This window comes from Plecotus auritus (genome assembly GCF_963455305.1).
Source record: "Plecotus auritus genome assembly, chromosome: 2".
Classification (NCBI taxonomy): Eukaryota; Metazoa; Chordata; class Mammalia; order Chiroptera; family Vespertilionidae; genus Plecotus; species Plecotus auritus.
The window spans coordinates 67,918,221-67,990,309 of NC_137771.1; positions in this window are offsets into that span (position 1 = coordinate 67,918,221).

Below are 72,089 nucleotides of genomic sequence, written 5' to 3' on the forward strand. Positions count from 1 at the left end.
GGCCCCTCTAATCTGAGGAAGTTGATCCTCAGATATATGGATTGGGTTTAGGGTTAATTCCTAAAATGACACGGAGATGCAAAATCCCCAGCATTCAATGTGCCTGCCCCATAAAAACAACTTAGGGGTTGCATGACTACTTATTGATTATTATATCATTTTGTTGAGAATTGATAAGGCACAAATTTTAAGATCTTATTTTGAAATAGTGGCACTGAATAATTCTGGTTCACTGATATCTTTAAGTTGACATATCATGTTACTAGTTAGCACAGATAACTCTAGCCAAGGCTTTGCTTATGAAATTCAAATAAACATGCCTTCTTCCCCATGAAACCCGAAGAACAAAGAATATGAACAGAGAACAAAGAATATGAATGTTACATTTTATCTCTTAAATGATATTTATCAATATTTTGTAAACCTTTTCTATTGATAAAGTTTATTTGCACAGATTTTCTCCTGTATTGCTCAGGACATTGCTAAGGGTAGGTATTGAAGTTACTTTTGTTTTATGCATGAATAAATCAGAACTTAGGGAGGTGAGTACCCCTGGAGTGTGTTATAATTTCTATGTTGGTATTTGTACCATCTTTACAGTTAACAAATATCTCATCTCATTTGGCCTATGCAAATGGATCCGAACGATCTAACAGAGAATACTTTCTGCACACAAGCATTAGCACTTATGCTATGTGGTTTCAGCTCCTTTTATACGGAATTTTAGGAGAAATTTTGACTTTGTGAATCAGCATGGTCTACAAAATACAGTTATTGAACTTCATCTGAGGATTATATTAATTTCAAGTCCATGTGCATTTTAAAATATAATATTTTGTCTTTAGTGTCATAAAAGATATATATATATATATATATATATATATATATATACACACACACACACACACACACACACACACACACACACAGGATAGGGCAAAAGTAAGTTTACTGTTGTGAGTACATGAAACATGTACTTAGAAGAGTTTATTCTTGTATTATTATTTCTTAATTATTGTCATATTTTCTATACAAACAGCTACAAACCTACCTTTGCTCCACGTGTAAATATATATAAACCATATATATATATATATATATATAACTGAAATCATACAAAACCCTGCCAAAATTAAAAAAAAAAAACAGCATCTGATACCACTTGAAGAACTCTGAATTATATTTTGTTCAAAAGAGAACAAATAGGATACAATATAACTTTCATTTGCAGAGCTTCTTTCATGCTAATCATTGCCCCCAGAAGCTTTACAGATCAATATAATAGGAGGCAGCAGCAGAAAGCATATGGTCCAGTGTAAATTACTAGAAAAAGCGAGCTACAAAGACATTGTCTGATGAATAAATTAAAGTATTCAGTCATAAATCCAATAAGAAAGGGAGAAATTAAGAAGTAGTGAATAGGAGGAAAGAAAGGGCTTGGAATTAACTCTGAGATGAAACGAAGGATGCACGTGACAAATGTGTGTCTCCAAGGGCAGCAAGAAAGAAAAGGGAGTGTGAGAGCCTTGAACTCCTTAGAAAGGCCTCCAGGAGCCAGAGTGAAATATTGGCAAGAACAAGGCCCAGCCAGGAAAATAAATATTGGGTCTCTGCCTGGGATCTAAAAGAAATAAGGTTAAACCTAATGAAAATCAGACATCAGCTCTTGAAAAATGTATAATATTCTGTTCTTTCTTTTTTCCATTTTGATTGGTTTTGATAGGAACATGTGTTTATGGGAGGGCTCAAATCTATGCATGCAGATGTTTGTTTTCTTTTAAAACCCTGAAATGGAGATGAATAGAAATGAGAGAATACTGTGCTTGGAAATTGGCTTAAGCCAGTACAAATTTGGGGGGATGTTAAATGTTGGCATCCAAATGATATTCCCTTAAATTATTTGTGTACTCTTTATATGTTTTGGAGACCAAAGAGCTAGGATTTGGTCTCTGAGACCCAAGGAACAAGCAGGTGAGCCAAGAACATATTCAGAACATTTGTTAAGTCCTTTATTTAAAAAATATTGGGAGGATCCGGTACCAGTATCAAAGGGAAGTTTGTGCAGGTGATCAGATCCAAGTTCCAGTGGTGGCTGCCATGCCAAGGAAGCAGAGGAGATTAGAGCACCAAGATTTGCTGTACATTGCTCATAATTTTAGTATAATCTCGGCAAGTGTCTATGAGTCAAAAATTACTAAATTCCTAATCTGTGATATGGAATAAGGACACACACACACACACACACACACACACACATGCCTATGTTGAGGAACACAGGCAGGCAGAAGGGGCCATCAATAGAGAAATACAATTTTGCTAGGAGGGGCAAAGGAAAATACAACCAGGAATGAGAAAACAGCTCCCTGTAGGGTTATGAAAGTTTCCAAACTTATTTCTCTATTTACTCATTCATTTAATCACTAAATACTTACTGATCACATGCCATACTTCAGGCACTGGTGTGAGGTACGGACATACAGAGATGAATAAGACACTACTACCATCTTTGGAACTTGAGATCTAGTTATTTTCATGAGTAAATCACTGAAAAGAGGAATGGAAGATTTTTTCAAAAATATATTTTATTGATATTTCACAGAGAGGAAGGGAGAGGGATAGAAAGCTAGAAACATCGATGAGAGAGAAACATCGATCAGCTGCCTCCTGCACACCTCCCACTGAGGATGTGCCCGCAACCAAGGTACATGCCCCTGACCGGAATCGAACCTGGGACCTTTCAGTCCGCAGGCCGACGCTCTATCCACTGAGCCAAACCGGTTTCGGCTGGAAGATTTTTTTTAATAGTGAGGTTGAAATTGAAAAGGAGGTCAGCTCTAATTGAAAGAAGAAAAAATTAAAATCTTTGAAAGACTTAGAAGGTGGGAAGAGATATTAACTAAGAAAAGTGAGTTTAGGGGTACCAAGGATAGGCCTGCTATCGCTTTTATAATATGGAGAAAGTAGAATTTTCACAAAATTAAATCAGCCTCATAAAAAAAGAGTTGCTCATCCTCCTTGCTTTGTGGTTTGAATGGAGAGGGCAATGAAGGACAAACACTGTATACTTGGCTTGAGTTTCTAGCACTGGACACAGTCTATGGCAGGGCAGACACAACATGCTTGGACAACTGAAATATCCACCCAGATCTTCCTTTGTGGGCCAGAGTGGCAGGAAGCAGTGGGTGGTCAGGGGAAGATCAGCTGTGTTTTCCTGATGGCCTTTGAAATTCTCCAGAGAGCCATCTTCTGTCAAACATGCAGAGTGCATTGAAGCTTGGTCTAGTAGAGTGAAGTTTCATGGTCACAGGCTGGTGCGGTAAGGATGCAAAGGGGGCAAAAGAGGGTGAGGGAAGGAGGAGGGGAGAAAACAGACTGCTTTATAAAATATAATGTCTTTTTCTTGATTGCTTTGCTCTCTTCAAACCATTTTTTAGAGCAGCTCTTCATTAAATCGTCACTTGTTTGCATTACAGTTTATCAATGCCCCTTTATAGTTTCCATATTTGGTAGCTTACCTTTTCCAGCCAAGATAACTTTAGAAAGCACATTATAATTTAGGTTATTTAACAAAAAGCTCCAAGGAAGGACAGAGATAGAGCATATACAAGAAGAGCTCAAAAAGCTGCTGTTAAATTAAAGAGACACAGGGAAAAGAAAGTTGGAGAAAATGGCAAGATGAAGAATATTAAATTTGTAATTCAGTTAAGGCAATGTATATTTTCCATCTGGGCATAGCAATAAATGAACTCAACTACAACTCCAATAATTTTGAATATTTTCTTAGAAACTACACTTTTCTTTCCTCCAGAATCTGAGTGGATAAGTTCACTGCATAGTTTTTTAAAACAACAGCTCCAGAGACTGCTCAGCACTCATTGTCTGCTCCTTAGAAGCTTTCCAGTGGTGGTTTTTGGTATTCACTGTTTTGGACCTTAACAATTTAAAAGGAAAGCGAGGGGAGAGTGAATTTGTATTCACTTTCCCAGGTTTCAGGAAATGTGTGTGTGTGTGTGTTTTTCTCATTCCTCCTTCATCAAACACCTTTTCACCTGCAGAGGTCTCTCCCTGCCTCTCTGCTCATCCCAGAGCACCACCTCATTTCCTTAATGCCATCTTCCTTCATTCTAACAAGATCATCATTGGTGCCAAACTCCACTGATCTATGCGGAAGCATTTTGAAAAGAGGGTTTCTATGGGGGTCTAAGTGCAGATCACTACATTATAAAACAAAACTTTTGACTACAAAACCGATTTACAGCAAACAGACTACAGATTACAAACTCCAATGATCTTCAATCACATTACCACTTAGTCATGCCATGCTTGGCCAGACACCATTAACCCATTACTGTGAGCTACGGCAGTGCATATGCCCAAACTGTAACGGATGTTCTAGGAATAATTATCTTTATGCCTATTAGACTCATATTGGATGTCAGATTCTAAAAATATCTGAGGGTCATCCACACTGTATACTGAAGGCCATAGTCAAATTGGAATGGGCTGGAGGCAGTACAGTGAGGGAGGAGAAAAGTACAATCAACCAAGATGGTCTTCCCTAAAAAAATAGACAATATTTCCAATGTCTGGATGCCTATTTAGTTATTCCACTCAAGTTCATTCTTGGAGGGGTGCATCTTGTCAATAAAGTCAAACCAAGCTCTTGGTGTGTAATAGGGTTTTTGAGGGTCTTTTTTGAGAGCCTCATTAAAAACAGACAGTTTCTCTAACCTTTTAGCAGAACCTGTTATCTGATGACGTGAATTAAAGTCTCTCAAATGACTAATAATCATATCAAGGCTGCCATGTCAGCTTGTAGATTTGAATAAGAGGGTCTGAAAACATTTGCATGCCTCGATGTGCCAGTGCTAAGAAGCTAATGTGATAGTGCTGTCATAAAGCACTGGCAAGACATGACTTAATGTAATCTGTCATGTCATATGCTAATCTTCAACCATTACTTGAGTGCTGTAAGTAAGTAGAAAGCATTTGGGAGAAATCCTTTTCAATTTCTCTGAGTACCACTTCTGCTGCTGGTCAGCTCAAATGGGTTTTGTGCATTTAATGCAGAGCTCAAGTCAAGTTGGTTTAGGTCACACTTAATTAACTAGCACACTGATGGGCTGGGCTGCTATAGCTTTATGGAAAATGGTTATTTCAGAGACGGCCCAGCAAGTAAATATTTCATATGCTGAAGAAAAAGGGAAAAGGACACTTTTTCAGGCCTTGATAAAGAATATGTTCTTTTCAGAGAAAACATTTGGAATCTTAAGATATCATCTTGGTTTCTGCTTGCCTCCTTCTACATTTGAGTAGGGTTTATAGAAAGAAGATAATAAATAATTAAGGACATTCCTCTCACCCTGATAGCAAGAGCACCTCTGTTCACCAGATAGGGACTAATCACTCAAACAATAGAGGCTGCTCCAATTCTAAGTCCACAGAAACAGAGGGCAAGTGATCAAAGAGAGACATCCACTTGGCACACTCTTTAACAAGATGACAACATCTCTCAATATACAGTCAGTAGGAGAGTGATTCTTAGGGCTAAGCACAGTTTGTGAGACAGACAATGAGTGAGACTAGAGAGACTAACAAACTTTTGCCCAATTTTTTTAGGAAAGTGTGCATGGGATTGTGATTCAAAATATGTAGGTTATTTTTATCAGCCACACTGAGTCAAGTCAAAAAGATGCTTAAGAACTCGAAGAACTGCCTTCTGGTATAACATTTTTGAGGATACTGAGCAGATGGCACGAGATTGGCCCCAAAGATTCTGCCTGAATTTCCCAACATTCCTACGAGGCCTGCTATTGGTAACCCTAGGGAGCTTTCATGCACGTGGGAACTGGCTTTTTATAGGCTCTAATTAGAAAGCACAGGCAATTTTTACCTACAGCATTAAAAAGATGCTTCTATGAAATATTTTTCCTTGACAAATGTGTGTCACTTTTATACAGGAAAATGAATATGAATCAAAACTGATAGAGATGTGAGGTTGTATTTTTTTCTAACCAAAGACTCTGTTAAAATTTGGGGCTATCACTCAAAAAAGGAAACACCTTATCACAAAAGTCGTGTGTATTGGCATTACTTACACCTCTTTCAGAATATCTTGAGCATTGATCATAAATTGATAGTCACCTAGCACAGCTACATCCTCCTCTGTGTCTGCTTACAGTATTCTACCTGACATTTCAAAGAGGTAAAGGATGAAGGTGATTCTTGGTGTCAGTGAAATGTGGCTCCTTATCTAGAATTTTGCTCTTGACACAACTTAATCATCAGGGAGTCTGTCTAAACTTTTCAATGATTTTTCAGTTTGAACACTGATCAGATGACTTTGTTGGGCTGATTAGAAGCTGGTCTCATTGGCACAGATTTCCAAGGACAATCATCATTTGGACCAGCCATTTTTCAGAGCACTTTCAACTCAGTCCAGGCCTCTTGCATTTGTATATTGCTAGCTTTGTAAAAATTCATTATTATTAATAAGAGAACAAAGTAACACATTCCTAGGATTTGATGTCAATGGCTCCACTTTCCAAATGAAGGCAGTAAAATGCCTTCCAAGTTCTACAGGGACATATGAGCTTGAGTGTAACATCACAGAAGTCTGTCTGAGTAGGTCTCAGAAAATTATAATCCTTAATAACATTTAGCCAAAGCAAGACCTTTTTCCATATCTTTCTGTTCCTGATAGACTATCCAAATAATCTGGGTTAATTTTTTCTAATTGCAACAACTCCTGATGGCCTCTTAAATTTCTGACTCCACCAAGTTCCCTACCTCAAGATATTTTCATATTCACTTCTCTAATACTCACAACTCTCTGTGGCTTATGATCACCCTTCTCACACCATCCCTTAGCCCTCTCTCCTTAAAAAAAAAGTGTTTTACTATCTTCTCTTCCCTATTACTTCTTAGGCCATAACTTTTGCCTGAGTATGACATTCCTTTATGAAGCCTCAAATTATATTCCTTCCCATTATTAAATTAATATTTTCCCAAATCACCTAAGAAAGATTTCTGGTTAATTCAGCCAATTACTAATATTTTCATTGATTCTTTTCATTGAATCAGTCATTCAACACATGATTGAGTTCCTCTATTGTGTCAGATGTTTTGCTAGCCAGTAGTGATGTGATCAAGTAAGGAAATGGTTCTCATTCTTGTATTCATTTTATCTAAAGTCTTATGTAAAAAGTACAAATTATGTTGGGTGTATACTGTATACTCTTCCATTTGGCTTTTTATATTATATGCTCCTCAAGGGTCTCATGCAGAGAAGGCTTTTTAGCCAAGCCTACTATTTAATATATCAGTATATTTTTTTGTTCCTCTCTACCTACTACCTTCTGAAGCAGCATGGGCAGTTTCAATTATGTGGAAGTGCTCAGTTCAGTTTTGAAAGGACTCATTACCCTTTAATTTTATTGTGTATATAACACTGTATAAATAAGTATAGAAGATAAAAATGAATCATTACACATGTTCCTCCTGTCAAGTTGTTTGCAATCTTTAGTAGAAGGTAGTACTTTATATATTAGATAATCAAATAGTTCAAAGACAATATGAAATAATGTGCCAAAGTGAACAGGTATGATAGAGATGAAACATATCTTTGAGGACTACAAATAGTAGAGGAAAGAAATGAGGACTGGCTAAAGTTTTTCAGAAGATTCTCACAGAATATTGGTGGGAGACAATAAAGTGATCCATAAATTTCTACAAGTTTGTTATGAATTGAGTTTCATCAGAGGATATTTAGAAACCATGAAGGTCTGATATGGATCTTAGTGGGATAGAGAGACACAAGAGTAATCAGTAAGAAGATGGGATCTTTCATGTGACGGGATCAGAGGCAGGGGCAAAGTAAACCTAAAAAGGGACCTGGGAACTCTCTGAGATCATTGTACAGTACTAGATTTACTACTCTATCTTCAAAATTAAACTTCGTATCATCAAAAATAGAAACAGAACTGAAAGACAAATGTCTGAAGGCACTAAGTTACCTAATGTTGGCTCACCAATTATGATTTTAAAATCAAGACAGGACCACTTCCGTATCTTATGTAGTTCTTAAAAAATATTGTCTAGAATTTATTAACTTACTCATTATCTTCCTTATTAAGAATGCTGATTTATGGCTAAGCATAATATAAACTCTTAACCAATATCTGCTCTTCATTCTTAATTAGAGGATTTAGGTTTTGCTGAAGGTTCACTGGTAAAGGCAGCTCATTCATTTCTGAATCAAGTTTTTACTTTTTAGAGGCTATTGTGTCTCTGCAGCCCCTTGTCAGCTTCCTGTTGGGTCTCTGTCCAAAAACTTAATTGTTAATGACTCCCAGCTGTGCCACAACCATGCTTATTTAACTCCTTCCTTCCTGGCTTCCAAATGGTATTCTGAGTTTGAGAAGTCAAGTCCCCAATGTGGGGTTTTGATAGAGATGAGAAATTAATAGCCAAGTAGGAAGATTTGATTGGAGAGAGTGCACAGGAATTGTATCAGATCCAAAACTGTCATGTTTATACCTCTGTTATAGTCTCAGTTTGAAGTGAACATGTGTAGTTTTACCTTGAATCTTCAACAACATCAACTACCTCTTTTCTTGATCTCTTAAGTATTCTCAACTGACTTTTAAAAAATATTTATTTGCCCTAGCTGGTTTGGCTCAGTGGATAGAGCCTTGGCCTGCAGACTATAGGGTTCAAGGTTCAATTCCGGTCAAGGGCACATGCCCAGGTTGCAATCCCCAGTGTGGGGTGTGCAGAAGGCAGCCAATCAATGATTCTCTGTCATCATTGATGTTTCTCTCTGTCTCTTCCTCTCCCTTTCTCTCTGAAATCAATAAAAATATATTGTAAAATTTTTTATTTATTTAAGCATCTGCCTCCTTAAAGCTGTTATCTACATTCAGTTCCTACTGGCAATTCTTCAGCTCCACCTTCACTTCCCCATGTTGCCTTGATGAGCTATGATCTTTCATGATCTTCAGCTCAAACCCCCAGTGAATGCTGCTGTCAAACCCTATCCATGTCAGTTTACCAAACAAGCTCAGTGCATCTTCATACCAGGGAAAGGCTTTTTTTTTTTTTTTTTTTTTTTTTTTTAACTTCTGCACACACTTGCTACTAGTTCACGATGCAAAGTGATGTCTTTGGTTAACCCAGACTAACCTGGTTTCACCCTTCATTCTGTGCTTTTTGTCATGAGGAGCTTCTTTCTCTTTTATGGTTCCTGCTAGAGATTAGGAGTTTTCACTACCTCTACTTCTCGTTCTTCCTACTTCCTAGTTCCAGTCTTTCATGGTCTTCTGAGCCCCAGGTCTTCCTAATACTTCTGTTCCAAGTCCTCATTGGCAGCCTTCATCAAGCTCTAGTGGCTTGGGATGCCTATGCACACAGTGTGCCGCTTCCCCTTGCTATCCACACCATAATCTGGACCCAAACCCTCAACTCACCACATGCTTCATTCCCTTCCCAGTGATCAGAATTTACTCTCAGTGGTAAGAAGCCACAGGTTCATCACCCTCAGAAATGACCAGTGACCAGATTAGGAGTTGGCTATTTGGATAATCACAAACTTCCATGTCTTTCCCTTGTAACTTTGTCTACTCAACATTTCCTTCAATACTTTTGATGATAACTTCCCTTGAGGTATTCTCTCAATACTGGAGGAAGAATGGTACTAACACTTACCTATTCATTAATTCAATCAATATTTATCACCTACAATAACTAGTATCTATTATTCTGTGTGGAGCACTAGACTATAGCATTTTATGTGTTTTTATTTTATCTTCATGTAACTCTATGTGGGTAAACACAATTAGTATTCTTCACATTACAGAGAAAGGAGGCACAGAGAAGGGAAGTAACTTTTCAAAATTACCCAGCTACAGGGATTAAAGTAAAAAGATTGTAACTGCAGAAACCATATGCTGAAGTAACTGCCATGAACAAAAAAGTCATAGTTCTTGTCCTCCTGGAATTTAAACTCCAGTGAGAGAAGCCCATATTACACAAATAGTTACACAAATAATTATTTAGTTACATGTGTGGGCTCTAAAGACCATGATGGCATAGAACATGAAGACCTGATGTAGTTAAGGAGTTTATGAAGTCTTCCTCAATGTAGTGACATTTACATCGAGACCTAAAGGACTTGAAGGAGTGGAATTGGGGTCATGATGAGATGATTATTTCAGGCAGAAAAAATAGCAATGGACATAGGTTCTAAACAGAAAAATGTCTGGAGCTACAAAGAATTCAATGAAGACTAGTATAAGCTAAATGTTTGTGACAGAGGAAAAGAAGTGGTATGAAGTAAGGCTGGAATGATGGGCAAGAGCCATATCATGTGGGCATTGTAGGCCCAGGCAAAGATTTTGGTCTCTTTGAAGGACAATGGAAAATCATAGGTTTTTAAGTAGGACAGTGACTTAGTGACTTAGATCTACTTTTATTTAATCCTTACCTGAGGTTATTTATTCCATTGACTTTTAGAGAGAATAGAAAGGAGGGAGGAAGGGGCAGAGAGAGAAACATTGAGTGCTTGCCTCCCACATGCACCCTGACCAAGGCCAGGGATCAATCCTGCAACTTAGGTGTATGCCCTTGACCAGGAATTGAACCTACAACCCTTCTGTGCATGGGCTGATGCTCTCTAAGCATTGAACAACACAGTCTGGGGCTAGATTTACTTTTTAAAATTGGCACTTATCTATATAACAAAAGCCTAAGTGACCTTATGGCAGAACTACCAGAACAACTGGTCGCTATGATGCACACTGACCACAAGGGGGCAGACGCTCAATGCAGAAGCTGCCCCCTGGTGGTCAATGCACTCTCACATGGGGAGTGCTGCTCAGCCAGAAGCTGGGCTCATGGCTGGTGAGCGCAGCAGTGGTGGAGGGAGCCTCTACCACCTCCTCGACAGTGCCAAGGAGCAGCAAGCCGATTGGTAAGGAGCAGCCAGCAGGCGGGCAGTAAGGAGCAAGGGGTTCCGGACTGTGAGAGTATGCAGGCCAGGCTGAGGGACCCCCCTCCAGTGCACAAATGTCATGCACCAGGCCTTTAGTATAGAAAATAGAAGAGACAGTAGGAAACAGGAATGGTGTAACAATTATGTGGAAGATTTAATTGGCCAGTGATATTTCATTATAATACTTATCTTACTGATGAAGAAACTAAAGTTCTAAAAGTCTACACCACTTGCCCAAGTTGACACAGCTTGTGTTAAAGCCAAAATTTGAATCTAGCTCTATGACACTCAAGTTCACATTACTTTTCACCACATCAAGCTTTCACCTGTGGGTATGACTTAAGCTGCTCTACATACCTGATTCTTAGCACACCATGAATTTTAACTCTTGTCTTTGAGATCATATCTGGTGGGGTTTTTTTCTGCATTGCACTCTCTTGCTATGAGCCAACAATATCTTTCAAAATGATCCATATTTATGATGAAAATAGGAACCAGTAAGTCTTAAATGACATTAGTTATAAATGCAATGTATGAAGATACCTCACAGGTTTATTATGAGGTTGAGAAAATATGTATTAAAACACTTTATAAGTTGTCAAGTACTAAAAGTAAGGCATTACTGACATTAGTTATATAGGAAACCAGACCATGGCAAGTTGTCCAGTAAGTGAATATTAAATTATTTTTATATCAGTTGTCAAAAAAGCTCACAGATTTTGAAGTGTCAGTGAATTTCAAATTTTTGCAAATCTTGAGCAGGACTGAAGAGAAGTAGTTGATATCCCTGTCTCTACCACACTCAATTATATGCCTATTCAGAGTTCAACTGGCTAATCCTCAGTATAGCTGTTTGTCCTAGAAAAACCTGTGTGTCCCAGAATGCTGCCTGGGGTGCCATTACTTCTATTCTATGAGTCAAAGGCATTAAAACAAAACAAAACAAAAAACAAACAAACAAACAAAAAAACACAACAACACCTGAAGCTGAGATTTATCTTTCCAATTTAAATTCTCAAGGAGAATGAAACATAGGTACACAGACCCAAATCAATAGTCATCTTTCTTTCATTAAATAACTTTTAGAGTATTTTATAGAATTCTTTGCTTTATTATTAGCCTATTGCTAAAGATACTTTTGGTCTGATTTGCTGTTTGTCAAACTTCAGATCATGACCCATTGGTGGGTATTGAAATCAATTTAATAGTCATAAACAGTATTTTTAAAGTATGAAGTAGAAGAAAGAAAAAGTATCCAAGTGTGTTGTTAATAGCCAGTAGTATTGCTTTAGGAAGCTTTCATTTCAGCCATTAACATGCATGCCTGTGTACTGGGCCATGATAGAAAATGTTTTCCTTACTGTAGGTCACTATCAATAAAAGTTTGCAACACACTTGGCTTTAGGAAGAAAGCTGGTGTCTTTACAGTTTGTAGGATGGACTTATTCAAGCCTAAACCCAACTTCAGGATGGAGAGGTGGTTGTAGGCTACACTTGCTTCAATATAAGTATTTCCATAAAGGTTTTTAATAACTACACCCATGGAGAAGGTGGAAAATGAGGAGGTAGTGCTACCCAGCACCTGTTCATGAAAAGAACCTTGAACTTATCGGTCCTCTAAGGGGGACCAGAAGCAATAACTCAGAAGAGAGTTTATTCAGCAACACATATAGAGGAGAGACTTACCATGTGTGGGGATCTGCATTTACATGTTGATTTTATCCATTTACTAAACACCTGTACAGCACTCACAATGTGCAAGCCCTGTTCTCTGTTCTCAGCGTTTTACAGACATTAATTAGTGTGACCTGTGAGTAGGCATTGTTGTTAGTCCTCTTTTAAAGAAGAAATTAAGGCATCAAGTAGATAAGGATCAACAAAGGGAATATTCTTAACTGATGTTTTGCTGCTTTGGTGCTTCTCTTTAGTTCCCATAACTGTGATTAACAGTAAGGGATTTTACCATTGATTCCAGTTCAACTTTCATCCCTAAGTCAAGATAGTTTGCATATGTATGTATATGCATGTGTGTGAGCATGAGTGTATGTGTGTGAATATGTGTCCAACATGTAAGCATTCATGAGTGAATGGTAGGAAAGACACTTTTAGAATTATACTGTTGCCCTGGCTGGTGTGGCTTACTTGTTTGAGCATCATCCTGGGCACATAATGTTGCTGGTTCAATTCTAGGTCAGGGCACATGTCTGGATTGCAGGCCTGATCCCTGGTAGGGGACATGAAGGAGGCAGCTGATCAATGTTTCACTCCCACATCACTGTTTCTCTCTCTCTCTCCATATATATATATATATATATATATATATATATATATATATATATCCTATCTAATAAAAGAGCAATATGCAAATTAACCATCACTCCGCTACACCCACAAGCCACGCCCACCAGCCTATCAGGAGCGAATATGCAAATAAACCCAATCAAGATGGCTACAGCCACAGAGAGCAGGAGGGAGGCTTGGATTTCCCCAGTAATGGAGGAAGCCAAGCTTTCCGCCTGCCCTTGCTGGCCTAGGCCTCCACTTCTGCAGCCATGGCTGGCCCAGGCCTCCGCTTAAGGCTACAAAGTCTCAATTATAGAAGATAAATAAACCCCAGATACCAGGGCCTCCGCTTGGGTCGCCAGGGGGCGTGGCTGGCCTGCAAACCACCACAGGCTGCCCCACGCCCCAAGGGAACCCCCACCCTGATCTGGGACACCTTCAGGGCAAACCAGCTGGCCCCCACCCATGCACCAGGCCTCTATGCTATCTAATAAAAGAGTAATATGCAGATTGATCATCACTCCAACACACAAGATGGCTGCCCCCATGTGGTCAAAGATCCTGCCCCCATGTGGACACAAGATGGCCACCACAAGATGGCCAGCAAGGGAGGGCAGTTGGAAGGGACCAGGCCTGCAATGGAGGGCAGTTGGGGCGATCAAGCCTGCATGGGAGGGCAGTTAGGGGTGACCAAGCCAGCAGAGGAGGGAAGTTGGGGGTGACCAGGCCAGCAGGGAAAGGCAGTTGGGGGGGGGACCCAGGCCTGCAGGGGAGAGCAGTTGGGGGGGACCAGGCCTGCAGGGGAGGGCAGTTAGGAGAAAACAGGCTGGCAGGGGAGTAGTTAGGGGGTGATCAGGCTGGCAGGCAGAAGCAGTTAGGGGCAATCAGGAAGGCAGGCAGGTGAGCAGTTGGGAGCCAGTAGTCCTGGATTGTGAGAGGGATATATATATATATATATATATATATATATATATATATATATATATATTCCTGCTGTCACAAGCTTAGAAGAGAGCCAATTTGCACTAGACTGCCAAAAAGCAGTAGCTTCCTATCCTTCCTCTGGCACCCTGTTAACCTTTCCTACATCCTGATTAAAATATTAACAATAAAAAGTAAAACGGTGGGTCATAAGCTCCTGTCTCTCCTCTCTCCTCCTCTTTCCCTCCCCTCCTTTTCTCTCTCTCTCTCTCTCTCTCTCTCTCTCTCTCTCTCTCTCTCTCTCTTTCTCTCCTCTCTCCTCTCTCTCTCTTGCACACACACACACACACACACACACGTAAGATTCAAAAAGTTAAAATCCTCTACAATGGGGCACAATTTTTGAAGTAGTTTTACTTAATCTGAGGAGTAAAAGGGGAAGGTGAGAAGTGATGTGAAGAGATGGAGGGTGCACATGCTAACCAGGTGTTACGAGGCCTTGTTCTGAGCTAAGGAGGAAGAACAAAGTCTTATGATTTGGGTACGAAGAGTTTTCTAGGTTTTTAAAAATGTTTAAACGTATTAAAAAGAAAGCAGAGAGAAGATAGCAAATACCATATGGCTAAGAAAAGAGAGAAACTATGGGGAAAAGAACTACAATTGGGTTGATCAATGTTTATAATGTAAATATTATTGATTTATCTTTTGCGTGTGAAAGTATTACACAGTGTCTGTTAGAAGAAGTGTTGTGTACCGGGGAATCCTTTGCAAATACAATCGTTTCCTGTTTTAAGGTTAACAGGAAAGTGTCATGTGAGAAAGGACTGAGACTTTACCTCAGGTGGGAGTGGAGAATAGTACTGTTTGTGTCTACAGGAAAAGAAAAGATAGGGGAATGCCCAGAGACCCCAAATTTCATTAGGTAAGTTAGTAAAAGTTGGTTATTATTTTCACATATTCTTTAGTGTCTATAAGTGATATTTCAATATGACAGCAGTTTAGACCTAAGTCCTAAGCATGTGGAGGGTGGGGAGAGTATGATGAGGGCAGGGAGGAGATGAGTCTCTGAGATTAGCCTGTCACTCCAGCAAGGTCGGATCAACTGGCTGAGCTTTCAGAAAACCTTCTAAGTAATCATGGTTGGTGATTCCCCTTTTTTATAACTCTATATTTGTTTGTTTCACTGATGCAATTTTTTTCACTCAATGTATGAGTTTATTGGATGAATTTCTTACCAGCCACATTAGAGGGACAGCTCCTTAAAGCTAGGGATTGTGCAGTGTCCACGCACACCATGTCACATCCTACTTGCATTAACTCTCAACAAATGCTTATTGACCAAATGAGATGCAAGATCTCACAAAGCTCCAGGGAAGAGGACTTTGCTGGAGATGGCACTTCTGTTGCTGTTTTGCTTTTACATTGCTTTAAAAGGCTCTGCACATTCCTTGAGTTATGTCTCAGTCTTTGGGGATATTTGTAGGAGACTACCCCTGCACAACCCCAATTCCTGTCCCAGGTTGGCTATGGAAACACAAATCAGGAGTATTGAGGGACAATTTATACACGAGCAGAAGTTGATTGTCCCAAACTCATACACAGCCTGCATTGTATTCATTAATTCACTCTAATATGGATTCCACCCTTATGCTCAGAAGTCACGTCCAGATAATTGACCTCTCAAAGGAAGTTGGCCTGTTGCTTCGGAAGTTCCACACACATCTTTCCTGACATTGAGGTGAACCTCTTAGAAGTGTGTTCACCATAGACTACCAGGTCCACAAGCTGCTGTACTCACAGGTGTAGAAAGAAACAAGGGTGGCCTAATCAGCTGTTATACTTATACTAGGGGCCCAGTACACAAAATTGTGCACCTTGAAAGGAACTGTGGGCCATGAGGCTGCGGTGGGTAGAGGGGCAGGTCTCGACCCATCTTTCGTGCACCCACCCGGCCCCTCCCACCACAAACCCCAGTCCCTGTCTGCCAGCAGCCCCGCTCCCGCTGCTACTCCCATGTGCTGATGGCGCCGGCCCTGCTCACACCCACTGACTGCATGAAGCAACTGGGGCCGGTGCCAGCAGCTGGTGTGAGCGGCAGCTGCTGCCCCAATAGCCCCTCAGAAGCACGGGGTGGTGGAGAAGCCCTGAGGGGTGATCAGGGCCAGCAGCCACCGCTTGCACCCACTGATGGTGCCAAGGGATCGGGACCGGCACCGGGCGCAGGCAGCAGGTGCGAGCACCCAGCAGGATCTCGGTGCACAGGAGCAAAGAATTTTCAGTAACCACCAGAGGTTTGCCCCATGACAGCGATCAGCCTTGGTCTGGCACCCCCACTCACCTGCTCCACCACCATCATCCCGCTGTGGCTGACGCCTGCCATGTTCTGTGCACATCCCCTGGTGGTCAACGCACGTCATAGCAACTGGTTGTTCTGCCGTTTGGTCTATTTACATATTAGGGTTATATATATAGATAATGAATAAAGGCCAGTGATCCTGAAGGTCCTAAGAGGTGTGGTCTTTCCACACAGGCCATCCATTGTGATTAAGCTAGTGCTGGCTGAAAGTTAACATCAGTACAGATTGTGTGAATTACTTTGTTACTTAGAGGTAGCAAGGTACATTAGAAGAGTGCAGAAAAATGTCATCAGTCCCCACTTAGTGCATCTTCATACATAACCTTCTAGTATGAAATGTCAGCGTTGGTTTCTGTGTGTGGATAATTTATGAAGTTATCAGGCTTAAAAAGGAGAAGTAGAACCTGAATGTACTCTGATTTTGTTGCTAACATATTAGGATAATGGCATTAACAATAAAAAATAATGGAGAGGCAAAGAAGAGGTAAGGAGAGAAAGGAGCCCAAACTTGATACGAACAATTAGAATCCTTAAATCCCCTTTCCCCACATTCAACATCCATTAGGTTTGTAACGTTCTACAAGAGTCTCCCACATCCATTCCTTCTCAGACAGTGTGGGTCAGCTTCTGAATCTGCCAGCTTTCTCCATGGTGATTTTGTTTATTGAGAACAAGCTGCAACCCAGTGTGTTGGGTGTCAGATCCTATGCTTTCCTTACATAAGTGCAGGGTGAGCACTCTCCCTGTGCCTTCAAGAACATTAAAGTCACCCTCCTCGCCCACCTGCTTCTTAGTCTTTTGTATGGCCTTTGGTACAGGGTCAGTTTGGTGTTCTTGCATTCATTCAACAATTATTTTTACTGAGTGTCTGTTTTATAAGAATCTTTGTGCTAGGTGCTGATGATGCAAAGGTGAACAAAACACATTCCCTGTTTCAAGATGCCTCAGGGGGAGACAGATATATAAGCTCATAATTCCAGCATTATCTCAGTGTGTTTTTTACCAGGTTGCTATGGGAACACATTGGAGAGGCCCTTTCCCCAGTCTGGGGAGAAGATGGTCATGGGAGGATTCCAGAAAAAGAGGTGTTGGGCAGCGGAAGATGATTTGAAATTAACTTGGAAACTGGTGGGAAGAAGGGAAAGGAAGAGTAGGAAAGGGGAGCTCACAGCAGTGATCAGTTTCTGCAACGGCTTGGAAGGGAGGAAAAGCATAACCAGTCTGGAGAAATGCAGGGAGTTTGATATGGCTGACGCATCAAGTGTAAGACTGGAGAACTAGACATAAAACAGAAAATGATGGGCATTTAAAGTCCCAGCAAGAAGTTTGGACTTATCCTGAGGGCCATGGGGAACCACTGAAGGGTTTAAAATGGGAACTGAGAAATCTGATTTGCATTTTATAAGTCTCTCCAACTGGAGCATTGGGAACAGATTGGAACCAGACAAGAGACTGACTAGATGGCCCTCACAGTAATCAGAGGAGAATGTTGGGCCTGGCCCAAGGGAGTAGCAGGGGGATGTTGAGAAATGGTAGACACAGCAGGATGTGGTACCGATTGGACATGGGATGCGAAGAAGAGGAGCCAAGGAGGATTCCTGGGTTCTGATGACAGTGTCCTATCTGCTTCCCGGTGTGCTAAATCCTTGAGATCTGCAATTACCACTCGAATTTTATCTTTCTTTTTCCTCTCATTTCATTATTTTTATTTTATTTGTTCTTCTTTTATAGGAGAAAATAACATTAATTCAGCTCTTGGCTGTAATATTCTTTCTAACTTTAAAAACCAATAACAGCACTTAAAGATGAGCCTGGCTAGTAGAAGAGTTGGGGAAAAAATGCTATTAATTTTTTTCAGGGGAAAAAACAAAAACCTATGCCATATGCATAAAAGTTTCCAATTAGGTTAATGTACCTTAAACTGTATTAGTAATTAAGTGCTTTGGGTATTAAAATACCTAATCTAGCTTCAGGCTGTTTTTGATAAATCCTTTGACATTTTCCCAGTTGAGGGGGAGAGACAAAGCGGAGGAGGGCCTCGCTGGGGATTGCAGAGCTCTTGGCTCTATTCCCCAGCTTTTAGCAGCTTACTCTGACCTTGGAAAGGCTGCTTTAAGTCCCCAGCCTTGAGTTGTCCTATCTGTACAATGGCAAAAAAAAGAAGAAGAAGAAAAAAAAATATGGCAACATGTAAATAACTTCCCCTAATGCAGGGCTTGGAACACAGTAGGATAGAGCTTTTTGGTAGGGATGGGGTGTAGAGTTAATTTTGGTTTGTTTTTTTATGTTATTTATTCTACTGAGGGACATATTGATCTGTAAGTAACATAATACTTGATATTTCTGGCATGTGTATATTAGCATAAGGAATTGGCAGACTAGCAATCCAAGACATCCATACAAGATTCATGGAGCTATAGTAACTCAACCAAGTCATCAAGAGCCTAAGTTCCTTCTGTATTTCCATTCTGATATCTTTAGTGTTTGCTTATAGCCGGATAGAGGCTGTACCTTCCATTGTCATGTGTATATTTGGCAGGAAAAAAGGTGAGAAGTTTGGTGCCAGCTTCATTCCTCCCATTTGTCAGGAAGCAAACCACTTTCCCAGAAGCACTGCCATAGCTGCCATGGATTCCCACTAACAGAACAGCAACCACCCATCCTCTGCCCAGATCCCAGGGAAGCTGGGAGAGTGAGTGGGAAAGCGCTGCGGAGCTTTTACTGCTTCCACAGTGAAAGGGGGCAAGAGAGAAGGGGGGTGGGAATAGGTGTTGAGTGAGCAAATCAACAGCATCTGTCACACCTGCTAAACAGAGCGCCATCAAAAGCAGGCGAGTGGATCATTTCTCAGGAAGGAAAGCATCAAAGGTCAGGGTGGAGCAGAGGCTCTGGAGAGGCAGCCTCCACTTGGAAAATTGCTTCAAATTTGGTGGGAGCTTTTGAGTAATTTCTTTGGTCCAAATTTGTGAAAACCCGGTCCACCCCAGAAAGTGAATTACAGGGAAATCTGATTTCTTATCTGGCAGGTAGACCTAGCAATAAATATAAAGCACAAGCAGAGAAGGGAAAGAGAGAAAGCTATATCCACAAAAGTGGGAGCCAATTCCTGAAGAAGCTTAGTTGATCTCTGACCCTTCACACTTGTTCATTGTGGGGTATGATGGGGAGAGATGCAGCCCAGGAAAGAAATATCAAATTGCTTATTTGTGTGATGTCCTTGAGAGAGTTGCTGACCCAGCATTTGGGGACACAAGGGTGAAGGGACAGTACAGTTGAATGTGTTCCTGATTCCCACATTGGTTGGCCATCCAATGCACATTGATCCTCTACCACTTCCCTGGAGGGAGCCTCCCTCTGCTTATAACAAGATGGTAGGGCTTGTTCCTGTGTTTTCTCCATCAGATTTGAACAAAGTCTCAATTTTCCTTTTCAGGTCATCATTTAACAAGATTTATTGTTCATGCTTATATGCTTCAGGCAGCCTATTAGGACATTAGTGAAAATCTGCCCACTGCTATTTTTTTTTCTTCAAATCTGGAAACTAAACATGCAGAATTGCAATTTCTAATTCTAGAGAGGAGGGACAGCTCCCTGGTCTGACCACCCACCCACACCCCCTCTGATCCTTGGCCTCTGATCCCTCAAATGGGAAGCTTGGACTATGCTGTGGCTGGTAAGTGTCTCAAACTACAGATCACCTTTCCTTTGAAACCTCACCATTATGTCAAAAACCTGTTTAAAAAGTCAGCTTTCTTAGATTGTCACCTTGCCTTTCCTCAACTGAAATGTATTCTCCAGGAGGAGATTGTGTGTGTTTTCAGATGCCCCGGTCTGGCTCAGAGTCCCAGGTAGATTCTGTGGGGCAGGGTGAATCACGTAACTCTCACATGCTAGGGTAAGGCAGGGGCTCTCAGCCAGAGCTCAGTGAGAAGAAGCAGACTCCTTTGCTGCTGAAAGTGAACTGGCAACTCAATTTCAAGGACACAGGAGAATTACCAGGGAGGCTCTGACTATAGAGCAAAGCCTTGTCTGTGTATTTTTGCATGCATTTGTGCCACTACTAATCTGCCTGCTTGCAATGCAATAGCCCAGGTCCTTTACTAGATTGAGTGTATCCAGGAGAAGAGAAGCAAGCCCGCACACAATTAGGACGCATTTGTAAACAATGCAGCAAGTGAAAGTTGAGTTAACCAGCACCGAATATATTTTCACATCACCCTGCTCTAGGGACTCAAAGCCATATAGATCATACTCTGAAAATCCATCACAGAAGCACCACGATGCCCTGGATGAAGTTTACATAGCAATTGTTCAAGAGCTTCTTCAACTCATGGTGACAGTTTCAAGGCCCCTGGCATCATGATTACCCAAATCTGTTTAACACAAAAAGTCTGATTCCACTCTCCTTCAGCTCTTGCCAGAAACGACAGAAACACCAGAAGCAAAGGTAGAACAGGAATTCTAAAGGTATTCTCCTTGTGACTGGAACAGGGTATTAGATAGTCATCCCTTTCCCCTGATGATTTCCTGTAGCAGGGTTGCAGAAGGAGGATGAAGTGGGGGCACAGTTCAGTGTAGTGGGAAAATAGGGGTCTCTCATGAAATGAGCTGGTATACTGCTTCAGTCCTATATAGACACCCTAATTTGGTTGCAGTAACATGCCCTGGTCTCTCTGAGAACTTCACCATCTAAGGGTCTGAGCCATAGCAATTTTGAAAAGCCTCTCAGGTGAGGGAATGAGCCTCTGTGAATCTATGGTTCAGGGTTAATTGGCACCCAGCTCTGTAGTGAACTTAGGGAGAATGTCCTCGCTCTAGGAGTCTTCAAATGTCCCTCACATTCTTAGGACATGATAGTGTTATCTTGAGAATTCCTGACTCCTCACTCAACCCTATGTCTTCTAATAGGTACATCTGAGTTAAATTAACATATATTTGCCCTGATATATATCCATTTAAAGTCTAGAAAACTGAGGATTGATACAAAAAGTTTTATTCAAGTCATTGGTCAGAGTTTTTGTTTGTTTGTTTATTTGTTTGTTTGTTGTTTTTTAAAGCTTGTCTATATTCTACACATTTTATTATAGTGGCTGAATTTTTTTGAGTGATGAACATCATTCAGGAAGATGTAATTGCTTATTTATGGCTCCTTTCTGGACAGGTCAGCGATCTTGGCTCTACTACTAGTATTGTACCCACACTAGCCTTCTCATTGGTCTCAGGGACCCTCTAATTTTTCTGCTGTAGGCACTCCCAGACAGGCTGTTTGCCTGGCCTCTGGGGTTTAGGGCAGTAGGCTTTAGCTTTAGGATGAAGAGCTGCTAGAATTTTTTTTGGAAATGAACTTTAAAGTTCTACCTGTCTAGGGGCAGTTTTACAGGCTGTTTTTCCTGGTGGCTGTAGCTCCCCCTGCTGCTCAGCTAGGGGCAAGAGAGGCCAAATGAAAGAATCTGAAATGAAAGAAGTGAGAACTACCTGGAGCAAGTGCGCCCAGGAGCCAGCAATTGAAGGCAGTTAGCTTCAGCTCCAGGGTCTAGCAGCCTTGGGCAAACTACGGCCCGGGGCCGGATCCGGCTGTTCTATCCCGTTCTCTTGCTCTCCCCTCCGCTCCTTTACTTTGAATTTATATTAGTTCACACAAACACTCCATCCATGCTTTTGTTCTGGCCCTCCGGTCCAGTTTAAGAACCCATTGTGGCCCCGGAGTCAAAAAGTTTGCCTACCCTTGGCTCTAGTGCCTCAGACATGCCTGGTGGGAGAAAAGGCGACGATTCAGGAAGACTTTGAGGTTGGAGGTGCAGCAAGAGAGGGGATTACCTTTTAAATGTGGCCCTACCAACCTTTGGTTAAAAATAAAAAATACAAAGGAAAGAAAACCTTGGTTTCACACCACTGATTAACTAGCAAGTTCTCCCTTCTATCTTATGCTTTCTCCCAGATGACATTGCATTTTTGTCTTCTAATATCAGCTCTATCAGCTCTTTGTCTGGGGGTGAGTTACTTAATCTCTCCCTCAGTTTCCTGATCTGATCATGTTTTTCATTGATGACTCAGTGAAAAAAAAAAGTATATATTGATTGCCTGGTACTTGTATAGAAGTGGCCACCACATGTCAGCTGTTAGTATTATTCTAGTTAGTATTATTTTTTTAAGTCATTGGTTCTCACACTTGGCTGCACATTGGAGTCACCTGGGGAATTTTTAAAACTACTGATACCTGTCTACTAGTCCTAGATCTGATTTCATTGATATGGGATATGGATAAGAGCATTGGAGTTTTTTAAAGTTCCTGGAGGGTTGTAAAACACAGGGAAGTCTGAGAACCATTGCTCGAGGGCCCCTCATATCCCCCAGAGACCAATATTTCACAAGGAGATGGTCCCTGGTGCTAGGTAGAGGGTCCTTCTGTAGTGTCAGACTAGCGCTGAAGCACAGAGAAACACTCTAACTCTTTGCTAAAGTGTGGTCCCAGGTCAGGGTCAGCAGCATCTAAATCCCTTGGGAGTATTTTAAACTCTCAGGTCCCACCTCCGACCTACTGGATCAGAACCTTCACCTTCACAAGGTCCTCACGTGATCTTGATCTGCACTCACAGTCTCTTTGAAAAAGGCATGGTCTAGCTCCCACGTTTTCTCTCTCTCTTGCTCTGGTTTCTTTTATTTACCACGGAGAATAGTGTTGAGTATTCGTGATGAGGAAATATCCCAGGTCGGGGGGGGGGGGCAACAAAAACAACTGATGTTTATTTCAATGATCTCTTCAAATTCAAATCTCCTTAATTTGAGAGAGGATCTTTGGTAGATCATAGCTGTGAGACAAAATTTAGAGAAACATTATTATTTAATAGAGGTTAAGAAAGGAAATAAAGTCCTCCATTAGAACCTAGTCATTAAGGTTAATAGTAAACCATATAATGAATGGAATGTTGGCCCTGTGGACAGGTTCTCAAAAAAAGACAACACAAATGTTAACCAACATGTGGGGAGACGGGACAGGAGACAAGGAATGGAGCAGAGTGAATGAGTTAGAAAAGAAAATACATCTCAAGAGGAATGTAGCTTCTATATATTGGCCTAGTTCTATGACATTAGCACTTATTCCTCTCTGCCTCCCAACTTCCAGGCCTCCTTCCCTCCCTCATCCATGTTTCAAAAAGAAAAAAAATTAAACATGAGTTTTAAAAGATACATATTGAGATAAAAATAATACAGGAATTACGATTGCTGTCTTCACTTGTTTCTCTCATATTCTTTCTAGAGGCACGATGTCCTCTTTATGAGGCTTTTATGTCCATAAAAGATTCAGAGGAAGACACTGAAACCAAATCTGTAAACGTGCAAGGCTCCTGGTTTGGTGGGGCGGGGAGGTGGGGAGAGTGGGGGAGACACAAATTGCAAAGAGCAGAATAATCAGATACAGAGGGACTTTGATCTTCTGGAGACCTAAGCTAATAGATGTTAAGTGCAGTTCAGTGGAAGTAATAACCCATGAAGAAAACAAAATCTACAAAATGATAAAATGCTGCAGTCTACTGATCAAGGAAGACATTGGAAAATTACTATGAAAGCATCCTTAGCCCAGCGGATCCAAGGTGAAGAAAGGGCTGCGTCTGCCAACCAGCAGCCAGACATTCCAGGCAGACTTAGCCGTCTCCCATTTTGTGGCCAGATTAACACTCTGTGGAACCTGAATGCTTTCTCACTGAAAAGGCATGAACTGGCACCATCATCACAGCTCTGGGCTTCACAATCTCTCCCAGTGACGCCACAGTGAGTCACCCCACAGCTGGCCATGTGCTCTGTGGGGGCATTCCGGGACCCTTGTTACTGGTAATCCATTAGTGCTAACATTTTTTTTTTTTTTTTTTTTTTAACATCAAGATACAGGATGTGGTGAAGGAAAAAAATAAAATAAAAAACTAAATAAATATTTTTTAAAGATATAGGACATATAAGATATCATTCGGTAAATTAAAATCTTACCAAGCAAACTATTTAGGAAGAAATTGGGAAATTGTGGACATTTAAATATAATTTAAAAATCCAGAAACATTATAAAAGGGAGTTCCTTAATGCAAGTTTATGTAAGAAACATTTTATTAAGCGTATCCACTTATTGAGCAATGACTGCAATATACACATTGTGTAAAATGGGGCAGAATTAGTCTAATCTGTCAATAGACCAAACTAAACTCTTATTATCTGAAGAAAATATAAAACTTGAAGCCGTTAGGTAAGTTTACTCTGGACAGATGCTTTATTGTGAAAAGAATTAAAAACAAATGAATGATCCTCTCCCCCCTCAAAAGAAAACACCAGAAAATATGAGTTAAAAGTCAGGAAACTGGGAGAAAATGGAGAATGCATTTAGAAAGCCACACCTTCCTACATTTCATGTAATGGCTAATTAAACATATGGAATACATAATGTAAACCACATATTAATGTGTTTGGATAGGGCGGGAGCAAATAGATGAAGATAAAAGAAAGCTCTGTGGTTGTCATCCAGGCATGATGTGGACAAGCTCTGCTGGGCACAAGCATTGGCTCATCTTTGAGAAGAAGTGCACAAGAACATTTAAAAGCAACATTTTGCTTAGCACATTCTTCTTATCAAGAGGAAAATTGAAGTTGGCAAACCTCAGATAACAATATTGACTCGTATTATTGGTAGCCAAACAGAAAAAATTTGTTCCAATGCATTTAAACCCTCCAGACTGTTTCCTCGTGTTGAAAAGGACATTGGTTAGCATCTACCTGGACCCTTATTAACCACTATGCTGCCCTCCATGGAGAGGTTTACCGAGAGAATGGCTCCTTCAGATGAATTTTACCTGTGGGAAAAAGGGAGGCTGGGCCCACCTGATGCCTAAGAGACTTACTGGAATATTAAAACTCCCGGACTCCCAACAGTGATTGGAAAAGGATAGTTTATATAACATATGTATTTATTTTTTAAAGAAGTTGAATCCTTGTTTTGAAGGCCTGCGGTACGGGGCTGGCTCCTCCTGCAGACAGACCGGGTGGTGAGGATGAGAACTCCCAGCCTCGGAGTTACCAGGCCAGGCCTCAGCCCGCTGTGTCCTGCTGCCTCTCACCAACAACCGTCCTTATCTATTATATGCATATAACACAATTTAGACTAAGCATGCTGAGTGGATTAACTAATGATTGCAAACCACTTTGGAAATAGAAAATAGTCTAGACGTGCCCAGAATTACTAATGATTAGATAATAGACTGTCCTAAATTTTACTTTTCATTCAAATAAACCTTTTCTTGATGATGAAAGTTGTGCCATTAAACAAAAGTCTTTTTTTAAATAGAGATTTTCACGGTATTTTCATTTGAGTTGAATTTCTGTTCTTCAGACCCATATTTCTGCCAATTTCTATCTCTTGTGCTTTCTCTGGCACAACTGAAAGAACAAAGTTAATAACAGAGAAAGGACAAGCTTTAAAAAGTGCTGCATTTATCGTCAGTTGTAATTCTGCTATTAAATGGTCTTGGCATTTGGGACATTCTTCTCAAATTTTTTTTTCTTAGAGAGAAAAAAACTGAAAACATGGAATTTATACTAAAAATAATCATTCTCTACCTTTTACTTTCTAAGTCTTTTCTCCTCTTGCATTCAGTATTGGGTCTTCTACTCTCTATATGATAATACAAGATCAATGCTGAGCCTTTGTTTCCCCTTACCTTTTTTAAAAGGATCTCTCTCTCTCTCTCTCTCTCTCTCTCTTTCTCTCTCTGGCATGCACACACACACACATGCATGTGTGTGCCATATTTGTGTAAAATTATTTTTCACTATGATTTCTGCTTGTGGAACAGATTGAATATTTTACCATCCAAAACCCACAAAGAGAAAACTCCTACTGTGGTCTTCAGAATTTCCATTCAGTTGATTAGCCTGCCAAGTCCAGTGGCCAGTACCGCCACTCCTGATGGTGGGGAGCATATGGTACTGCTGTGAATAGTTTTGCTCTCACTGCTGTGAAATCCCACGCCCTCCCACAGAATGTGTTTGGAGAAGCAAATGGTAAGTGTTGCTGTTCAGCACAGTTCTGTCTCTGCCTGTGGAACACAGTCCTTTAAACAACAAAATGAAGAGACAACTGCAGGTCTTCACAGGCTCTGGTTTAGTACTCAGATCTTGATGGTCACCCATCACTGTTAACTACCCCTTCTCCGGAAAGGAGGGTTAGCCTTTACACATCCTGGATTTATCAGGATCCACATGGTAAACCAAGTACCTATCACTTCTGTTTGTTTTTGTCTTCCTCTTTCTTCTCTTTTTAAAAAGAAAAGAAAAATCAAAGTGGGATACAATCTCTAAATTAAATTGGGGCTTTGAAGAGAGCACTGCTCTTGGAGTTAGAAAGCCTGTACTATCAAACACTAACTAGCCTTGTAACTTTGGGCAAATGTTTGAATCTCTTCTGTGAAACAGATGGCATGAGCCCTTAACGCCCCTTCCAGTCCTAAGATTATATGTGTTTGTGTAGTCCAACCCACCCCACTGCTAACCTCATCTCTAGGAAAATCTCTTTCTAAATCACTCAGAATAAGTTATTATCCTCTGTTATATACTGTGGCTTTCAGAACTTGCGTGATTGCATGTTTCTGAGACTATTCATCTCCATCGTCAAGTGGTTCTTTCCGATGTTTAGCAAAGCTCTTTCCACTGCAATATAAGGCCACCTTTTTTCCTGTTTCTTGTGAAAACAAAGAGCAACTCTTTGGAATCTTGCTTTAACAACTTTTTCTTATTTGTGCTTACTGTTACTCTCACTCTTTTATGTGGTGGCCGATAAGATGTATGTTCTAATGTACTTATTCTCTCTTCTGCTCCTCCTCCAATCACGATCACCACTCCTGCTTTGCCAGCACAGCTGTATGCTGGGTGAGTGGCTGACTGGGGGCTGTTTGGAGGCTGGCCTGTGCTCCAGTGGGTGCCACATTCGCTGGCGTGCGCTGGGAGGTAACAGACGTTCATCCGCTGCTGAAGAGGGCTTTGGAAACTTGAGTCATAGACATGCTTCAGTGGAGGATGAGGATTTGCCCAGATGGGAAGCCTCAAGTGCTGAGACACTTGTACATCTACTTATCTTGAGTCTCAATGATGTTGTTTATAAGTGAGCTATTCAAATGGAGGGAGAAACCCACAGAGAAGGAAAAATAGCAGGTTGGAGTGATTATGTGCAGGAGAAGAGGCCCTAGTAGAAGTCCAGTGGGAAAGAAGGAAGGGGATAAAATTAAGAATGATTAATGACAGATCTCTAATGGTTTTATTGGATCCAAAGGGACAGGGCAACACAGAAAAAGAAACACTTGATTATAGGAAAGAAACATGGGTGTGAAGGAAAATACATCAATCTACGAATATGGACGGGCTCTGAGGATGGGAAAGAGTCCTTCAAGAGCCAAAAGGAGCTTCTCCTCCTCCTATCCCCTGGAGATACCCTGGCTGTTATGGCATTTCCTCCTGGTCTTTGGGAAAATCCCTCCAGCTTTATTCTAGCCAGGCTGAACAGAGCAACTATGGCATTAAGATGAGAGTGAATCTGGATAATGAATTTCAACTTTCAGGAAAATTTAATTTAGGGACACAGACACCCCGCTTCCTAAATGTGCCCTTAAAAGTGCTATAAAGTGTGTGTGTGTGTGTGAGAGAGAGAGAGAGAGAGAGAGAGAGAGAGAGAGAGAGAGGAGAGAGAAGAGATAATCAGAAAACAGATTTTTAGTTGCATGAGACCCCATTTTACTCTCTCTCCAACCCACTCACTCACATTTCCCACCTCTTCCACATCAACTTTAAATTGTTATAATGTTTAAAGCTACTCAATCTGGGTAATAATAATATCTACCATTTATCAACTTCTTAATGTGTGCCAGCTCTTTAAGTGGAGTTTCACATTTAAGCCTCATAGCAATAGGCACAAACATTTACATAACTCTTTATAAATGTCAGACAGTATTCCAAGTGCTTAACATATATTAATGTAATGAGGTGCCATTATTATATGTTTTTAACATAGGAGGAAACAGAGGCACAAAGAGGTAAATAACCTGTCCAGAAAGAGCCACTAAGTGGCAGAGTCAGGATTCAATACTCATATCTGAGTTATCTCATTAGATTACAACTGCCTGGAACACAGTAAACGCTCATCCATATTGGTTAAATGATTGAATACAAAGCCTAAAGCATTACTATCTATGTAATATTAGCACGCTGAACAAACAGACTTTCCCCCAAATCAAGGAAGGAAAACACCACTAGACAAGAAATGACACTAAAGAAATCATCCTTCAGGCAATCATCATTCATTCAACATGTATTTATTGAGCACCTACGATGGGCCAGGCCTTAGCCTAGGTTCAAGTGCCACACTTTCTCTTTTGAGAGGCCAATGTCACATGACTGGCTTGAATACCTCCCATATCCAGGCAGGTTTGCCTCCAACTTTCCTCCCATTGCTAACACAATGGACCTGGCAACATGGGAGGGTGGTTCTGATCCCTTGCAAGCAACTCTAAGCCTTATTTTGTTTGTTTTCCATCAGTCTTAGGCTTGCAGGACCCACTGGGGATAATGACTAAATGGTGGGGAGAGCATGGGGCTGCATGTAGCAGATCTCAGAGGGAGGGACTGCAAATTGGAGGCATTTTATTGTTTTCTTCTTTTTTTTACTTTGAAAGCTTTTCAAAAGGAGAGATCTATTTGAATGGTTTGCAAAATCCATCTTAAGGTCAGCTCTAATTAAGTTGGGGCCTGGCAGCTGTATGACTTCAGTGTTGTTACACAGCTGCCAAAGTTGAGTGAGTTGCCCACCTTCACCATCGGTAGTGAGTCCTGGGCTGCATGTACAGCTCCTGTAGCCATTCAGACCAACTTGGCATCTATGCGGTATGGGTTAGTGCCAAAGAGAAAAACTGTGTTACACTTTGGTTATAAGAGATGGAAGAGTTCTGAATGTTACGTTTTGGTAAATTTTTGTAAAACATGCATGTCCATTGTGTCACATAATAGGTACTCAAATGACCTATTTCTCTTTAATTCTGTATCAGGATATACTTTTAGGAACAGAAGATTGAATCAGCATAGTACCTGACATATAACAGACTTTCAGTAAATTTGTGTACAATGAAAAGAACACATGTCCAATGACATAACAAAGAAAGTGAAGAATCAAAGAGACTCACGTTCTGGTCCCTGAATTTTCTATTAATTAGTAAGAAAAAAAAGGTGGAAAATTATTTTTCTGGGATTCAGTTGTTTCATCTAAGAAACAAGTAGATTAGGTGAGTTCTAAAATTTGTTCCTGTTCTTAAACTATACAGTTGCATAGAGGCAGTATTATGTAATCAAAAGAACAGAAACAAAGCCCAGAGTCCAGACAGGATTTAACTCCAGACCTTCTCACTGACCAACCATTAAAGCTTAAGCGTGGTACTCAACATCTCCAAGTCACAATTTCTTTATCTGCATAATAGGAATGTTCAAAGGCATTTTGTAGGACTGCAGACAGGTAACAAGACAGTAAGTCCATGTTTGGAATATAGAAGGTTTAAATAAATGATAATTAAAAAATGAAAACCTATGGAATTTAAATTCCATTCTTCCTTGTAGAAAAGTGCTATGGCCATTCCAGATAGACTGAGTTAGTGGCTCCATTTCTCCCTGTATCTTTGCTGTTTGACATGTGACTTTACCCCTACAGTCCTCTCCCAAGCCTTGACGCTGGGCCTGGTTAAGTGACTTGCTTGGCCAGTAGGATGCTAGCAGATGTGATACAAGCGGAGTTTTGAAAAGCAACTGGACCCAGTCTTTTGAGACTCTGCCATTGCCATGAGAAGGACAATGCTTAAACTACACCACAGGTCCTGAGAAGGGGACAAATGACATATGGAACAGAGCCACCTTTAGGCTAGGCCAGCCAAATCTCAGTTAACTCAACCCACGAAAACTAAAGAAATTACTGCTTTAAGTCATTGAAATGTGGAGTGGATTGTTATGCTATAGTCTAATGGCACTAGCTAGCTGATATAACAGAAGATGGGAGTCATAGACTTTTATTTTAAAATTGGAGTTGATTGGCGAAATTTAAAAATATATTTACTTTTCCATATTGGGCAAATCTTCATAAAATATACACTTTTGGGTAAAATTTTGGGAGAAGAAGGAAGATAGAAATTTGCTAAATTATCCTTTTGGCTCAAATGAGAGTTTTAATGGGGTCTAAAGCATTTTAAATTGCTAAATTATTAATGTTTGAAAACTTGCCATTAGGTCTGAGTATTCCAACTTTAATTTTAGATTTGGGAAATTTTAACAGGGAGGGACTTAATATGTGTGGGTCCAAATTTGATTACAGAGTATGTCTGTACATTGTTTAGTACTATTGTCATTTTGTAGAACCCATCTGTTCAGATTAATGAGGCTTTAAAAATACAGTATCAAAAGGTGGCCCTGGATGGGTCAACAAGACACTTAGTTTACAAGGTTAGACCCGTCTCTTAGAAGGAAGGACTCTGGCAGAAACCAATCCTCTCTGAATCACCACAATTACTTCTTAAGTAAGTTAGTGTGCTAGTGTATAAAATAGAAGCCATGTTCTTCTAAGCATTAGGACTTGGAGGAGCTGGTAAGCTTCTTCAGGGCAGGGATGAGAGCAAATATTCATAATACCAGGCATGTGATTGCTTAATTAGCAGAAAGTGAACTCTGTTGTTGAAGGAGAGAAAGTTAAAACCTGCTTCTCATTATTTAGGATTCTAGACCAAATGTTACTCCACCAGGAAGAATGAATTCTTTTGCCAACTGTGTTCCCCTGGGACCTGTCAGGCCCATTTCCATGACTGACTGCCATGAGGCTGTAAGCTCTCAAGGACAAGAGACAAGTTACACTCCTTGTATGTCCGCAATGTGTACCAACGTACCTTATACATAAAATGAGCTCACTACCCTATGGTTAAATGAATGAATGATAATACTGCCTCAATTCTTGAATGAGGAAGCTGAAGGTCAGAGGGATAAACTGGTTTTCTGGAAATCACACAGCTGGATAGAGCTGGGCATTAAATTTGAACTCAGGTCCAGGTTAATCCACAATCTGTTCTACTATAACAAACTTAGATTTTACTCCTGTGGCAATAAAAAAACAGTACAAGTAAATTACATAGCACAGTAACAGATGTTGAATAAATGTTACTTACCTTTTTCATGTCTTACTCTGTTACAGGAATTCCACCATTGGAGATTTATCTCTCTTCTCCAGAATTCTTTTTCTTAGAAATCATGAACTTATTGTTGTTTGAAGGAAGTGAAAAAAAACACACCAAGAATCCTAATAGCGTAATGGCTAATTTAATGGCGTTAAATATCAATTGGACCATTATACAGTCATTAATAACTATAGGAAGAATTATATGAAAATGCTTTCAACAATAATGTTTTTTTTAAATTAACATTCTTTTTTAAGATATATTTGCAATACTATCACAATGCTTTCAAATCTACACAAAAAGTAGTTATTGTAAAACAACAGGAAAGAAATGTTAGAAGCAGGTTGGCAGTACTCATCTTCAAATGATAACAATAAGAGTGCTTTTTGCCATCTTTCTATTTTCCTGAAATTTTCAAGTTTTACATAAAAACATGTCTTACTTTTATATATTGAAAGGCTTTTACAATGGCCTCCATAGTACCTTTTCTGTTTCTCAACCGGTCTTTGATAGATGGGCCACAATCACTGTTTTGCCTCTCCTTAATCAATGATCCCATGATGTTATCATGGTGTCTGTAGCCCTATATTGTACTGAGTTGTTTCATATTGACATTTCCTGTTACCTGACTGTGAGTTTATTAAGAGCAGGCATTGTCTGGTACTTTGGCCTATCTCCAGCACCTGGCTAGTCCACAGTTCATAATAGGTTCATAAATATTTGCTAAGTGAATGATATTTTTCGTGACTAAGTTTACAATTTTTACTATGACCTCCGTGAAAGGGATAGTAGGAGAATGTGTCTATTTATACCAGTATGTGTGTATTTCAACAGAGCCAGAGCTTGCAAACAATGTAATACATGTTTCGCATGTCTTACTTACTTTTGCACATTAACACGTTAGAAAATAAATCTAAAAATGCAATTGAGTTATTTTCTCCCCCCACATTTCTTTTTCTGAGTAATGATGAATAGTGCTTAATATGCATGCTTTTCTAACATAAAATCTGTTAATTCTCTGAATACAGGCAAAATGTATGGAAATTATGTCAAATCTAATTTGTGCATTTTCTTAAAATTAGGATGTATAATATTTAGTTTCATAAGCAGAACAAATAATGCAATTAGTGTTTATTCTTTGACTACTCTTTTACTAAACAACTCAGTTAAAAAAATGCATGCTACAAAAAAGCGTGTTTTCCAGTCACTGTTCCAAGTCTCCTATGTTAAACAAAGGCAGACCAACCTGAAACCTTTTGATAAATATGATGCTTGTTGTAACTGCAGCATTCACTTTGTATCCCATTTCTCCAAGTTCCTGTCAGCCAGATGTCACTTGCAATGCAAACACTAGAAAAATATGAAATAATAATTTCATACATCATCTATGTGTGCATGAGCCGGTCAAACATTCAATACAAATTCAAACTGCTACTACACACAGAGCAAATATCATCCAAATAATATTTAAAATGATTGAAAGGCTTTTGATTTGGAAGTGTATTCTCTTAAGCTAAGTGGTCCCTGAGACCATCTAGAAAATTCAATTGTTTCATTTTTAAAATGTTTTCTGCCCAAAATTATATCAAACCCTAATGTCTCAATAGAAACACATGGGATTAGATTGCTGACTGGGCGCCTGATGTCAAAGAAAAATCTAATTTCACCATGACATTTCCTCATACTGTCTCACCAAAATACAAAAATTGATAAAATTGTAATGGATAATCTTCAGAAGCAGAATGTTAACCATTGGGAAAACATGAAGGGAAACTTAGCATTGTGGCATAGGAGAAGCAAAATGAAGGAAGGAATTGATAATAAATACAGATATACAATGCTCTATAAAAAGCATTCTTAAAAGCTTTTTCTTATCAAAAACAGAACTTCAACGTTAAAAAGGAGCTTACTATCAAAATGTAAGCTTTTTTGTATGTGTCCATTTCTAAGTTTCTCTTCTCAAACATTTTCTATTTTGTAAAATGATATAGGGAAAAGGAAACACACTCTAAGTTATACTATTATATATGCATTTGCACAGTGTTGACTTCTATTTTTTATGTTAGCTACAAAAACAAGCATGTGTGCCCGCAGCTTCAGTTTAGAGATGAGAGAATAGCATTAGATTCAGCCCTGCTTCTTTTCACTAAGGCTCTAAACCTCATCTCTTTCTGCTTGCTCTTTAGTGGTGAGTTTCCCTGCCTATATGGAGGTAAGAATGTTCAATTGCCTTTGCTTTAAGGAGGGAACTTAGTGCTACACAAAAAACAGGAGTTCAGAAGAGACAGGACTTCCTACTAACTATGTGACCTTTAGCATGTCCTTTATCATCTTTGAGCTTCAGTGTTTTCATCTGTAATATAGAGATGATAATTTCCACCTTACTGTTTTCCTGAGATGTTTAGGAATATTGCTTTAAAGACCTCTAACATAATGCTTGACGCAAAGGAAGTACGGAATCATCATTTTATGATGATTTAACTTCTTTAAGCTTACTATACTTGCTTTCTTGGATCCTGCCTTTTTTTCATTCTTTCTTGATCATCTTTACCCAAGATGACAACTATGGGCAGGATTCAAATAAAGTGATGAGGGAGAGAAGAGGCAGCCTCATCACTGGACAGATTTCCCAAGGTCACTTGGTCATCCTTGAGGAAAGAGCTGTGATAGCTGAACCACTGCCAAGCTCAGAAAGTAACTGTGTAAGCTGGAACCATGGACTCAAGGCGTTGGGGACACCATAGGCGGCAAGGAGGACTCTTCATCTTTGGAGACATCATCAATTTTCCTCACTCAGCACCAGTTATCTTGGTCATGCATCCTTTCTTCTCTTCAGCCCTCACACAGGGTCTGGGACCAGGTATATCTTTAATAAATATCCAGTGTTTAAAATTAAAGTTTTGTCTCTTGAGGAAGCTCATTTAACTGAATAAAACAGACTCTATGGATTAGCTAGGATGAGGTGACTTATGATATAATTGCTGGTAGTATAGGATTTAGGATCAAACAAAACCAGATTGTTATCCCAACTCTGACATTATATATTATTTTGGGCAAATTTTTTAATGTCACAGAGTCTTAGTTTCCTCAATTATAAAGTAGGAATAATAATAATAATTCCTACTTCATAGGGTTATTACAAATAAGATTGCCAGATAAAATACAGGACACTCCTTTAAATATGAATTTCAGATAAACAATAATATTTGTAAGTATATACCAAATATTGTATGGGACATCCTTATGCTGAAAATATCTGTTGCTTATCTGAAATTCAGATTTAACTAGATGCTAACTAGATTTTAATTTGCCAACTATGGCAACCCTAATTATAAAGAGTAAATGAAACAATACATTGTAAAGCTATTAGCTCGGTGCCCATTGGATAATGGGTGCTCATTAAGTGTTCTCTCATTTCCCTCTTCCCTCTTGGGGCTGTTGTGCGATTAAATGCCTGGTACATAGCACCAATTCAGTAGATTTTAGTGTACTTCCCCTCTTAAGACTCAGCCTCAAAAACATGTGTTCTATGCCTAACAAGGGAGGAAGAGCCTCAGCTCCATGTTTGGCTCTAGGATTGCCTTCTCTTTGCTCCTTCTCAGAACCCGTTTGCAGCATGAACTCCAGAGGGTGTGGAGTGGTCCAGTTAAGAGAGCCAAGGTGAGGGGGCAAAGCTGTTAACACAGGTCTCCTTCAATTCAAAGCAACTTATCTTTGAAATCTGAATTTACTATGGAAGATGTTAGAAATTCTTTAAACTGTGAGCCCTCTAAAGAGTTTCAAAACAGAATTGTAAAGGAGGATTTGATTTACAAAAACATAGAAGTAAGATAACATGCTCAGCAAAAAATCTGTTACCTAAAGTGTGTTATAAAGGCATTGCAAGCCGCTCTATAAAACCCTTTCTTGCTTCCACATGCACCCCTCACTCCACAAGTCGGCTTTATGGGGCACTGTTATTCAACTAAGCAGAAAGAGGTTTCTTTTTGCAACTATTGCCAAAAGCCTTCCCGAGGTAGCTAGGCATGAACTTGGTTATTCATAATAGATACAGGAAAAGAGAGGTTTTAAGAACATGATTTTCCCCTTATAAGCCCAGTTTTGTTCCTCTCTGAGAAGCCAGAGATAGTGCATAGGATATGATGAAACAGAAATCTTTGTATGAAAAAAATGGCTCTTTCAATGTGGTCTATCTGAGGATCAGCACATTTGGACTGTGTCCGATTTGCATTCCCAGACCTACAGCTGGCTCTGCTGGATCAGCGGCAGCTGCCAGCACCCTGGAAGAAGCCCCTTTCTGCCCCAATTCTGGGAAGGAAACACCTTCATGTTTGGAAAATCACTAAGCCTAAAACCTAGGAATATTTCTAGAGTACACATCATATCTTGCCCCAAGAATCAAGTATCTGACAGTAGAAATCAGGTACTACCCACTTCCTTCAGCTCACAGTCTCATGTAAACAGGCGCCCACGTACGCAGCACCAGCTGCAGCTTCTGGGTGGTCCTGTAGGAAGTTCCAAGTGAATTGCAGTGCAGTCTTGTAGGCTGGTGGTCACACAGCTTGAGTAAGCATCTGTGGGAGAGAGCACAGGCATGCATGTTCTCTACACTCCGGTCTCGGGTGGAAAATCAAAGTAAAATCTGACTTCCCAGAGAAGATCTGTTCTCCAAAGTTAAAAAACAAAACGGAACCAGGCAAAACCATAGAGGAAAACAGCGGGTGGATTTTTCTGGCAGGCAACTTTCGATATAAAAATTGGGGGGTTCAGCTTACCCCTTCCTCTTTGGTATAAGGAAGTAGAGTCTTTGAAAATGCATACTAATTGATCAGTATTAGTGCATATTAATGTATGATTTTATGAGACTTTTCTGCATCCTTCTCAGGAAGGTATAAAAGAAGAATTGCTCAAAGCCCCACCTCCACTACTTATTAACTGCTTAACAAGTTACCCTCTCACTGTTGTTGGGAGAATATAAGGTAATTAATACATGTAAGGGTTTAGAGCACTTCCTGTCATATAGTAAGCCCTAAGCAAGTGTTAACTGTTATTAATATAATTAAAATGACTTTAATAATTATGCTTTATATTTGTGTAGTGCTTTATAGTTATAAAGTCCTCCAACCTCTCTTTTGATGGATCTGCATTCACGGTGAGGTACAGTGAGACTGAGAAATCTCCATTTTTCATATCGGGAGAAGGGAAGATATAGGAATAATCAGTCGATTGTATGATATTATTCCAGGTAGAAAGGGTGGTATGTGTAACTTAAGAGGTGGCAGAGGCAAGTTCCACAAAGGAGATATTGAGATGGTTGCTGGGTTGGAACTGAGAACCTGACAAAGTCTAATAGGACATAGGCAGTGTTCAAGGGTGCAAACAGCAAGGGACTAGAAATGGATGGAAATTGAAAGAAGCATTTATAAGGAGCTTACAAATAAAAAGCAGAAGTTTAAATATGATTCAGGAGAAAAATGAATTTCCCTGACCCTACCTCTTATCCCAAGTCAGATAAGAATTTAAAGTTGAATATATAAAATATTTTAAAAAGCATAGAGCTCCCAGAAGAAAAGAAATTGAGAAATTATTAAACATTTGGGGTAGGTTTAACTTTTTAAGCTTAGCATCAATACAACAAATTTTGGTGGTGTTCACACTTTCATGTTGGTACTCATGGACCAAATCAGGGAAATCAATTTCAAGATACACAGGTAGCACTTCCAATAGAGGTTCTTTTCATCTCTGGATTTCATCTTCTCTAAGGACTCTCAGGTAGGTACTACATAATCTTTGGTACCCAATAAAAAAATGAAAATGTGGCCCTGGCTGGTGGTGATCAGTGGTTAGAGTGTTGGCCCGCCCACCCTAGGGTCTCAGTTCAATTTCCAGTCAAGGGCACAAACCCTGGTTCGATCACCAGCCCCTGTCAAGGCACATGTAGGAAGCAACCAATCTCTCTCTCTCTTTCTCTCTCTTCCTTTCTTTTCCCCTCTTTTCCTCCCTTACTCTCTCTCAAAAAAATCAGTGGAAAGAATATCCTCAGGTGAGGATTAACAACAACAACAATAGAAAATGGGAAACCCTTGTTCAAAAAACAGAAAACAAATGTTATTAAACGTATTAAGTTATAAATTTTTTCCTTCTTGCATTGACATGATAATTTTATTTGCTATTTAATGTCACTCTAAGTAAATGAAAAGTACAATTTTTTATTCTCAGCATAAATTTGACTATTCATCTTTATTGCATAATTCCAATTTTAAATTCAAATGTAAAGTATTTAAATTATATACAGAATTACTGAAATTGTGCAATTTTTATTTTGCAGTTTGTACATGCCTAGTATTTTGTTATCAAAATAGTGAAAATGCTACATGAAACTAACTCAACTGGTTTTATTGCACTTCTTTAAATCTACATGTACTACCAACTTGCTACTTTCAGTTTACCGATGACTAAGAAGTCACTAAAAGAAAAAGGAACTATGGGTTGCCCTATTATTTCTTTTCTTTAGATGTCATCACTTCCAAAATAAGTAGTTGGCTGACACGTGGAAGTAACACCAGTAACAAAGAATATGATATGGTTCCTTGATTGTTTGCATTTCTTAGAACAACATGCCTTCTTTCTGTGTTCTATGTTTGAAGGAAACTCTGGTTGGAATGGAAAACCTGGCCTCCAAGGGATATCAGCAGCCCCTCTCCTTTGCTTATAAACACAGTTGCAGCACTCCTAGCTGTGCTTGCTTTGAGTCTCCCTTAAGTCCCACACACTGTGTGTCCACTAGAGTTCTGAGCTCATGTGGCTTTGTGACTTCTATGAGAAAACGGGGTGGTAAAAGAAAGATGGGCACCCATGTTGCACATATGTCCTCTGCTCATGCACATGCTCCATTGTCCCTTAGGACTTCACTTACCACACACAAATTCAAAGTATAAATTATTAAGCATTTCAAGATAGTGTCAGCAGAAAATGAAACCAAGTAGGTTGTCCCATGAGACTGCATGGGTCACACACCCTGACGCCAGCCATGTGCCTGGGTAAGGTTCTACTTTGTCTGTTTCAGTCATTATACTCTCCTTGGAACACCCGCAGTAATATTGTCCAAACAATTGTCACATGGTAGTTTCTACCATTTACATCTGTGGTGGTCTCCCTTAGACTCATCATAAGTCCCTGGAAAGAAAGAACTGTATTTTATAACATTTTGCATCTTCTGTGAATCATAGAGTGTCCTGTGTATACAGCAGATACTTATCATGAGTATTGATGGTGGTAAACACCCCACGCGATGTGACTCATGGAATCCCTAAAACTATGATTTAGTGGTATTTGTTATTCTTCCCCTGCTTACTAAATCCCTTATTATCAACTAACAAAGGAGTAAGGTGCCCTGGCTATTACTTCTGATATCCCTTTTAAATCTGTTATACCTTAAAGACTTACCTGCAATTCCCCCTTTCCAATATGGGTAAACCTGGTTCTTTCCCAGTCCTGGAATATCAGGAGAGGAAATGGTGATGTGAGAACTGAAAGTTTGCAGGTCACCATACTATCTCAGTCCAAAGAATTATAGAGAGCTTCTACCACCTTCAAGTAATCACCATGAAGAAGCAGTACAATAGGCAGCCATTGCCACAATCCTGAACATTTAAATCTTTCTGTATATAAGATGCAAATGTTATATATACAAACACTTAATCCTTGCTAAAAATAGAGAGATGACATTGGTGAAAAAAAAGACATTCTGAATTGAGGCAAAAATGTTTGACACAAGTCCCACTTCCACCCCCTTCGGCTTGGGAACTGTGGCAAGCCCTATAATAACCACCTAAGATGATAATGGGAAAAGATTCTGGAGGTGTAGGTGAATTACATCTATAGTAGTTTCCCCAAAAGGGAGATACCAATGGATTTAAAGGATCCATCCTAGGACGTGGAATCTATGTAGTAATAAGGGTAAAGCCAGGGAAGCCAAACAGTCTGCCTAGACCTAGACCAAGGGGATGAGTGCAGGGCCCGACAAAGGAAATCAAACTAGAAGGATTATGATCCAGGTCGGTTTAGATGGCATCAGGCAGAAAATGAAATGATATAGAGCAGATGATTTAGCTGGGTAAATGGTTCTAGTGACTTTAAGGCACTGGGTCTGGACACCTAGACACATGACCAAGAATATGTCAACATGGTCTCTGTCCTTTTGCTGAGAGAGTACACCTCATGGTGTAGGCAGGGTTTATGGAAGGGCAAAATAATATAATAATAATAATAATAATAATAATAATAAAAAACAAAAGTCAAGGAATGCTATTCCTGCTATTCTTATATTTACTCACCATGCGTATCAGAGGGGGAAATCCACAGTGACTAAGGAAAAATATGAAAAATCTATTCAATGAAGCATATAATGAAAGTAAATTTGGGGGAAAAAAAGAAAGAAAGGACTGATGAAAGGAAGAGAAGCAAAGTTCCTTGCCTTGCACTTAGTAGTAAGAGGATTTCAAGTCAGTTGAAGATTAGAGAAAGTAGGAAGGAAGAAAATAAGCAGTGATTTAGTTTGGACTGGTGTGATATCTCTCTTTGAAACTTGGCTATTAAAAATGTCATAATTTACCTCATGATGAGAAACTCAAAAGATAAACACTTAATTGAAATGGGCTGACAAGTTTCCTAAGGGTCCTCATTTTAGGACTAGGAAGAAGAGAGAGGAGAAAAGATGGAGAATGAAGAAGAGAATTGATAGCTGACTAATCTATTTCCAATAAAAAATAGTTCAAGTTGCTCAGCCTCCGTGGTGTGGTTGCCAAGCAAAACATAGAGAAGTTGACTTGCTATGGTCCACAGAGAGGCAACCGGCTCTGAAAGGCTAACTAACAAAGGTAAGAAAGATCTTTTTAGTAAAGCATCTCAGAGGGGCCATGGTTTCTGTGTTCATCAAGAATCCCAGAAAACCTAGAAATTTGAAGGAAGTCAGAATTGATTTAATCCTTTATACTATAAATCTCATTTCTGAAAATGACTAACAGGGGCAGAGACATAAATGGTAAAGTCTCGATCAGGGAAAATGCTGTCAGCGTATCATCTAGATAGATTAGAAAATGAAAGCTCAGGTTTCTGTGAAGGAAGACTAATGACATTAAGTGAAGATGAAATAGGAAGGAGCGTTGCGCAGACGCAAAAGTCATAAACCATGAGCTCGCCCCGGGAGAAGACCCTCAGCAACTTTCTGAACTGGAAAATCATGGGGAGTTTGGTCTGAGAGTATTTTCTTAGGCCTCATTTAGAGTCCCTGGCTTTTTTGGGTTTATTCTGAAGTTCTGGGAATTGCTGCCCAGGTTATGACATTTGTATAAAAGTGAGGTACTTCTGCCTACAACTTTCAGTGCAATCAGTTGCACACTCAGAAACAAGAAAATGAGGGTTTGGCTCACCAAAACAATAAATAAACATTTAAGAACCCTTCCACACTGTGCAACCATCTTATTTTCAAAGTGTCACAATTCCATTGCCTCTCAGAAATAAGGCAGAGCTGTTGCCCTGAAATCAGTGGTGGCTGAGACCAACGTCCTTTGTTTAAGTTACGATCAAATAGTGAAGCAAGTATATAAATGCCTGCCAAATGAAGCTAAAGCAGGCCTTCTGCTCTGTTTGGTAGTGGAACAGGCCTGTACATCTGCTTCACATGTGGTAGATCACTTGATTACTTAAACTGTATCTCCATTGGAAATACATACACACACACATACACACACACACACACACACACACACACACACACACACCCCTCATTTTTTAAAGAATAAGCCAGTAGAATAATCTCAAATCTAAATATCAGTCTTCAGCAGTTTCTTGGGGCTCAGATAGAATAAATCCATTGTGTTCTCATGCAATCTCTTTAAGTTGACCCATCCTCTCTCAGTGACACACAATGATCAACTGAAAATTGCTCTCATCATTTTGAAAATTGAGAGTCTCTGCAAACTAACCACAGTCTTTCTTACTCAGAGAGTATTGGAGTTTCTGATATTTGCTCTTAAAGCACTGGCCCTGAAGCTAGAGCAGGAATAGTCTTCAAGCTTTATAACACACTGCTGATTTTCATGAGAAATAGGCCTATTGATCTAAAATTCAAGGCAAATCTTTATCCAATTTCAGAGTTGGAATGATTATGTGAAAAGCATTTCACATTTTCCCCACTCTCAACTCCCTTATTATGGCTACAACATTAGAAGATAAAAATATACTATTTCTCATCTCAAACTTTCAAAATATGCAATATTCAATAGATAGATGGGTAGTTAGGTGGATACTTACTGTTCAGTTCTAATGTTTCTGACTTAAAATTTTAAGGTCATTGTCTCCCTTCTGACACCTTTTACTACATCAACATCCCATTATATTATTATAGACTCATGAAGCAATGTACTTTTACATTTTGCAAGATAATGACTCTTTTGTATTTCAGTTTTTATCATAATATAAATCTTGAATTGAAATTTGCATATCTTTTGTTTAGAAAAAGAGACCCCTATTTAAGACTCTGTCATTTCAATAGATAGGTTTTAAAGTAGCTTTTTACAAAAAGAAATGCACCAAAATATTCCAATTTATTCTTTCACTGAATAACTGAATCTGATTCTACCTCTGCTGCTGCATCAATAAATTAGCAAAGGACTGAACAATGCATTTTCAACAAGAATGGCTCAATAGTTGAGTATTTTGTGCCAGTAGGTTTTTTTTTTTCCTGTTAGAAGTCCAGTAAGAAATCTGTAATGGCAATTTGACAATTTGAACTGGATGCTGGTATGATCACATGCACAACCCCCCACACACACCTGCAACTGGATATACCAAAGCCTAGATATACTATGTTTCTCCTACACATACATACCTTGCTCCTTAATCAACTTCTTCAACTCTTCTAGAAATGTGGCAGCAACTTCATTAGCAGACACAGCCTTGCCAGTAATTTTTATATTTTCAGTCCGAATCTATTCCTGAATCTGTGCAATCATTCCTTACTTATAGTAAGTGGCTCATTTTAGGAGGACACCTATCTGAAGTCTTCTTATAGGCTCAATGCTCTCTGGCATAACATGTTGCCATGAATCAGAATCCATTTTCTGTTCATCTTCCATCCAGAAATTTAATGTCTTTTACATCTTAACTAAGCACTTACCAAGCACTGTGGCCATAACTTTTGCAGTTTGAGGTGCAACAGCAAAACTAGCAACATTTCTTTTTCCTTCTTTACAATTTCATGGATAGAAAATTCATTCTTACATTTGATCTTAGCAACCTCAGCATATGCTTTGTTTTTCTTATTAAGTAGAGAACTTTTATCTTTTCACTTAAAGGACCACTTAACAGCTTACAGCTTCTTTTTGGTGTATTCAACTTGCCAGCATCACTACTCTTGTGTTCTGAGGCCATTATTAGGTAAAAGAAGGGTTACTTGAACAGAAGCACTGTGATGCCATGGCTGCCGGTAACCTAGAAGGCTGCTAAGTGAGTAAGGGATGGGGAGTGTACCCAGAGTTGTTACGCTGAAAAAAGTGATGGTTCAAGTCTGGGGTGGGATGAAGCAAGACTGCATGAGATTACATTGTGCTACTCAAGAACAATTTAAAATTTATGAATTGTTTATTTTTGGAATTTTCTATTTAACATTTTGAGAACTTGGTTGACCATGGGTATCTGAATCCAATATCTATTTATTCATTTATTTATATTCTAAATAAAGATAATATTTATGTATATATGTTATATTCGTGTACATATTTTATATAAAGAGAACACTTTCTGCTCAGCTTTTTTACTCTCTGCCTTCTTTTTGGTTGTTTGTTTCTTCTCTGTGAAGCAGTCTGAGAAATTTGTCACAGTGACAGACCGTGGTGTAGACTTGAGAGAGCCTTTAAAACACAGGGTCTGAGCAGCATCCTGCCCACATCTATACAGCAAGAAGGGAGCAGGAAGAGTGTGGCAGCATCTAGCATCCTCAGTGCCTACCACAGTGCCTACAACAGATGAATAGACAAATGAAATGAGCACTAGGACCTCTCTCTTCCCAACTCTTTCATCAAACTTCAGAGCTGCCTCAGTAGCTGCCACTTTCATGGATTGACAAATATCTATTTTTCTTGTGTAGCCCAGAGCATAGCTCAATTGGCCTTATTGTGCTCTTATGCAGTCCATCCTGGAAGGGCTTGGTGAGGTCAAGGGATAAGACCACCGTGGATAAGCTACCTTTTTGTAACAAAATAAACACATACCCCCCAAAAAAGTTTCACCCTCTACTTTCCAATGTCCTGGTGACACAACTAAATCAATAGCTTATGAGCAGCAACTAGCTGCTAAGAGCAGTACATGTCGTGTGGAGCTATAAACTGAGCTTATGAGCAGCAACTAGCAGCTAAGAGCAATACATGGCATGTAGAGCTATAAAATGAAGTTAAGTCCCCACTCTTCCATTTCCTAGTTGTTTTAATTTTAGCAAGTTATTTCAATTCTCTAAGCCTTACTTTCCTCATTTGTAAAGTGGGAATAATAATATCTGTCTTACTGGGCTGTTATGAAGATTAAATGTGACAGTATGTATGGGAATGTTTATTTAGTCCATATTATGTTTGTAACATGTTTACTTCCATTTCTACCATCTTGTCTTCCTCTAGCTCCTCCCAATTATTTCTAATTATGCCTTCTTTCTTCCTGGAGAAAATAGAAAACTCAAATGGGTCTTCAAACACCGCCAGAACGAGGTAGATGAGCCAAAGGGAAGTGGACTAAAACAGCCAGAGCAGAAAACCAACTTAATGCTCAAAGGTAACTGTCTCCTTTTGAGCCCTTCAACTGTCCCCTGACCTTTCCCTTAAACTGGGACGTGCAACGTGGATACTCTAAGCGGTCCACATTTGGCCAACCTGGCTGACAGTGACGCTGCAGGGAGCTTTGCAACCCCCATAAACATAGGCAATTAAGCCCCTAAAAGCTCTTAGGCTTATTGCCCAGTAAATTCACAATGAATAGTAACCTTAATAAATGTTATAAATCTCACCTCAGAGCCAACAGGAAATTCAAACTTTTGCATGTGTGGGAGCCAAAGTGCTGCTGAAACAAAAGGGAGGTGTGTGGACAAGGAGGACATTGTGCTTGGTCCTCATCTCCCCTGGCAGCACCAGTGCGCCCCAGGCCTGGGAAAGGCCCTTAATTGTATTTTGTGAGGCAGTTTTCTAGCCTCCTCACTCCTCCCTTCCTCCACCTGCCTTAACTCCTTCGTGTCCCCATGGCCCAAGAGGTAATCCATTCATATACATCTACCGATGGAAATAAATGATGGAAATATTTGATGGGGCTGAATCATGGACAAATTGTATTCTTAGGTTAATGTTTTAGTCAGAAACTATTTTAGAAACTTAAGTAAATCCTAAAACTGAAACTTAAACTCAGTGCTATAAAAAGGGGAAATATCAGCAAAGAGAAACCACTGGATATTTGGATCCACATCCTCACAAAAGGGTGTTAGTTTTAATAAACACTCACAATTTGGGGCTGTTATGAACCATAAGGCACACTCCTGGCCATGTTTCCAATTTCCTCCCTTGCCTTTACTGCTGTTATATTAAGGTCTGTGGTGAGGCAAAATGTTTATTAAAAAAGGTGAGGAGAGCAATATTCCAGATTAGATTATTTCACCTGTTCTAACTATGTACCAGCCAATCGGAGATCTTCACTGAGGGTTTCAGAGCAGCAGCCCTCCCACGTCTAGGTGGTGGGAGGCAGAGTTTCAGGCTGTGGTTCTAAAGTGAATGCAGATTAGACCATTTTAATTACTGACTTTAACTGAATATGGAATACATTTTCCAGTCACAGAGAAGGGCAAAGAAATGCATCTGGAGCCTCCTCCATCATGGAGATAATTACACTGGGATTGAAAAATCATCTCTGGAGCAATGAGCAATGAGAAACAGAGTGGTAGAATAGTCCTCTGAGAAGGTGTCCTTCATGTCATGAGGGGTTAAGGTGGAGGAGCCTTTGAGTGGCTTCATGCGGAAATAAAACAAATTTCTCTTTGAAGACTCAACTCATACAGAAAACCCTTCTGGAGAAAAAGTGTGAGTGTGGGGGGTAGGGTGGGGGGAGAATGCTAAACATGTTGGAAATTACCTAGAACATGGTGCAGTTCTCACATGGCAAAATCCTATTAAAGCAACACATTTCTTTAATTCTCCTGGGGGGTTTCTTTAAGACAATAGGCTTTCTTATAGTGAATCCTTGGGGACTTCCACATCCTTTCATTGTTTCTGAAATTTCTTTAATGTTTGAGTTGCTGAAAAGTGCTTTTATATATTGAGTGAACTGCTTGTATTCCCAACATGAACATTATGCTTTTTAAACTTTATTTTTATTGTTTACACTATTACAGATGTCCCCATTTCCCCCCACCCCCTTACGCACCTCCACCCAGCCCCCACTACCCCTTCCCTCTGGTCATCACCACACTGTTTGTGTCTATGGGTTATGCCAGTGGTCAGCAAACTGCGGCTCGCGAGCCACATGCGGCTCTTTGGCCCCTTGAGTGTGGCTCTTCCACAAAATACCACGACCTGGGCAAGTCTATTTTGAAGAAGTGGCATTAGAAGAAGTTTAAGTTTAAAAAATTTGGCTCTCAAAAGAAATTTCAATCGTTGTACTGTTGGTATTTGGCTCTGTTGACTAATGAGTTTGCCAACCACTGGGTTATGCACATATGTTCTTTGGCTAATCCCTTCACCTTCTTTCATCCAGTCCCCCCTTCCTTCATGCTAGTAGGCACATGATGCCTCTCTTCTAAGCAAATACGTACATGGGATTTTGTTAAATAGTTTTATTAAGGTTAGGATGCACTATTTGACCTATGGCCTAGCCAGGTATGTATAATAATAAGCTGTGTTATAGTACCATGCTATAGAATTTATTTTAGAAACACTGGTTTTTAAATCCTTAACATAAGCATCCTCCTTACATTCCCCCACAGTCAAATATATTGGGCTTGCTCATGTGAACAGCCTTTAGGCCAATACTGCCCAAAAGAAATATAGTGTGCACCACAAATGCAAGCCACATAGGTAATTTTAAAGGTTTTAGTAGCCATAGTTAAAAAAAATGCATAAAAAAAGCTGAAATTAATTCTAGTAGATTTTTTAGCCCATCATTGCAAAGTTATTGTTTTAACATGTGATCAATCACTATAAAACATTTATTAATGAGATAGTCTACATTTCATTGTCATACTAAGTCTTCAAAATCCATTTGGATTTTGCACCTACAGCACATCTCAATTTGGAATAGGCAGATTTGAAGTGCTCAGTAGCCACTGTGGCTACTGGATCAGACAGCACTGCTGCAGACTGTCAACATTTCTAATCCTTTAAGGAGTTTCTCTGATTCCATCCTTCCCTCTATTAGCTTTGGTATATATCAACACTACTATTTTCTTACCAACTGTATCTGCTTTAAAACTTCACATGACCTATAAGTTTTGAGTAAACCCAGGTACCTATCATGTAACAACAGACCCTTGTGGTTTCCAGTGAGATGAACGTGATACTTCCCAATGTTTACTCTGAGAACATCAAGTCCTCATCTTTTACGATCCTTGATTTCTTCATGTGTGTTCCCGGGAGTGCCAATCTACACACACAAATGGTCACAGAGAAGAGGGGCTGCTAACATGGGAATCAGAAAGAAAACCATCCATGCTCTGCATTTGGGGTTTTTATTGAGGCATGGCACCAGGTCCCACCCACCCTTGTCTGTCTCATTCCTTCAGGGCAGCCTCAAACCCTGCAGCTCCCACTGCACAGAATCCGATTTGGGGTTTGCTGATATTCCCCCTTGTCCTTCTGCTACATGTTCAATCTGACAGGTTGTCACCATGAGCAAGTAATTTAACACTGTCTTCACTTTGAGATAATCAAGAACTCCGGGGGTAGCTTTTTAAGTACAAACTTTAAAAATATATTAAATTCCAGAAACATATGTTTCTTTCTCCTATTCTCCCCAATCACAAGGGCATAAAAAATATCTTTGTAATTGTTTCCCTAGAAAATACTCTTTATTGTTCACTAACAGGATCTTTTAAAATCTCTGTTAGTGGAAATGAATGTGTCCTCCCAATTTTATAGAGGTAAGGAGCCAGAAAGTTCCAGAGAACCAACAGTGATGTGGAGGACCAGTCAGCCTATGAGCCACTGGTCTTCTGGGCATCTCATTTCCAAATTACTGTTCAGGAAAAAATCCTAAATAATATTTGAGATTTGAAAATATCCTCTCAGGCACAACCCTCATACTATGCTTGTAGTCTTGCTACTTCAGAAGCCCATTGACCTAAATAGAGGTTTTTGGTATCATATTTCTTAAAATAGTTAATCTGGTCAGCAAAGACCTCAGAATATTAGCTGTTTGGAAAAAAAAAAAAAGTGTGCTATGAAAGAGCCAAGAATTAACTATAGCAGAGTTTGAAAATTTAGGTTTTATAGGAAAAGTATTCCAGGGTTTTAGGTGCTTTTATTGATTTTTCAGTTATACCTAACATTTTATTTTTCTTTCAGTTGTGATATACTAATTGATTGTGACTGCTTAATTAAATACTTAAGCTAATTTTTGTTATAGAGAACATAGAATATGAGGTTTAATTTTTAGTGCGTTCTTCCTCCTTCTCAGTTACCCATGTCTGGATACATGTCATTATAACCAGTACAGCAGTTCTACCAGATGCCAGCACTCACTTGGTGGCAAGTACTTGAATTCTCAGGCACTGTGTCAATAGGAAAGAGAAAACAAGAGGAGTGGAGGGAGGGTGAGGGGAGGAGAGGAAAGAGCAGGGAAGAGAAGAGAAGAGAAGAGAAGAGAAGGGAAGGGAAGGGAAGGGAAGGGAAGGGAAGGGAAGGGAAGGGAAGGGAAGGGAAGGGAAGGGAAGGGAAGGGAAGGGAAGGGAAGGGAAGGGAAGGGAAGGGAAGGGAAGGGAGGGGAGGGGAGGGGAGGGGAGGGGAGGGGAGGAGGGGGGAGGGGAGGGGAGAGGAGAGGAGAGGAGAGAAAAAGAAAGACCTAACACTACAAACACAAACCTATAGCAAAAGCAGATCCACAAAGTGCAGTCTCCAGCATCTTCTCTTGCCAAGACTTCTGCATTCTGAGTTGGGTGAATATTGCCAGGTTCAGATAATGTGTCATTGTTCAGGCCCAGACGCCAGGGACTTTCCAGGTGAGTAGAGAACTCATGATGCTGAGACTGCTGGGGTAGCACAGACCCTATGTTTTCCCATCCTGCCTGCTGGACCACAATGCTTAGCCATGCCACTGCAAATGTCCTGAGGCACTATGAAGACAGTGAATTAAAATACATTTACGCTTGTCTTAGAAAGAAGCATATATTTTTCAGGTTAAAATATATCTCAGATATTAACTAAGGGAATCTTACGAGGAAATCAAGGTTTCGGGAACTCAAGTGACTTGTTTTGGATCTTGTGTTTAACTGGTACCAGAGTTAAAGCTAGACAATGTAGGGAAATGGAAGTAAGGAAAGAGAATTGATGTGTACCAGATGAGGAGCACACACGAGTGGTTTTTTGTTTTCTTTTGTTATTTAGATCTCTTAGTGCCTTCATTATGTAATGAAAGTCAACTGCTTCTTGCTGACTATCAAATGGCAATGTGACTGGGAGTGGTTAGCTTTTTCTGTATCTTTCAAAGCCTAGGGAGAAATTTGTATCACAAAAAATAGGTGTGAACCCTGCTTTTCCTTGACATGTTCAACAGGAGAGCAGAGAATAAATATCTATATCCCTTCTGCTGATGTACCCTAGTTCCCAGCACAGTGCTTGCTACATTATAGAGTTTCTATAGTTTTTAAAAGAAAGAATGGTTAAATGAATGAATAAGTGAATGAGCCCTTGGAAGGAAAGCTATTTACAACAGAGATGTGCCTTCCTTTACACGTTTATTACATTCCTGTAAATGTATGTGCAGGCCTGATAACTCACATAATATACTCTTTGAGATGCATCAACTCTGCATCTAAATTAGCAGTAGCCATTCTGTTAAGTCCTTAATGATTTGACCCTCATGCAGACATGGAGTTCTAGTTAGAGGAACTTGCTCCTTCCCTGTCTGTTTTATAAGCTTGGCTACGTGTATGCAGCTTTGTTATTGTTTTAATAGCTGGAGTCATCTGTTCAAAGAAAAAGGAGGGGGCCCAGCTGACACAAAGAACAAAAGCGACACCTCTGAATGCTCTGAGGCCCTTCAGCAGTTGTGACAAGTGATTAAGAGCAGAACGGGGCTACGCCTCAAGAACTCTTGCTCTCCGCTGCTCCCTTGAACCTGGGGAGACTTGGTTTGCCATCAATTCTGCACAAAGTGAGGTGTATTTTTCAGTTGAGAGGCAGTCGTGGGGACAGAGACAAACACCTTGGCATGTCAACCTTGAAGTACCACCTGGAGGGCTCGGGCCTTTGCAGTTTAATAGTGGACAGGATGTTATGGCGATGATCTGGGTCAGGTGGTGACTAAAGCAGTCATGGATCCTGAAACAACAGATGTCACAGTGACAGCAGTAATATCCAAGAATTATTTTTCTCCTTCAGTAGCAGAACCAAATAATGGGGAACAGATCTGATTCTGTAGAGGTAACACCACCTCTCCTTTATTAGTTTGCTCACTTGGATTGTACAGTATTAACTCCTTACACTATGGGTCCTAAATCTCAAGTAGTCAAATGTTTCCATAAGATTCAAAATTGAGCACGTGATGCTAAAGGTAGGCCTTTAATAGTTTGTGTGGGGTTTTTTAAAATAATTTTATCTTGGTATTCCTGACACCACATTCTCCTTGGGTCCCACTGAGAAAAATCATCTGGCTTTTAAAAGACTACTTGTAAATTGGTAAACAATTCCTGTCAAAGTAGCTCTCTATCAACAGTGTAGAGTCAGAATATCATGGCTGTAAATATGCTGCAGAATTTTTTAATGGCCCAATACACTGGATAGTCTGTGAGACTATAAATTTCATTGATTTATAAAAATATATAGAGTAACTTTTCAAAATTAAACAACGAACAGATAAAACTGTGTTAGCATAATACCCAGCATAGTAGACACTCAATAAATATTAAACAAATGAATAGTGACTGATCCAGAACTGTTTCTGAAGCTTTAGGTAGCTATATCATTGCTCTTAAGTATTTATTACTTGCCTCCCTTTTTCCAACCTTAAATGCCATTCCACCTTGTTTCTGTATACACTTGCCTAATTAATCCCATTCTAAATAATATGACACACTGTGGGTTTTTTTTATTTGTTTGTGTTTAAAATATATGGGGTGCAATAAAAGTAAATTAAATACCACAAGTTAAAAGAATTCTCAAGGTGAAACAAAACAACATCCTTTACACTAGACTTCTAAATGCCTTCCCTATCAGAAAAAGAGCTCTGTGTTTCTCAAATGGGGTGGAACAGAATGGCCACACACTGCTGAGTGTCTCTGTGGTTCCCAGCTGGAGGTCTTGTGACATCTTCTTGGGGCTGATCCACAAGCTCCTCTGGAAATTGCTGACACATTGTCACCTCATTCTCAAGTTGCATGGGGAAATGTATCTCAGCATTTCTCCTTCTACCATGATCTTGACTAGATTGGCAGAGCTCTCTCCACCACCACATTCCCTACCAGTCCCAGACAAATTAGGCTAAGGATCTGGAACTAGGAGTGTGGGTTCCTGGTTATCTTATTTTCCCTAAGGTAAGAATAGGAACAAAGTGATGAAGACATGGCTTCATGTTGATGTTCATCATTCTCATGAAAACATGAATTGAGCATCTACCATTTGTTGGACCCTGAAGACATAGACAAGTGGAAAACACACTACGTTTCTTTAGGAAACTTAGAAATGTACTTAGGAAGATAACGGGCAACACAAAATACTTTAAGAAATCATCCCAAATGGATGACATGTAGAAGAATTGTGGGAGGAGGGCATGAATGTAGTGGAATGAAATGGTTGAGCACATCTGGAAGATATGGGAGAAAAATAAGTAAGTTGAGAAGAGAATTATAAAAAAATTAAAACTATGAAATGCCAAAAATTGTTATTTTTTTCAAACTAAAGTAAAATCCTGAATGCAAGAGAAACATTTTTATGTTCATCTCTGGCCTATTCTAAACCAAGCAGTATGCGGAACTTCACAAGAACAAGTTTGATTACATGTGATTGACAGAGTGACAAACTTTCAAATAATGTTGGAAAAATACCTGAACTTCTGGGAATCTCTAATACCAGCCCCTACTGCCTGTCTGTTGGTGGCCCAGTCTAAGCAGATGAGCAATTAGAACTGGATGTGGCAGGTCACAGCCTAGATGTGTCCTAGAAATACAACCAAACATGTAGCGTTAAGAAGACAGAAGGAGAATTTTTTAAAAATCCTCAGCGGGAAGAAACCCAATTTTAAGCCTCTGGAGCATAGAAAAGCCCCACAATTCATTAAGGGAGGTCCCACCAGCTATTTTCTCAGGCAGCTTGTATTCACATTAATGAATGAAAGAGAGAATTTTAATGTGCACCTCTGAGAGAAATAAGACCCCCAAAAGTTCATTCGCAAGATCCCTTTGGGTTTTCTTTCCTTTCTATCTTTTTTTTTTTTTTCATTTCCTTTCCTAGTGCATAGTAATGAGGTTTTGTGGTTCTGTCAAGGTGGAGCAGGATAGATAGAGCAGGATAGAGGTAGAGCAGGATAGTCATGTTCAGCATTCATAAAGGCTCAGCATGTGCTTTCCTTACTTGCAACCTGGCACTTCCTCTAGTGCTTGTGACTAGGACCCAGTCTCAGGCTCCTTTCAAGGGGTTCAGGAGAAGCTGAAATATAGCCCTCCATTGATAGGACAGAGGGAGCCCAGCCTACTCATGGGAACTATTACTCCTTTGGAATATATCTCCAAACACACCCCAACCTTACTCTGATCTCCCAATGTTTGATCCTGGTTTTTTAACCTCCTTTCTTCCCCCTCAATTAGAGAATAAACTTCTGCCAGACATGAGAAAGGCTTAATACAGAGAGTCAGAGGTCAGGATGTTGATCTATTTGCCCTGAAATATCCTTGAACTTGTAGAAATTCATATTTGTTTACATTATAAATGTACTAAATGAGCTAATTATAGTTACCATAACTCAATTAAAAACAAACACAGTTAGAAATTTCAAAGAACTTCAATATCTTTTCTTTAATCATTCACCCAGGCTCAAAATATGCATTTTTTAGATTAAAGCATTAAAGTTGCTAATTATATTCTCAGAACTAACAATTATTTCTTTACCCTTTTACTACCTTCTTCTGGCAACAAAAAATGTCAGCACTGATTTAATTTTTTGTCATTATAGGATTAAAAGAAGTTTCTAAAAACGCAATTAAATTTGCCCTATAGCTAGAGTAACTTCCCTATCAGCATCTGAAACCTCTTCTCTAAAACAACAGCATAAGAAACAATTCAGACTTTCTTGACTTTTGTGATACATTCCTTTGGTGATTGTCGCCAATAACAACTCAACCGTTTTAATGAAACTCCCTGCACATCACGCCCTGGTGAAAGGTAGGACATATTAGATTAATAAAGAAAATGAAAGTTAAATTGGATGTCGGAGTGCTAAGCCCTGCCCGTGTCATGCATGGGTTCTCCACCTTTGGGAGCCTAGTTCAACTTCAGCCCCAGGCCCTAAGTGAAAAGTTCAGTAGTCTTGAGTACATCCCCACTTAATATATCACAAAATCAATTATTTTATGGTGGTACACTTGGTAACCTATGCTCAGACAGAATCAAGTTTTGTTCCCGCTGGGGATTCACCAATTATCTATTCAGTGAATTATTTTCAGATAAAGCAGAAACACCTGCTGTCAGCAGAGGGAGTATCTGCCTAATACGGGTATCATTCTGAGCCTGACGTGTTATTGCATTTGTCACGTGCAGAATGGCACTGCGAGACTTTGGATGAATTTATCACATTACTGAGATGCTTGATGGGACATTGGAGCATGATTCAGTGCCCAAAGTTAGAACTAAAATGCTATAGCAAAGAGCTCCAAAATGAAGCCACAGAAAAAATTGGGGAAGAGGGTAATCAAGTGTGCAGATATGGCAACTCATCTGTCTTGCCTTATTTCTAATAAGTCAGCACAAAAAAATATTGTGATAATTCAGCACTACTTCCTTATAGTAGCTATTGACCTGGGCCAGATTCAAAGTAGGAACCCCAGAAAGGCTCCATGGACTTTGATTCAGAGATTGGGACAAAGGTCAGGGTGGAAGCATACATAGTTTATGAGGGCCACTACCCCTAACAATCTACTTAGGTAAGATTCTAATTGTTTTAGGATCTCTCTTCCCTTTCTCAGAAGTCAGTCAACTTCAAGAAACATGGTTTTTATTTTTCTCTTTTGAAAAATTAATAATAATATCTGAAGCTGAAACAAAGAACAAACACAACAAAAAAGGCATCTCTACAATCTTGCATCCACTTCAAAATTTCAAAGAAATAACATATGACCACCAGGACTTGAGATGAGGTCTAGAAGCTCACATGGAACATCTACAACTGTATGCAGAGTATGATTTCGACTGATGGAACAGGACAGCATTAGGGAGGCCTCAATAGCCTGACACTGAGATATTGCTGAGTACCATCCTATGATTGTTAGATTCTTCACTGGAATAACTGTCTATCAAAAGTACTATACTAAAAGCAATGGAGGAAAGTATTCTTTCCTGGTTATGAGAAGTTTATAGAATCAGACAGATTTGGATTCAAATCCTAGATCTACCCAAGTGTCAGCTGTATCATATCAGGCATTTATGGCATTATTTAAGCCTTAGAAACCTTAACCTCAAAATGCAACTAATGGCTCATAGCGACATCAGGAGTAGGAGTATTAATAATATATGTAAAGACTTTGCATGATACCCATCACATAGCAAGTACTCTGAAAATTTTATATATTGCTGTGGTGGGGTAATTACTGTTACCATTATTGTGTTGTTATTGTAACATTAATATAGAAGAATATTGAATGGTTTCTAGGACCAATCCATAAAATCCTTAGTTGAGATAAGCAGTGGAAGAAACTGATAATGACTGAGCTTTAAACTGGAATAAAACAGGCAATGAGTTTAGAACAGGCATCAATCTTGCTGCACAGACTCCAAAGTCAGATCTCAATTATCTTTGTTAATAGAGGGAAGAAAATAATCCAAAACAACAGCTGACTCAACAAGCTGGCACTTTTAAAACTTGAAATCCCATCAGAGATACTTACATACAAAGTCATGTCACCTTTTGCTTTACATTCCAGTTGCTGATGGGTGCCTGAAACTCAATTGCATCTCTGAGAGAGAACTTTACCTTTACTGACCTGGTACCTAGCACCCTTCCAGCACCCCACAGACTCTGACCATAGGAGAACTTCACTGGGGCTCAACCCCACATACATTGCTCAACCACCCTGTACCCAAAGCCCACTCCATATTCCAACTTCTTTACTTACATTTTTAAGGCCAGAAGTTCTTCTCATCACAAAACAAGCCCTAGTTTGAAATGCCTCACCTTATCAGAAAGGTACAACCTACATGGAGACAAATGAATTTGTTCTAGCAAATATATTCACTCCAGGATGGGCCTTTCTTTTGAATCTCTGAGTCCCAAGCTATGGTCTTTTCCCCTCTGCCCCTCCCCTCCATAACTGCTGTTGTTCCCTGAAATTGTTTTCAGCCCTAGCTAGCTAGACAAACACAAAGGTAATGTCTCTGGAAGGAGAGACCAACTTCTCTACACTATATGGGCAACTACAAAAGAGGTAAGTATTAGTGAAGATCTGATGAGAAACCAGAGGGTGAATTCATGCTGTTTATTCCTTAGCATGGAGTCAAGCAGAGTTCAAGCTTAAGAGGAACTTTTGGCAAATACCAGCTTTGCCTAGCAATCTTTCCAGCTGACCATCACAAATGTTTGTCTCTTCTTTTAACTCGAGATTTAATAGAATATACTTAATAGCTAAATTGTACCAATTAGATACAAATCCATTCATTATACAAATAATTATTCAACAATGAGGTAGTAAGTTATTCTTTTACAAATATTTATGTTAGCAGGTACTGAGCTAAGTCCTGTGGGCGGGGGGAGCTAAGATACACACAAAAATATCTAGACCAGTGGTTCCTACCAGTGTACAATTTTGTCCCCAGAGAAGATTTGTCAAAGTTCAAAGAAGTTTTTGGTTGTTACAGTTGATGGGAGTAGTGTTACTTGCATCTGGAGAGTAGACAGATATGCTGCTAAACATCCTACAATGCAGGGGACAGGCCCCCATAACAAATAATTATCTGGCATCAAATATCATAATCCTGAGGTTTAGAAAGCTGAACTCCATTATAAGGCATTATAAACTACATTCAATATGAGAGATGGGAGAAAAAGACTGTGGAAGAATAAGATTCTCTTTGGCCCAGAAGTCTAATCAAATCTGGGAAGGTCTAAAGAGGAAAGTAACATTTGACTATGCCATGAAATTTGGGTGATACTTTGAAAGAGGAAGATTATGGAGTTATAGGAGATAAATAATAGGTTTCTAGTCAAGAAAATAAAAAGTATATTTTTAAAAATGTGTTAAGGTCTGAGGGGAGTTCTAATAGTATAAAACTAGAATCATTTGAAGACCAGAATTGGAAGGCCAGAAGAAGAAGGTGATAACATTCTCAAGGCTTCAAACATCAGGCTAAATGATATGCTTTTTTGTTGTCAAGAGACTATCTATTCAAAGCACCAAAGTTGATAAATGTTATATTTTATAATATCATGCCCTGGATTGCACAATCTGTTACTTCAGAATCAGATTAATGTAGAGTTGAAAATGGATTTTATACATGTTTTGGCAAGATGTCCACTTTTAACAGGTAAGGAAGCTGAAGCCAGGAAGACTTATGTGAGTTGACCACACCTGTAGTTGGACCACATTGGACCACAGTTGGATTACCATTTGCTCTCAGCCTAATTCTTTTTCTGTTTCTCTATGCTGACTAGGAGGTGCTATCTTATGCATGTTTAAGGCTGTCATTCAGGTTGGGTTGCCTGGCTATAGTCAGTGCTCATAGATAGGTCTTCACACAGCCTAGATGGTAAGGAAGGATAGCTGACAATTGTTGATAAGCCTAGCCAAGTGACTCCCCATTGTGCTCAGAGAGCTATGGAGGATGATGTGGGGAGCAACCTCATCCCCCTGCCTAGCTGTTTGCATTTCTGAATCTCTTGAATGTTTTCTTTAGGTTCAGCATATTCCCCTTTGAGATTCTAATATACCACCTAGTGGTATTCCAAGTTGTTTTCACCCAAATTTTGAGAATCACTGCTTTAGAGAGCCATTACTAGGTGGGAAAAAGGTTGAAATACAGTACTATAGGTTTTAACAGGGAGCCAAATCTAATATATAAGATTCCAAAGTGACTTTATAGTTCAATTTACCTGGATTCCTAAATTTTGGGACAGTTGTAGCTCCACATTAATATTAGTGTAGTTTTCTGACATATATTCTTCCAGAATCATTCAAATATCTATGCAGTATATTTACTTTTAAACAAAATTGAATGAACTGAATTTTATTTTGAGTCATCCCCCTTTTGTGAGGTTTAGTCACTAACTTTCAAAGCAGGAGTTCATGTAGACAGAAAAACAAACAGGGGGGTGGTTAGTGTTGAAAAAGTTGGGAACTGCTGAGTTTAGCATGCTTGCCACATTTTTATCTATTAGGCCATGTTTAGTAAAAACACTCTATGTGCAAACTTCACTAGTTAAAGAGCCAGACTCATCACTTCATATCCTGGTTCTGGCACTAATTAATGATATGACCACATAACTTCTCTGTGCCTCATAGGAATGTCGAGATGATAAAATTAGTTAATATATGTAAACTCCTTAGAGCAGTCTGGCTCACAATAAATATTAGTTAAGTGTTAACTATTACTTTTTAAAAGACCAGGCACCATTTATGATACAGATTGATTTTTCTTTATGTGCTTCTGGCCCCTGAATCAAGGGTTTGCCCTGAAGGTGTCCTTTTCCTTTGTATCCACACCTTGCTGGCCCTGAAGGAGGCTTGGAGAGCTATAATAGTCACTACATGTTCCAGCACTCAGATTCCCAACCAGGGACTCTGGAGTCCCCAAGACACATGAATTTCTTTATTATTTCTCAAATTCTAATGTAGATCATCCATTTCCTCATAAGAAAGCTACATGTACAGTGCCTGGCACACAGTAGGCCATTATTAGTGAAATCATCTATATATATCAAAGGCTAAGCAAATGTCTGACCATCCAACCAGTAGCTATGATGCACACTGACCACCAGGGGGCAGATGCTCAATGCAGGAGCTGCCAAGCTGCAGTGACTTGGCAGTGGTGGTTCTTGGATGATGCACCCCAGAACCAGAGAGGAGAGAGCCCAATTCTGGGGTGTGTCAACCAGAACCGCCCTCTCACAATCCAGGACTCTTCAGGGGATATTGGAGAGATGGTTTTGGCTCCATCTTGCAAGCCAGGCCAAGGGTCTCCACCTGCTGGAGGGACCCCGCTCACTCTGCAGATGCCCTTCGAGCCCTGGTGCTGCCCCAGGTGCAATCAGCGGGGAGGGACTATAAGAGGTTGGCTCCAGACCTAGCCGGCTTGGCTCAGCGGATAGAGCTTCGGCCTGAGAACTGAAGGGTCCCAGATTCAATTCTGGTCAAGGGTACATGCCCAGGTTGTGGGCTCATCTCCAGTGGGGGACTTGCAGGAGACAGCCGATCCATGATTCTCTCTCATCATGGATGTTTCTATCTCTCTCTCCCTCTTCCTTCCTCTCTGAAATCAATAAAAATATATTAAAAAAAAAAAAAAGAGGTTGGCTCCAGGACATGTCTGGCCTGTCTCACCCAGTCCCACCCCACTGGCCACCTTCTAATTAATTTCATTTCAATGTGCATGAATCTGTGCACAGGGGCACTAGTGGATTATAACTTCTGGTTTTCCTTTTTTTTGTTTTGGATGTAATTACATCAGTTATATGGTTATCCTATTCTGAAAAGATCAATTAATGTATATGCATGTTTCCTGTAAGTAAAAATGAGGAAGTGAATTAATTACTAGTACACATTTAAAAACACAGATCATTCAGTAGACTAAATCTTTTAAAATAAGGAGTTTATGTTGGGGGGTGTGCTAATCAAAGGGGTCCTTGCTAACAAAAACTGCTAGAGTCTAACATGTTCCTTTCATCTCTCTCTCTCTCTCTCTCTCTCTCTCTCTCTCTCTCTCATTGAATTAAGTATCTCTATGAAATAACAAAAGCATGAAAGTTTCTGAAAAGCAAGCCCAGTAGTGAAATGGGAAGCAGCATGCCTGGCTGGTGTAGAACGCATGGTTGAGATGTAATCTTCTATGTGCAAACTTAACGTGCCAGTTGTTTTATTTAGGGAGAGAGAGGAGGGGGGATGCATTAGAGAGAAAGTCCACAGCATAATTAGGAAACAATCAACACGTTTTTCTTGCTGTCCTAATTTTTTCTTCACTTTAAAATGCTCCATTGAGTTTAATTAAACTTGCCCTAGGCTTATAAGCCTAGCAAACTGGGGAACATTTTTTTTTTGAAACTCGCTTTCCTGTCAGAAAGGTTTTCTTCAAGCTGGCCCAGTACTGCTGAACTTCAAGGTTTCAGGGGATGTTAAAACAACTGCAAACAAATTAATGTAGATTATCTTTATTTTTTCCTATTGATTTGAGCAGAGGAGACGGGAAGCTGGGTACCCCCAAACAAAAGACTTCTACAAGGTTATTAAGGATGCTTGGTTTGGAAAGCAGAGAATGGAACAATGATTTCATGTGGTTATGAAGGAGAGAGAACGAGAAGGATAAAGGAGACATGCCAATGATAAATAATTACTGTTATTTCAGTGGACTGCTATTATGGATGCCATTTTCTTCCTTCTTTTTTGGATGATAGCATCTGATTTGCTTTGGGGAATTACTACCTTCTCATTCCATGTGGATGCAGTGGGATTGTCAGCTATTTTGGTCTACCTTCCAGCAACCCCAACTCTCCTTTGCAAAGAGCTAGATTGGCCATTCCAGACAAGAAAAACTCTTACTCTTTCTTGATCAGAGAGACACATAATCAGAAGGAGTTTGATATAAATCATTCTAATGACAAGGCCATGAAAAGTTGTCCATGGGCCTTGACTAAAATTCCTTAGAGGCACCTAGATTCCAGAATCCTGGGTGCTCATTTTGGGTTGGATTTTGTGAGTTCTTCAGTATTTGTGTTAGTTAGATTTTACTAGTTTAGCTAAGGTTACAGAAAATCCCAAGATACAACACAAATTTATATCTTGCTCTTGTTAAATGTTGCCTGCAGGTTGCCTCAAGCTCTGTTCCATATACTCTTTACTCCAGGTTGATGGTACAGCTTCTATTTGAGAAATAACCACTCTTACAGCAGATGAAAAGCAGAATGGGAAATCACAAGATGCTGCTAAATCTTCTTCTTAGAAGTAGCATGTGCTATTTCTACTCATCCCCACTTGGCCCAGGCACAACCTAATGTCTGAAAGGATGGAAGTGTAAATCTCATTCATGGAGGAACCTACCAGAGGTCAAAAGAGAGGGGCAGCAGACACTTTTGAATAATACTACAATTTAAACTTCAATTCTGCCAAGTATTAATTGTGCAAATGTGGGGAAATTACTTAAATTCCATGCCCCTCCCCCCTCAGCTTCAGGTTCTTAAAAGCAGCTTTCACTGTTTGAAAACAATGTTCAACAGCATCCAGTACCCTTTTGAGGGGCATATGGAAAACTGGACATCACAGTGTCCTTTTAGTTGAAAAGGACCATGTGAACAATCCTGGCCAATGAAATAAGCAGGCATGCTAAGTGCTACTTCCAAGATAAGACAGTGACAAGCCAGGAGAGTCTCAAAACTCTCTTTTCCTGCTGCAACACTTGAGAAGACCAGAAGTTCCAATTGGCACAGGTCTAAGATATTAGAGTCTCTGCTAGCTTGGGTGGGCCCCTGAGACTGTATAAGGCAGAGTAAACTTCCTGCTATTGACCTGTGAAGGATACGACAGTGAGAGAAAAATCACAATATGTTGTTATGCTAAGCTAAACAAATTGAGCTTAATTTGTTTCTTCAATATAACCTAGATTTTCCTGGTTAGCAAGAAATTGGTAGTGATATGATAATCATATTTCTGTTACTAAATTCCAGTCTGCTTGAAATACTTAGAGTGGCTTCTGCTTCCTACCTTAATCTTAGTAGTAAAGGTGCCTTATCTAATAAGAAAATGATGGTAGGAACTTTTTGCACAATGTAATGCCTGAAGTATGTCTGAAAGAATGAATGGAATAAGTGAAGTTAAGAAGGGACATTCTAGACCAGTGGTTTTCACCCTTCCTAATGCCATGACCCTTTAATACAGTTCCTCATGTTGTGGTGACCCCCAACCATAAAATTATTTTCGTTGCTACTTCATAACTGTAATTTTGCTACTGTTAATGCATCGTAATGTAAATATCTGTGTTTTCTGATGGTCTTAGGCTATACAGCAGTGGTTCTCAACCTGTGGGTCGTGACAAATTAACCATCACAGAACCGCTAGGCGACCCTGCTAGCGGTTCTGTGATGGTTAATTTGTCAATTTGATTGGGCAAGTACCCAGACATTTGGTCAAACATTATTTTGGGTTTTTCAATGAGACTGTTTTTGGATGAGATTAATATTTAAGTTGATAGACTAAGTATATTAACTTCTCTAAGGTGAAGGCCCCATCCAATCAGTTGAAGGCCTGAACAGAACAAAAAGATTGACCCTCCTCCAAATAAAAGAGATTTCTGACTGCCTTTGAACCTGACATTGGCTTTTTTTCCTGCCTTCTGACTCAGATTGAAACCTTAGCTCTTCCTGGGTCTTGAGCCTGTCAGCCTCTCTACCCACAGGTTGATAACCACTGCTGTAGAGCCTAAGACCATCGAAAAACACAGATATTTACATTATGATTCATTAACAGTAACAAAATTACAGTTATGAAGTAGCAATGGAAATAATTTTATGGTTGGGGGTCACCACAACATGAGGAACTGTATTAAAGGGTCACGGCATTAGAAAGGTTGAGAACCACTGCTTTAGACTATAACCACACCATGGGCTCCCTGAGTCTCCAGCTTACCAACTCATCCTGCAGACATTGGGACTTGCCAGTCTCCATAATATGTTGGTTCTGTTCTCTGGAGAACCCTGACTAAATACAGTTACCTGCTATGTGGAGAAAGAGAATTAAACTGAAAAGAGACAGAAAGAAAGACATCACTTCAAGGTGTCAAATCCCAGGTTTTTATTTCATTTCTAATGTTCCTGGTTCCTGGCTATAGTGTAGCTTTCTTTACTTCTATGAGTTAACCCAGAATCTCCCAATAAATTCCCTTTGGTGCTTTAACTAGCTTGAGTTATACTTCTGTGACTTGAAACTAAAAGAACCCTGACTAAAACAATTTATGTTTTATATGTCTACATCTACCCTAGCACTCAGGACTGTGGGTATGCTTGATTCCATACAAACTTCGTAAGTGATTGATTGATTGATGTTGTAATTAAATTACTCCTTTAATCAGATGATTCCTGCTAAACTTCTCAATATTTTGTTCTGAGGCCTATCATGAAGAAAATTTATCCAGATTGTTCCTAGGAGATAAACCAACTCTGAGAGAACAAGACCACTGGCAATAAAGAGCCTAGATTCACAAAAATAAAACTGATTAAACTAACTAGGAACTTTTTAGCTGAAATCACAAAGATTATATTAGTTAAAGGAAAGGTGGTAGATTATTATTTGATATTATATTTTGATAGTGCACACAGTAAAGGGCTGGATACAGCATATCATGAAATCTTGATAGCTAAATGAATTCAAATTAGCTGAATATGTAGATCTTAAGTATCTGAATATCACAAACGTGGGATGAATATAATGTAGCAAGGTGTCAGGTTGGAATGTGCAGACTGGCTAATCAGATAATGGAGGATCAGTTTAACTTTGTTTTATTGGACTAGCTTCACTAATAGCATCTGAAGGGGTAAACAGCATGCTAATGAAATCTTCAAAGCATTGGTAAGAACATTAATAAATTAAACAAAGAACTTAAAGAGATATGAGAGATATACTGACAGAATACAAGTTAGAATATTAGAGAAGAAAGTATTTCTCAAATAACTTAAATCATGTATACTTAATTAGAAATAAAAGGAAAGTGACTATGATAAAGTTGTCTGATTTTTAAAAGATGCTCTAGGTCATTGTAAATACATTGCAATACAAAGTGACCTGATATCCCAGAAAGCAAGTATGGGTTGGATTGTGTGCAGTGGGCCTCACAATTTTTTTAATAGAAAAAAAAGCATTTCTAATCTTAGAGTTGGTAATGGCTTTTAAAACACAAAATAAAAAGAAGAACCCATAAGGAAGAGATTGTTCAACTTAGTGGCTATATATCATTAAGTATTTGTTATCAAAAACAATAAATATAACAAAGAGGTAAGAATGATTATATGCAAAAAGCTTTTCACATATTAAAAGAATAAGATAAATAACCCAATAGAAAAATTAACAAATTATATGACAAAGAATCCTCAAAAGACAAAAAGTAAATCATCAATAACATATAAGAATTTTTATCATTATTCATAAAAAAGAAACAAAAATATATGAGATCTTTTACCTTGAGAATCAAAAGGTCTAGAAATAAGACACTGATTTGCTGCTAGTAGAAATAGTATTAATACTCATAGAGTGCTTAATATCACAGTGTAACTTTAGGCATGGGGATTTGGAGGGTGGGATAAGAGGAGTACATTAAAATAGAGGAGGCTAGACTGCAATAATAGAAATTCCAGACTTTGAGTTGCTGATGAAAAGGAAGTTTACTTTTTTTATATATAAAAGTCCTGAGCAGGTATTCAGATTGGTCATCCTAGTAGTGAGGCCCCCTGCCATCCTTTTGCTCCATCATCCCAGGTGCATTGTCATTATCTGCATCCAGGAGAAAGGAGACTGGTGGAGAATGAGTAAAAGGTCTTTATAGGCATCCTGGAAGGTAGCATGCAGCGCTTCTGTTCACATTCCATTGGAGAGATTGCAATCATACTGAGTGAGAGGAGTTCAGGTAATGTAGTTTAGCTGTGTGTTCCTAGATAGAGAGCAAGGTGGACAGTCAGCTAGTCGTCTCTGCAACAAAAACTGAAGAGTCAAGATACTGAGCTGAAATGGAATTCATTCACTGAAGCTCAAGGAAAGACCAGTTCCAGGAATAAATTAACAAATTCACATTTATATACTCCTCCGGGCATCTCTGACGGTATTTTCATTTGATCCTCATGACATCTCTGTGAGATAAGCATGCATGTTTCCATAAGGAAAATACAGATCAGAAAGTCTTTAAAAATATATATTAAGTTAGATAGCTAGTGAATGGTAGAGCTGAACTCAGGTCAGTCTTATTCTACAGCCTCTTTGGTTTTTAGTTTACACCACAATGGATAGTATAATCCCTCAAGAATCTTCCTCTACAATAACCACATATAATCCATCAATAACTTTATACTCACTCACTTTCAAGTCAATATTTAGTAAGAACTTACCATTTATTGGGTTCAAACTACTCAAATAAATATGTATTATCTCTCAACTCCTTCAACCACCTCTTGAGGAAGACATTTTTATATCCCATTATGTGTTAACTTGGCAAAAGTCACAAAACAAGTGGACAGAAGGTCCAGACTGCAAAGCTTAGGCTCCTCACCATTAACACTTTTCAGCATCTACTCACATACACCCACCTACTCAGTGAGACTTTATGGAGGCTGACTATGTACATAGCACTGTGAGATTCTTTGAGAGATGATCCAGTATACAAAACCTACTCTCTGCTCTCAATGACCTTACAAATCAGTTGGGCAACACAGAGCACTCACATACACTGACATGCACACACTCACTACATACACATAGAAGCATGTTTAAGCTGAAATAATGGAAAAGGTACCAACAGGTTGTATTTCACAGGCCAAAATGAATGCATATTAGAAATATAAGGGAAATATTCTTGGAATCAGGAGAACTTGTCATGAGTGGATTGAGAGAGACATAGAGGCATGGGGAGAGGAAATAAAACAGAAGAGCCCATCCAGGGAAGCTGGTAATAATGAGTTGTCCCCATGCTTGTAAGTCCCATGTATGACCACCTGGACAACAATGTTGGTTAAAACGGAAAAGAAAGTAAGCAAAAAGGCTTTACAAATACAGGTTAAGATGGTCCCAGCCATGGGCAAACTACGGCCCGCGGGCCAGATCCGGCTGTTCTATCCAGTTCTCTTGCTCTCCCCTCCACTCCTTTACTTTGAATTTATATTAGTTCACACAAACACTCCATCCATGCTTTTGTTCCGGCCCTCCGGTCCAGTTTAAGAACCCATTTGGCCCTCGAGTCAAAAAGTTTGCCCACCCCTGGCTAGGCTCTGTTATTTCTTTTCTTCTAGAGTGAATGATCAGAATCCTAACTCAAAATCTCCTCTGAAGGGCTCCAAATGTTGCTTTGAAATACCCTCATCTTCCTTCCTTTTTATGACTGTGCAAATGTTATAATGCAAAGGTAAATTGAAAAGTCTTTGTCTTCAGAGACTAAAATATATTGCCCTAATATTAGTTGGTGGTGTTACTTTTAAAACAGCTCAACAGCTGTTTTCCTATTAATATATGTGCAGTTTACTTTGTGTAGCCAGGCTTATGCCAAAAGATCTTACTGGAAGGGAGAATAGAGACCTCAGGGAAAAAGAAAGAGGAGACTTCCTTGGCTCCAAAAATCTTATTTTAATGTGTGCTCAAATTGCCTTCTGTCCCAGAAATCATATGAATACATTTAAAAAAATGTTTTTATTGATTTTAGAGAGAGAGGAAAGGAGAGGAGGAGAGAGAGAAAGAAACATTAATGTGGGAGGGAAACATCCATAAGCTGCCTCCTGCATGCTCCCCTTACTTGGGATTGAGCCTGCAACTCTGGCAAGTGCCTGACCTGTAATCAACCATCTGACCTTTTGGTGCATGGGAGGACACTCGATCAACTGAGCCACACCAGCCAGAGCCATGAATCCATTTAAAAAAAAAAAAAAAAAAAAAACTTCACCAGCATTTCACAGGTAATGTATGGGAGGACTTTTTCTTTACAAAAATTATCCTGAAAATTCCTCTTGACTGATAATAGCATGACTTTAGAAGGAAATGCCTGATAAGATATTGAGTATTTTAAACAATAACATAGCCTTGTTTTATTCAGATGTTTATTGGATCCTTACTACCCAACTCAGCTTGCGTTCCAAAGACCCTACCCAAAGATTAGAAGATTCTCTCTCCCAATAGTAGAATAAGACTGCCCTCTTGTATTCTATTACAGGCATTTACTCATTTAATAATTTTCTTCAACTATGAGAAGGCACCTTTCTAGGTATCAGTAACACAGCAGTGAACAACAAAAAAAACCCACAAAATGATAAACAACCTAGACTATGCTATATTCTAAAGAGCAAAATAACTCAAGATAAGGGGTTAAGGGCATGGAGGCGATGCTATTTATAATGTACTAGACAGAAAAATCTCTTTGATGATGTGAGCAGAGGTGACCTGAATGAAGTGAGCAGGCAAGTCCCTGGATATTTGGGAGAAGGCCATTTTATACAGAGCTACTAGTAAGTTCAAAGGGCCTGAGAAAGGAACATTCTTGGAGTACTAGCGGAACAAAAAAGGCAATGTGGCTGACAAACAGTAACTAAGGAGAAAGTGACAGGAAGTGAGTCAGACAGGAAATGAGGAACCAGGTCAATGTGGGTCAGTTTTATTCTGGGTGATGTTGAAAATCTTGGAGTGTTTTGATCAGAGAAGTGATATTACATAACTTACTTTTTAAAAGCTCATTTCAATTGCTATTTTGAGAATAGATGGTAGAGGGGCAAAGGTTGCAGCCGCGAAACCACTTAGAAGGCCACGGTTTTAATCCAGGAGACAGCAGACTATAGCTTGGACCAGGGGAGATGAGGATAAGAGTAGGATAAAAGTGGTGACAGAGGTCATGTTATGGATATACAGTTGACTCTTGAACAACATGAGTTTAAACTGTGTGGGCCCAATTATAAGGGATTTTTTTTTTTCAATGATCAACTATAGTATTGTAAATGTAATTTCTTTTCTTTATGATTTTTAATAACATTTTCTTTTCTTTAGCTTATTTTACAGGAAGAATGAAGTATATAGTACATAGAACTTGCAAAATTTGCATTGATCTACTGTTTGTGTTATCGCCAAGGCATTCCATCCACAGTAGTTAAGTTTTGAGGGAGTCAAAAGTTATACATGGATTTTCAACTGCATGAGGGTCAGTGGCTCTAACCCTTGCGCTGTACAAGGGTCAACTGTATTTGAAAATAAAACTAATAAACTATGTTGGTGGTTTATATTTAGGTTACAAGGGGAAAAAATACAAATCAAGGATGAATACAAGTTTTGGGACACGAGCAACTAAAAAATTGAGTTGTAATTTAATGAGTTAAGAAAGACTGGGAGCAGGGGTAGATATTATTTGGAGTAAAACTGTTTTCTTGAGTTGAATTTTAGATGCTGATTCTATTTACAAGTGGAAATGATGAGTGGATGGGTGGAGACAGGAATTTGCAGTTCTGGGGACAAGCCAGGGCTGAGATGTAAATATGAGTTATCAGGGGGATCATATATATTTGAAACACCTGGCTGGAGAAGTTCACCTACAAAATGAGTGCAGAATAAAGAAAGGAAGAATTCCAAGATAAGAGCCCTTAGGCAATCTATTACTTAGAGGTTGGAGTATAAAAAATAACCGTGCAAGGGAGACTGAGAAATCATAGTCAGAGAAACAGGAAAAAAAACCAACACAAGAAAAAAAGTTTCCTGGAAGCCAAGTAGATAAATTGTTTCTGGGAGGAGGATTCAGAAGAAGGTGAATAGCAGCTGTGGCTCCAAGAACAGACATGAAGAGGCAACTTCCCAGATTTGATGGCCCATGATTCAGTTACTTGCTCTGGAGTCTGACTGCCCAACAGGGGTTCCACTGAAAGTTACTTTATGTCAGGGCTCATCCCCCAGCCTTACTCCTGCTCTTACTGAATGTGGCAGCCCTTGCTTCTGTCTCACGGTTGACATCTTTTACTTCCTAATTATTTCTAACTCAAGAAGAATATCAAGGAACCATTTAAAATGAAGGGATGATTACACAACTTCACTTAATTGAGGTTTTCTTCCTACATCATCATTCTTATTATATTGTCGCGGTTGGCATCTTCATTATCTAATCATTTTTGTAAGGTATGCACTTGCTACTGAACTAAGATCTTTGCAAATACTCTGTGTTAACCCTGAAAACAATCTGAAAATTAGACAGTTCTGTTCCTATTTTAACACATGAGGAAATTAAGAAGATGGGCAAAGTGCTTGCTTGTAAATGACAGAGCTCAGGGTGTCTAAATCTAGACTCCATGCTCTTCATCACTCCTCTGCTTCTGATTTTGTAATTAGAATGTGCCTAGATTATATTCAGTAAAAAAAAAAAAAATCACTTAAGAAAGATCAAGAACTTAACAAAATTCTGAGGAAAATTATTTGTAAATCTTCCACAAAACCTTATCCCATTAACCTCTCAGAACATATTTTGTTTAACACCAAAATTTTTTAACTCCCTCTTAGATGTTTGCACACATTACACAGCACTACTGCTAGGCTTAACAAAATTTTCTCCTTGAGGTATAAGGTTGTTGCTGTTGTTTGTTTGTATTTTCTTGTTTTGTTTTGTTTTATTCTTTTGGTGAAGGGTAGGCATATGAGATAAACATATCTAGGTGTTCATTGCATAAGTAACATACATTACCTCATTTATTTCCTTTCTCTGAAGTCAGGTTTTCAATTACTTGTGTTTTAAGCTAAAATGTATTTATTTTACAAATGTATAAAAAGAAGCTGATTTCTGTCCATTATATTTGCAGAGTTTCAAATCCATGGATTCCTATGCTTAAATCATTTATTTATAGACTAGAGGTGTGGTGCACGAATTTGTGCACAGGTGGGGTCCAGCCTGCCTGCCCCTATGAGGACCGATTGGGGCCGGTGGGGGGAGGGGACATGGGAGGTTGGCCGGCTGGCCCCGCTCCTGATTGGGTCAGTTGACTGGCTGCAGTGGGCATCATAGCAACTGGTTGTTGTGCTTGTTCTGGCAGTCCAGTCGCTGGCTTTATATATATATATATAGAATAGAGGCCCAGTGCATGAATTTGTGCATGGGTGGGATCCCTCTGGGTGACCTGCAAGGATCGGGCCGAAACCTGCAGTCCAACACCACCTGCAGCTCCTACCTGCCGTTCCTGCTCATTCCAGCCCCACTGCCTGCTGTGGGCTGGCACCCAATCTGTCCTGATCGGGAGATGCTTGCACTGCAGCAGCAGTGCTCACCAGCTATGAGCCCTGTGTCTGGTGCACTTTCACAGGGAGTGGCCTGTGGGATTGGGCTGAAACTGGCTCTCCAAAATCCCCCTAGAGGTTCCGGATTGTGAGAGGGTGCAGGCCAGGCTGAGGGACCCCACTGGTGCACGATCAGGCCAGGGAGGGACTGTAGGAGGGCTCCAGGGCATATCTGGCCCATCTCACTCAGTCCCAATTGGCCGGACCCCAGCAACAAGCTAACCTACCAGTCAGAGCATCTGCCCCCTGGTGGTCAGTGCACATCATAGCAACTGGTTGACCAGTTGACTGTCTGCCCCCTGGTGGTCAGTGCATGCCATAGCAAGCAGTTGAGTTGCCTTAGCATATCATTAACATATTATGCTTTAATTGGTTGTTCAGTTTGTTCTGTTGTTTAGTCTATTTGCATATTACCCTTTTATTATATAGGATTACTATGAATATTGTGCTCTATTAGGACTTTGCTTATCATTTTCCCCCTATATTGCATTTATAGGATTAATATTCTTACTAGAGTTTTTAATAGTCTTGGGATTCAAATACTAGTAGTTCACTGTTTTAGATGTTAGAAAATGAAAAAGTGAGATTTGTGCTTCTTTTTAACCAATGTAACTGGGCTAAACTCCATATGCCTCTTTACAAGATATCTATTTCACTTCTCAGCTTAACAAAAACCAGAATAATATTTTAGTAGCCATGGAAATTGTATCCCACCATTATTTTTGGTTAATGTATGTTTTTTGTTCTAGCCCTGGGATTTTTATTTCATCGTAAAACTTTCATTAATATTCCAATGATTTTTTTAGAGACTGCCCCTTCAAAAACCAACAAGAACATGTTAATAACTTGATGGGGGTTTGAGCTTCACTGGACTTTTCATCATTTCCAACAGCTGAACAAATGTAAATTTAGAGCTGCCTTCTTAGAATTTTCTTTTCAACACAGCAAATACTTTTAGAAGCTAAATTTTCATTTTAAATTTCTCAATAACATGACAGCATATTTCCAATGCTCTATATGCCTGCTCTAAACATCACATGCTAATACCCATGAATAGATACAAAAAAGGCACAAACCAGCAACAGTTCTATGAACTAAAAACAACAAAACGAACAAACAAAACAAAAAAAAAACATGGGAAATTCTACAAGCTAAAAGCAAAAGTTCAGGGCAGCAGCAAGTTCTGTTATCGAACTTATGGGTATCTCTTGAATCTTAGGTCTCATCCCATCCCTCATTCTTCCTTAAATCTGTCGGCTTCATTTTTCCCAGTGAAAGTGGGCTCTATCATATTCACCTTCTTTCAGTTTCTTTCTCACCAGCCTAAATCGTCCTCACCTTAGAGGTCTACTCAAAAGTCCCTGTGTCTTCAGAGCCTGCCCTGATGCCCAGAGTAGGCACAGTGCTTGTCAATAAATTTTCTGGCACTTGGTAATTCTCTTATTATAACACTAGAGGCCCGGTGCACAAAATTCGTGCATGGGGGTGTGTGTCCCTCAGCCCAGCCTGCACCCTCTCCAATCTGGGGCCCCTCAAGGGATGTCCGACTGCCCGTTTAGGCCCGATCCCGGTGGGTGGGATCGGGCCTAAACGGGCAGTCGGACATCCCTCTCACAATCCAGGACTGCTGGCTCCCAACTGCTTGCCTGCCTGCCTTCCTGATTGCCCCTAACCGCTTCTGCCTGCCAGCCTGATCACCCCCTAACCACCCCCCTGCCAGCCTGATTGATGCCTAACTGCTCCCCTTCCAGCCTGTTTGCCCCTAACTGCCCTCCCCTGCAGGTCTGGTCACCCCTAACTGCCCTCCCCTGCAGGCCTGGTCACCCCTAACTGCCCTCCCCTGCAGGCCTGGTCCCCCCCAACTGCTCTCTCCTGCAGGCCTGGTCTCCCCCTACTTCCCTCCTTGGCTGGCTTGGTCACCTCTAACTGCCCTCCCCTGCAGGCTTGATCGCCCCCAACTGCCCTCCCTTGCAGGCCTGGTCCCTCCCAACTGCCCTCCCCTGCTGGGCATCTTGTGGTGGCCATCTTGTGTCCACATGGGGGCAGGATCTTTGACCACATGGGGGCAGCCATGTTGTGTGTTGGAGTGATGGTCAATCTAATGAAAGAGCATATTAGATAGGATAGAGGCCTGGTGCACGGGTGGGGGCCAGCTGGTTTGCCCTGAAAGGTGTCCTGGATCAGGGTGGGGGTTCCCTTGGGGTGTGAGGTGGCCTGGGAGAGGGGCCTGTGGTGGTTTGCAGGCCGGCCACACCCCCTGGTGACCCAAGCGGAGGCCCTGGTATCTGGGGTTTATTTATCTTCTACAATTGAAACTTTGTAGTCTGGAGCGGAGCCAAGCCTTTTGCTTGCTGCGTGGTGGCAGCCATTTCTATTGGGATTTATGTATCTTCTATAATTGAAACTTTGTAGCCTTAAGCGGAGGCCTGGGCCAGCCAGGGTGTGCAGAAAGCTTGGCTTCCTCCATCGCTGCAGGCAACCCTAGCCTCCTGCTCTTTCCAGCTCCGTGGCTGCCGCCATTTCTGTTTGGGTTTATGTATCTTCTATCATTGAAACTTTGTAGCCTTGAGTGGAGGCCTAGGCCGGCAAGGGCAGGTGGAGAGCTTGGCTTCCTCCATTGCCCGGGAAACCCAAGCCTCTCTCCTGCTCTCTGTGGCTATAGCCATCTTGGTTGGGTTCATTTGC